We start from the raw sequence: 55,376 nt of genomic DNA on the forward strand, positions 1-55,376 counted from the left end.
TTTTTTCTCTGCACAAGCCTTTTCCAAAATATAAAACCATATCGATTTGCATAATTTTTATAAAAATTGAAAGCTTCTTCTTCACTAGGAAAACATTGACCAACAAAAGGCTCAAACTCATTTTCAATTGAATTTATATCTTCAGTGTTCTTCAATAACTCCCATTTTATCTATTGGACATTCATTCCAATCAATTATTTCATCTCCATAAGTGTTGTTAATTTTTCCATCATTGGGAAGCTCATTTAATTCAACGCAATTCTTTGAAACACTTCCAGTGAACTTCACTTGCAATCAAATCATCATCAACTTGTGCTATATTAAAACAAAAATTAAAAAAACAATCAACATCATATTATGTGATTTATGAATTATATATTACAATATAAAATGAATGGAATGCTAATACCTATTTTTTAAAAATAACTATGAATCAAATAAAATACAATAATGGTACTTTGTTTAATTTATTCCTCAATCTTTTATTGACATTTCTTCATCTCTTCTTCTCTTTGATATTGGTGAAGGGGAAGAAATTTAGTTTGATATTGAGTAAGTGAAAGAAAGTAGATGGTAAAATATTGGTAAGAGTGAAAGAAAGTGGATGGTAAAATATTGGTAAAAATAAGATTTGGTGGGAAATAAAAAGTGAAAGGGAGGGAAATGTGTTAAGAGGAAACAATTTTGTCCAAAGAAAAAAGAACCCTTAGCCCATGCCAACCGTGCTCAGGTGGTGCACATATGCTGTCATATCTTATTGTTCACATGCAACCAATCCTAACCATTCATGAATTCTTACAAATATCATCCAAATTTCATTATAAGATTTAGGGGTTAAATGCACTTTCCCCTCTCTTAACTGTAGGGTACTCCCCTCTAAACTTTGAAAGCTGAGAAATAATTGATCTCTTTGAAATATTGAAAATTAACAAGTTATTTCTTGTCGACTACTACAAAAATTCCGTTTAAATTTGACTTCTTTTTTAATGGATATATTTTTCAAGAAAAAGATTATACATTATTCATATTAAAATGCCCATTAAACCTCTTGCATAAAGCACTTAAATACCAACTTTTCTATATAGATCAAATAGCTCCCAGTTTGCTGCCGACTTGAGAAATAAGGTCAAATTAACGAACAAAGAATCCTAGTTACATCTTCGTTGTTGAATTGCTCAATTTCATTGTGTTGTGGGTTGGGTGTTGAAGGAGGGAGATCGAGATTGAAGAATCCTCTTTGAGTCTAGCCCAAATTTGGCTCTTTTTTTGCACCAAAGTGGTGATCGATGTCACTAATGCCAAATCTACAAATGTGACACTGGCTAGAGGTGTGGCGAGTGAGGTAACGAAGAAAGTAAAGGTGAGCGGATGATGTTTTAATATCAATAAAAGAAGATATATGTTCTCCTATGTTAACCAAAAAAAATAAAATGAAATGAAAAATTCCATGCGACATACCGGAGAGAATTTATTTTTCATTTTTTATTTAGAAAGTGTATTAATATATATGAGCATAACATCATTAATATACATTAAGAAAACAAAAGGAGGTATGCAAAATTTTGCATCAATACCTTCTTCTTTTTTCTTGCTCATTCTTTTTCTCTTTTGGAAGTTTTTTTGATTGAGATAAGAATATTAAAGTAACAATAATGTTAACTAGCATGTTGACCCACTAGATCAATTAGAGGGCATTTGAGATTTTTGGAGTGCCCTCAATTAGCATGTAGTGGCAATAGACAATATCTATTGAGCTGAAACGTTTAGGACTTTTGCAATTCCAAACAAAAATTGTGTAAGGACATCAAACATGTGGAATTAATATTATTGTATTGTTTCGTTAGTATGTGTTAGGACATATGTGAATCGTGTCTAGGAGACATATGTCAATATGAGAATTAGGCTGATCGCTTTGGATGAAAGTGCGCTTTACTTGTAATTGGGTAAGGATCTAGGATGTATTTAATACTTTCAAAGGAATCAAGTAAAGGAGAAGCGTTGGATTATAAAGCTCGACAAAGTAGAATCTATCGAGGTTTAAAAGGCAGCTTTATCCTGATGCTCGACAGTTGGTCAATAGATAAGTTATACTATCGAGATTTATGAAAATCAAATTTTCAATTCTGATTTCATTCCAATCTGTGAGTGCATGTTTAGGCTTTATTTTCTCACAATCACTAAACATATATAATGATTATTTCAAGGGCCGTCAAAGGTTGCAATTTGCGTGAGTATGAAGTAAAGTTTTGTTCATGCAAATTGTGATTAGAGACAGAATTCGTCCTAGTTCATCTTTCTCTTGAAGAAGGCTACTGTGTTTGTACGCCGTTTGGTTTTGTGACCAAGGAGTTTCGTGATCTTCATCGTGTTGATGAACGGAAAAACTTTGCAGCGGCATCTTTTTCAAGTTGGTGATTAAGTCACGTACTTGGATTTGCGCATCTATTGGTTAGTCGCGTCTTTGGGAGTAATGCATTGAAAAGGAGAGATTGTCAACTTCCTGAAACAAGTCAATTGTGTATTGGGGTAATGTTTTGACTGTAGGTCGGTGTAAATTACTTGGGATTCCTTTACTTGTAACCACTTATTGTGATAATAATGGATTCTTGAGAGTGATGACGCTAAAATCACCTGGTCGGGTTTTGCGCTGAAAGTTTTTTAATTCGTAAGCAATCGGCATATCGAAACTTTATTTTCCATTTTGCGTATTTACTTAGTTGGTGATTTGTTTTTACTACCACGCATTTTACATGATAATTGAATTAATTAATTAATTAATTAACTTGGCTAAATCAGTTGGTTAATTTATCATAAGGGGTTAATATATTCTTGGCCTATCAGTATGGCCAAGAAGATAGAGAACACATGGTTAAGATTTAAGAAGAGTGGAAACTGACTAGTAATCCTTGTGGCATGCATTCTCATTCGTGAATTCTTCCTCAAACGATTTTCACTTTCAATTCTGAAATTCATAACGTGAAGCATATTCCTTTACTCTAAAATTTAAAATTCAATCCCTTGTGAGAGTGAGGTTTGAAAAACTAACACTTTTCATAGATGACTAGTAAAGTGATTATTTAGAAGTCTTGAGGCATATAATTTTGCTAAAGGACTAACTAATTAAAAATGACTAATTTTTTATAAAACTATATATGGAACCCATTAATAATAATGTTGCATACGTGGATGCATGAGTTTCGAGAGCAAGGTTTGGGTCCTAGTGCACAAGAATACTGTACTCTTGGGTCCTAGTGCACAAGAATACTGTACTCAAACTGTTTCCGTGTTTTGATATTCATGTCTCACCCAATTCATCTTGTTAATCTGTCGAGGCTTAGCCAAATCTCTCGTTATCCTATTGGTTGCTAATTAAGTGCTAATGGCTTAATGCCTTTTAATTGAGAATATCTATCTCGTAGAAATTGTTTGATGAAAAAAAGGACTTTGCTTAAAGAATTGACATATTGTAGTCAAGAAGTCTTAAGAAACTTAGCATGAACTCTAAACTATATATGTATTCACTGCAATGAATAATTGTGCAATTACAAAATTATCTGGCAAGTTGCATCAGCCAACAAGCAAAATATGTAAGGGGATTTTATAAAAAATTTTATGATAAGAACATAGAGGTATCGCAATACAAGCTATTGTTATATGTTTTCACTTTAACTCTCCCTTTATTTATCTTGAAAGCTTACAAAAGTCGCAACTCACAATCACCACAGTCATCACCTATAAATATCACAGTCATTAATGTCTTCAACACTACAATATTATCTTCAAAACTATATTATCTACAAGTATGACTGCTTCACAACCAAACATATGAAAGCCACAATCCAAAATAAAAATGAATGGGAAAGTATATATATATATATATATATATATATATATATATATATATATATATATATATATATATATATATGTTAGGCTACCATTGCTATTATGTTATGGGTGTGTTTGAATAAATTATTAAAAAACTGTGTTTAATTTGAATTTAAAAATGAACGCTTGTAAAAAGTAATGAGGAATTGTGGTTGTAAAACATATTTTTGAGTTTTAAAACCACTATTTTAAACTCCCAAAACACCTAATTAACCGGACCTATGAGGCTATGACATGTATGAAATTTTATTTTACTTTTCCTCAAAAAGCCTTTGATCAAACTCTATGCTGGGCCACATCTCACTAGAATAATGCAAATGGTTATAATTAGAACTATGCTTGGCATTTTTTTTTTTTTGGTTGATCCTATGCATGATATTCAATCATGGCGTTTCAAGTGCGTGGATATTTTTGAAGATGATGCTGAAAAGTCGGATCATGAATTGTGGCTCTTAGTTAGATAAGATATGGGGAAATCTTAAATTTTGTACTCTATACTTATAACTCACTTATCCTAGGAAAAAACACACATTTGGATGTGATGTTTTTTTTTTTATTACAAAAATAAGAAAGATATGGAATGCAAAATTTAAGGAAAAAAATAACAATTGTGGTGGTTTAGTTGGCTTTTTATTATTCTATGACTTGGTTAATTTTAAAAACTAAATTCAGAAAATAGTACATCCATGAATACAAATTTTGAAATGGACCGTTCAATATTAGTGATGGCAAAGAAAAGAAATGGACCATTAAAAAAAAAAAGAAGAATGTGTAAAGATAAGGACCACTTTTTACATATAAAAAATGCGCGAAATAACAGGACCACTTGCACTAGCAGTATGACTTGGTTTTTTTTTTTTTTTAGAATCTAGCATATGGAAAATTAATAATCCACCAACTCTATTATAGGGTTATAATTAATTATTCTAATATATATATATATATATATATATATATATATATATAGAGGTTGGATTCAAATTAAACTAGTATAGCTACAGCGATATTACAATTCGATAAATGCTATTGAATTAATATTTTGAAAATCCAATTAAATTACGTATTACGTATGTTCTTAACATAAATGCCAATTTTCATATCAATCGGATCTTATTCTCCAGATTTGATCTATAAACTCGACTTTTATGCATTATTTTAAGCTACAAAAATTTGAATTTTTAACGATTGATTGATGACATGGGCATTAATCTTTGATCGCTACCGAAATGTTGCAAGCATGAAGAATATATGAAAATAATGTAATCTAATGGTGGATTTGTCAATATTCGCATCCGATTAAAAAATATTGTGTGGTGTAACGTTGTTTAGAGTTACACTATGTATAACTTGAACCGATCATATATATATATATATATATATATATATAGATATGTAAGGCCACAATTTGCACACGAAACAGACAGTGTGAAGGGAGCGAGGCAAAAGTCCAATACGATGAAATTTGTAGAGTGTGGCGCCAGAAAGCACCTAGGTTTTATGGATATTGGATAACAAAAATGATGGGCAATACCCACGATTCATACGCAACAAACTGTTTATGTCGAAGAAACTCTCATCGGACGTAAGCGGGTGATCCTTGTATTGCTTTTCTTTGTTCTAAAGACAAAGTACAATTGTAGATGATGTGTACTGTGTGTGTGTGTATATATATATATATATATTTTTTTTTTGGATTCCCCCCTTAGAATGCCTTTCTTCTCCTTTTATATCATTCTCATTTTTCCCTCCATCTTCCACGCATGGATCAGATCAGTGACCCAGATACTTGTCCAATCCACCTTCCTCTGGAAGTCTTCAAAAAATAGCTGTAAGGCTGATCACCACTGTTTAGATGTCATTTCCCCATTAATGCGGCCAGAGAGGTAGATAGAAAGTCTTTAATGCGGTGGTAACAACTTTTTCCAAGATATTTCTCATTCGTTCTTCCTCTCTATGCCTTTGTGGAACACATCTTCATCCACCAGACCTTCCAGAATTTCCTTCCATACATCATGGTGTATCATATGACCTTCACTTGACTTAACCGAGAATACGCCCCTCCTCGGACCATTCCCATCAACCTCATTAACAATAGTAGACTTGTGGGCTTTTAAGTTCAACATAGTTATTCCCACTAAACTCTCTTCGAACAGATTAATACATTCAAAACTAGTCCAAGGCCCAAAAAACATATTCTGACCCTTCTGCCCCCACAATATATATATATATATATATATATATATATATATATATATATATTGTTAAAACTTCAATGTGTTTAGGTTCTAAGACCTTAGGGACTAATGTATTAAAACTTCAATGTGTTTAGGTTTAGGCTTAGGCTTGCTTAAAGTATGTTTTTATTGTAAAGTTGGAAACGAGTGATTGCGAGAAATTAGTGGACAAATTACGCAGGCTCAATCGATCGAAAATTAGATTCGGCCGATTGAGAATCGTGCATAATTAATTTTCTGCAGAATTTCCAACTTAGCCCATTTCGTTTGACCTGTAGGGTTTTATGTTTCTTCTCATATAAAAAGAAAAACCCTAGCTACATTTTAGAGGTTTTTGATGTGTTGTGTGTTGAATCTCTTCTAAGATCTAGAGGTGTTTACGCTTAAATACGCGGCTTAGGGTTATCGAAGATCGAGATTAATGTCGAAGGCTTGGTGATCGTTTCAGTTGTCGCATAAAGAACTTAATGAAGATCTGAAATTTTTTAGTAGAGTCTCAAAGTCACAAGTAAGAGAACTTGTGGTTGCAGTGGATTAAAGGAAAGAAGTAGTTCGTAGACTTCGAAGGCATCACGTGGTCATGGTAGTTATGAGTTTTCTACTCGAGGTAGCAATAGGATGTTAGTGGTCTAAGTTTTATTGTATGAACTACTGATTCGTTTATAGTGGATACTGTTTTACTTTGAAGATAGTTAGGTTAAATCCTCTCAAGATTTTTAACTGGTTTGATTTTCCTTAGTTATCATATCTTTGTGTTCTTTATTTTTCTGCAATATATTTATTTTACACATATTGGTTTAACTTAGTGTTAATTAACAAACTTATTAATCAACTTGACTTAATATTATGTTAATCATATTGTGTTAAGGGGTCTAAAACTTTAATCGACAGTGATTTTATTTCATTGCCTGTTGTAATTAATCGACAGTGATTTTACTTCCAATGCCATATAATAATTTCAAGTGCTAGTAAGATTTACTGTTTACCATCGCTGGCGCCTGTCCTTTTCCTTGTACTTTTTTTTTTTTTTTACAGTTCCTTAATCAATTTGATAATATATTGCTACTCTATAAAATGCCCATATGGTGGTACCTAGAATAACCAAGATATCAGTTATGGAGTTCCAAGGCTATGCACTCTTAGGCTTCCTAGTTCTGCTTGGCTCTTTGAGTCATAGCATTGCTGTTGCACCAAGAAATGTCACTGCTCCACTCAACAGGACAAGTTTTCCGGCTGGTTTCATTTTTGGGACATCATCGGCTTCTTACCAGGTAAGTCCTTGGTTTTGCACATGTTTGTATGATATCTAATGGAGTTTTGCTTCAAGTGTCCTGAGAGTCTGAGACATCATGCATAACGCATATGTGCCAATGTGTGTTTAAATTTCAGTGTGAAGGTGCAGCAAATGAAGGAGGTAGAGGACCGAGTATATGGGATACTTACACGCATAAATATCCAGGTCTCTCTCTCTATAACGTATGATTTACCAACGAAACAGTCTTTCACACTTTCACTCTTTGTTAATTTCTTTATTTCCTTTTTTTTTATTAAGATTTGAATGCTTTAAAGTTAACATATAAATGTGTAAATTCAAGAATTTAGGCATTATTTAACTTCTTCTTTTTTTTTTTTTGTGTGTATTTGTTCTCTTCTTAGTATTAAAAGGAAAATAAATACAATATTATAGTAATTCCTTTTTATGCTTTATTAATTTTGGCTAATGAAAAAAAAGAGGACCATGCCAAGTTTGATTTATGGCTCAAAGTAAGGCATAACAAAATTTACATCTTCTAAAATAAGATTTGTGATGAAATTGCAGATAAGATATCAGATGGAAGTAATGGAGATGTAGCTGTTGATCAATATCATCGCTACAAGGTACGTGAACTGATGAACATAACATAAAATTTGATTAACTATTCCAATTATTGAGCCAAAATAATTATCACAAACCGGAAAGGAACTTAAAGGATTTTTGGTCAATATTTATTTATTTTTATTTTTTTTAATTTTATTTTAGGAAGATGTAGGGATTATGAAAGAGATGAATTCAGATGCATACAGGTTCTCAATCTCATGGTCCCGAATTTTACCAAGTAAGATTATTTGCATTAATCTTTACTTTGAGATTTATGAGGTAACATTGAGTATACATCAAGGACTTGAATCAATATAATTATGCGACCCTTTTATGTTCCTCAAATTTTTATCATGGTGTCAAATTTCAGAAGGAAACCTTAGTGGGGGTGTAAATAGGGAAGGAATCAAGTACTACAACAACCTCACCAATGAGCTTCTAAGCAAAGGTCAAGATTCAATCTCAAAATCCCATCATATCATCAACTTATTTTACTTTTATAATTTATGATTTATTTTTTTCTATTAATGAATGCAGGTCTAATCCCCTTTGTGACAATTTTTCACTGGGATCTTCCCCAAGCCTTAGAAGATGAGTACGGTGGTTTCTTGAGTCCCCACATTATGTAAGTGATTGAGTCACCAGATAATTTGCACCTTTTTGCCATCTGTTTATATACTTTTTACATATATTTATCATATGTTAATTATGATTTAAATGACTCCCATTTTTAGGATGAAAGAAAAAAATATTGAGGACCCATAAGGATACTAAGTGAATTTAATTATTTAACCATTATTTTAACACTCTAAGAGTTTAATTGATAATGACATCTTTTATGGTATCTTATATGCATGATTTGGACTCCAATTCTCTTTCCCATGCTATCTATCTATCTAAAAAAAAAATTTATTCCACGCTCTTATTTGGTCTTAAATTTAATTATTTAACAATTATTCTAATATACACATCTAAATGTCTAATATTTAGTGATGATTTCCGAGACTATGCGGAACTCTGCTTCAAGGAATTCGGTGATCGGGTAAAGCACTGGACCACACTAAATGAGCCAGCTATGTTCAGTAGTGGTGGTTATGCATCGGGGCAGTTTGCACCAGGTCGATGTTCTGCTTGGCAAAATCAAAATTGCACCGGTGGGAATTCAAGTACGGAGCCATATTTGGTGACACACCACTTGCTACTTGCTCATGCAGAAGCGGTTAAAGTGTACAAGCAAAAATATCAGGTTTGACTTATCAAACTTTAACATAAAGAAACCAAATATTTCCATGTTACTCTAAAAAGATACTCATTGCACATGATATAATGAGTATCTCTTAGACCACATAAGTGTCAATTTCTAAATATGATTAAGTGAAGTTTAGTTAAATTAACTGATAAAGTCTTTTACCATCGAATAAGAGATCTGAGATTCGAATCCTACCTAAACCAAAAATCAAATGGTGTCTTAGTCGATGATATGAGAAATCATAATGAAATTGATACCACAGGTTAAAATTCTAACTTATTTATCAAAATACTTAGACAAATATAGAAAATCTCAAGCATAAGCTTTGAGTATCTCAAAAAATGGTAACAATTCACATGCAGGAAGAACAGAAAGGTGTTATAGGGATAGCGCTAAATAGTTTCTGGATGGTGCCATTCAATAATTCGATCGAGAACCAGAATGCGACACAACGTTCCCTTGATTTCGTGCTGGGATGGTAAGTTCTACCAGTTGGTTTTCATTTTACATTTTATATAATTTAATAATTGCCCTTTGACAAACTTAAATATTTCTATCTGAAAGCTCAGATTTGTGCTAAAAGACAAAAGTTTATTTAGACCCCTAATTAAAAATTACGACTAGATTGTTTTTACTCTAACTTAAACAAGGTGCTGAACAAAATTAAATTTTAATGAACTGATAACACTACCCTAAGCCATATTCATCCATCATCAACAATATAATGAAAGCTTAAAGAGTAGGGAAGAGAGATGCAAACACAAGATAACATCGAGACGTGTTATCGAAGAGGAAACGGAAGAACTTGCTAAAAAACCTCTCCACTACTCTCCAAGTCGAAATCAATCCACTAGAGAATAAAGTTAGAGTACATGAATAATAAAAGACCCACCAAGCCTAGTCTACTCCATATGCTTGAGCCCTCCAAGCTCCTGCTACCAACGGACTTCTCAGAGTCTTATCTTCTCTAGCTTTCTGGATCCCACAATTCAGCCCGATTGCATCCGCCAATGAATGGCTCCTTCCAATGCTTCCCAACAACACCAAAATCTCACTTGACACTTAGAATGGGTGTGGTAAGTGTTTGGGCTAACAACCTCTCAAGGATCTAGAGATGGAAAGGTAGGAGCTGAGAAAACTACATGGAAATGTGTAGATGATTGTGGGTATGACAATATCTAACTCTCAAGTTCATTTGCTAGGGTTTTCTCTCTAAAAGCACTCCCTACAATTCATGGGTAATGAGGGGATCTATAGTGTGGGTAAAGAATTTGGTAAAGCAACACAACTTTTTGCCGAACAGAATGTTTCGTGGATACTTCGCAGGTTGGCCCTTCTCGTGAAACACTCGCAAACCTGACAGCCTGGCACGACTCTTCAGCTTCTTGTCATATGCTCCACATGTGGCATTTTCACGGGTTGCTTCACATGAGCTACTTGCGAGTTAGTAGCGAATTCCACTTATTCACCTTTTGAAGCTTGATTTTTCACTAATCTCTCATACTCATCCCTTACAAATTAACTCACATACATATAAGAAAAATGATTGAAGAAATTACAATCAGATTTGGCACAGAATAAAAGCCAATACAAGATCGTTGGAAATCACAACTTTACACTATCTACAAAAAAATCCCAAAAAGAACTTAATTCTTTTTAAATACTAATAAATATACAAAAGTTATTACATCCACATAGCATGTACATATTTAACAGATCAATAGTCAGCATAAATTTTAAATATTCCATTATTATTGCAGGTTTTTGGACCCATTGACAAATGGTGACTATCCACCTAGCATGCAATCTATCGTTAAAGAGCGATTACCCAAGTTCACCGAAGAGCAGTCCATGCTAGTAAATGGGTCATTTGATTTTATAGGATTAAACTACTATACTGCTTTTTATGCAGCTGATGCACCTCAAACTAATGGTGTAGAAGCAAGTTACTCGACAGATTCTGGTGCTAGTCTTACTCGTAAGTACAAATTCAACATTCGAAGCCATGCTTATGAGTTTCTTATGTATCTAATATAAGAATACTAACTAGAACATATTTTTTCTCGTTTTCGCAGCTTCACGCAATGGGAGCCTCATTGGTCCTCAGGTATGCACTAGCCAATTAAATACATGTCAACATTTTTGTTTTAATTTAATAAAGGTCCTCAACTATCAATTTTATCAACTCAATACAACTCAATTTATACGACAAAGAAAGTTTGGCTCTAAAAAAGTTTAAATCTATCTTTTCCAATTTGTTTTGTAGAAAATTATAAGACTCTCTATGTCTATTATTTAAACAAGTCACATGATTCATTAAAAAATTCATATAACTAAAATTACACATGAACAGTCTCTTCAATTATTACATCATGGGTTGAGCAATATAGATGGAACCAAACTTTTTTCTTTATATTTTCTTTTCTTGTATTACAAAATAAAGCACTATGTGTTGAAGCTTATGTAGTTACGTTAATATCCCTAAATAATTGCAGGCTGGTTCAGTTTGGCTGCATGTGTATCCTAGAGGAATTCGAGATCTTCTGCTCTACACAAAGAGGAAGTACCATAATCCACTAATTTACATCACTGAGAATGGTAATTGCCTCTAACTTTTTTAAAAAAAAATTTATTTTATATTCCCAAATTATTAGGTTTACATTTGATGCTAAATTCTCCCAACTATATTTATAGGAGTTGATGAGATCAATAATGCCACTTTGTCGCTTGAGGAAGCCCTTGCTGACAAACAAAGAATTAAGTATCACCATAGCCATCTTCAGCAGGTTCTTAGGGCTATCAAGTAAGTGCTTAACATTTACAACTTTAAATAATATAATTATATAACAATCTAAAATAAAATAGATTTCATATCCATAGATCTCTCTCTCTCTCTCTCTCTCTCTCTCTCTCTCTCTCTCTTTGCAGAAATTTAACTAGCATTGATTTTTGTTCTATGGTATAGGGATGGCGTTAATGTAACGGGATACTTTGCCTGGTCATTGCTGGATGTCTTTGAGTGGAATGCAGGTTACACCGTTCGATTTGGAATCAACTATGTAGACTACAAAGATGGCTTAAAAAGATACCCAAAACATTCAGCCTATTGGTTCAAGAATTTTCTCAAAAAGTAGACACAGACTATGCTTGTATTATGATCTAATAATTTCTTCTCCATTTGTATGGACTTTGAATTATGTAATTGGTATCTATGTATGTTAGGATTAGTGCCCTTAAATCCTATTGTATGATGCTATGTATGACATTACGTATGACTTAATGTTGTGTTTTAATGAAGTCGTTTTATTATTATTTAAAATAATGGTAACATGAATATTGGGACATTATTATATAGTCCATGAGATGCATAATATGTGATTTATGTGATTTAGTCATAGAAGATATAAATCACAAGTTCTCTGTAAACTCAAAATTTTAGTTCGCAGTGGATGATGAAATTGGGCATTTCATCTGCGAAGACTATAATATATCAACTAAGATGATTTGTCTTGATCATGGAAATTGGGATTTCTAGTTGGTATGTTGATATGTCTTAAGAGTTAAGACATATTGAAGTGGACCGCTGTGAGTTTTATTATTCTCCTAACAACTGTCAAATGAATAATAAACTCACGACTTATATTTACATAACTCTTAATCTTGAGAGGATAATGGATCTGATCATGAAATGTAGGTTGCTTTGATATATCAGGAGTGAGATCTAAAGTAACGGTCAAAATCTCAGTATGTTGGGCAGTCACATTTAGTGTTGACGGAACATATATTCTTAAGATGGAAATCATAGTCTCTTAACGGAGATATAAAATATTCCCTTAAGATAAGTTTAATGAATTTGTTATTTAGAGAATTAGGCCTAACCACTTTGGTAAGAAGTTACTAAAGTATATATTTATGAAATTGAATTTCATAAATATATGATGAATAACTTAAAGGATTAAATTGGGTACTCAAGGATAAGATGTAGTAATTTACAAAGTGGCAGTCTACATTCATGATTTTGTGTTACTACGAATATTTTATGAAGAGGTTGCATGTACAATAAAGTCTTGGGATATAATTTATAAATAAGGCCTAGAGTACAACCATATTTATATAGTGGTATTAAATATAGTTAATGGTAACTCTGAACTTGTCAAGAGTTGACAGAAAAGCCCAAGGCCATTGGAGCTAGTGTCTTATTAGTCCCACTCCAAGCCACGCACTTAAGCCCAATTGGAAAGGCCCAAAAGGCCAGCCCAATTAGATAATTAGTTAGATACAAAGGGAGAAACATACAGAATTTTCTGTAGAGAATTGTAAGAACACTATTATGAAGTGGTGTAAGAAGTGCTAGACACTTTGACATTCTTCCTTTGGAACTGATTGAGAGACCACACATCTTAGGCGTTAGTGGAATTGGAGTGAAGATTGAAAGTGTTCCCAAGTGCTTCTGATCTTCATTTTTGAAATTCACCGCTCCAAGGTACACTCTCTTGTTCTTAAATTCTGAAACTTATGTAGTGCATGTTAACATTTATGAATAAAGTAGGTCCGTTTTTTTTTTCCACTGCGTTCATGCATATTTCCATCAATGTATGTGTCTCAAATTATTGTTAAATAATGACTTAATAAGAGGGCACTCCAACTGATTTGGATTTTCAATGAATTAGTTTTGCGATATTTTACTTGTTTCAAAAATCTCCAAGAGTGTGAGTGCCTACCTAGATACTTTTGAATTATTTGTTACATTGGAATATTTATATATGTGTGAGTGCGATGCACAGAAGTCCCACATTTTTAACTTTTTAATTAATAATCTACCTAATGCAAATCCTATAAGCAAATCATTTATATTACGAAAATGATAGCTTGAATTGGAACTAGACACCAAAAGGAAGGCTAGAGCCTCCCCCCTTTCTAAGCGGTAGAATTATGTTTCTTTTTCTCTGTGAATCTCTTTGAGAGGGAATTTCTGTTACCTCTGATATGTAATAGATTTACTAGCCAGTAGGTCTCGTAGGTTTGTCTTTCATGGGACTTGGGAACAATTTAGCTCTTAGAAGATGGAGGACATCACAAGGAAATAGAGCAAGCTCTCTCTTTACGAAAGAGAAAACGAAGGATAAGATCAAGAGAAGGATTCCAAATTAGAGAAATTGGAGACCATAAGTTACTTTTTAGTTTTGTGTTCAACTAAGAGACTACGTAGGTTCGGTATCCGGTGGCACTAGACTTGTTGAAATGGTGACATGTGTCCACTTTTGGATATGTGTCACCATCTAACCGGGTCCGGTGTGAAAGTTCAAATAGTGTATAAGACACCAATGAATGTATAGACCCCGATTACAAAAATACCAACACAAGCTTATAATCAAACGGTATATGTGCGGAATATAAAATATATGCTATAACCAAAATGGTAACACACTCTAACCATAATTAATTACAAACACGGCAACAATTAAAAGGTAAAGAGAAAGGTAAGAGATATGCAAACACAAAGATAACACGCCGATGTGTTATCGAAGAGGAAACCGAAGTATTTGGCGAAAAACCTCTCTGCCGCCCTCCAAGCGGTCAATAATCCACTAGAGAATGAAGTTAGGATACATGAATAGCAGAAGACCCTCCAAGCCTAATCTACTTAGTGCACCTAAGCCCTCCAAGCTTCTTGCTCCAACAGGGTTATGTCGAACCTTGTCTTCTCTAGCTTACCAGATCCCGCAATAAGCCCATTGCATCAACCAAATGAATTGGTCCTCTCTGAACTGCTTCCCAAGCACCAAAACACCTCCTTACTGATATGGGTATGGTGAGATAAGGATTTGGCAAATGTGCCTCTCAAGAATATGTCAATGGAGAGGGTGAGAGTAGAAAAATTTGGAGAATCAAATGATAAAGATTGTGGATGAGTCAATCTTGGTTTTCTCTAAGGTTCTCTCTCAAAATTCTCTCTAAGGTTCTCTCTCAAAATTCTCTCTGGAAGCTCTCTACATTTTGTGGGTATAAGAGTATTTATAGTAGGGTGGATGAGAAATGCGAAAAGTCAGTTTTCATCAAACAGGACATTTTGGTGACTCAACCTCACGACTAGAATGAGTCGTGAGTCTGAGTCGCGAGCTAACTTCCTGGCCAGACTGGAAGTTTTGTCTTGTAGTGCTCCAGTTGTCGTGACCCTTCAACTCCCCTACATGCTTCACACATGTGCCATTCTGACGACTTGCCAGCTACAAGCCAGTTGCAAGATCCAGTCGTAAGACTCCTTTGAATTGCACACATCTTGAGTTTTTCTTTACACCCTCTCACACACAACCCTTACATAAATCCCACCTAAATACAAGGTATCTAATTGCTAAATTACAAGCAAATTTGGCACCAAATAAAGCCAACACATGATTAAATAAATTCAACCTTACAATCTTCCCATTTGGCTATTCCGTGACAAAACCCTAAAACAGACTCTAGACTTAAAATGTGAGTTGAGTACAATTACCAAAACTCACTCACATCTAACTCTAGAAACTGTGAAGCTCTTGAACCATACGAAAAAGTTTTTCCTGAAAACAATAACACAATACGATCATTGTAAGCAAAAATCTTGAAATGCGTATAGAGTAAGCACAATGCGATCAAGTAGTAAAGAAAAAAATAATAAAGCATGGCTTGACCAAAAAAGAACAATCACTATAAATAGTGATCACAATGATCATTCACACAAGGAATGAACATCCGGACATGGAAGCTAATAAGCTCAATGCAAAGAATCATTTGCATGTCCAACACTCAACCGATACAAAAACACAAGGTAGGTGCATCAAGGATATAAAATCCAACAAGGGCACAAGAGAGATGTACTAAAGAAAATGTATAATATTAACTACAAGTACTAAGCTACTAAGCAAAGGTACATAATTAAAGCATAGCTTAAATAGCTGGAACATACTAGCATTCATAACATACCATGTCCAAATATTTTAAAACTAAGTACTAAAGTTATAGAGTACTTAAAAACCATAATAGAAACTAAATCCAAACATAAACCATAAATAAAAAAAATTAAAAAATTTTAAAAAAAAACTTATAAAAGTTTCTCCCCCTCACGGTGAGGCTACCCCTTAAGAGCTACTCCTACACCATCTATATCTCCCCCTTTTTGACTGGAATGGCCAAAGGGCTACGACTGTGCAATGAAGTTGTCAAAGTTTGCTGAGAACAAAGTTATTTGGTCTTGAATAGCAGTCAGTCTGTCAGATTGCTCATTTTGGACGTCTCGAAGGCTGTCAATCCTCTCAAGAATGGCCTGAAATGCATCTGGAGGCACTTCTGAGCATGATGAGGCTCTGCTCCTTTTACCATGACTTTGTGAAGTTGAGGGTTATCCTTCTGCTTCAATTTTAGTGTCCATAGGTTCTCTTTGTGCTTGATCACCCTCCTCTTCATCACTCGGAAGACGAACCTTGATCCTTGCAATTGTTAAAGCATTAATGGCTAGAGGAGTAGGCATGAGGTTGATGTCTTGTGGAATCCACACCTTTTACATAAAAGAGCCGCATGAGTAGACTAGGGAGAACAAGCTTTGCCCTTGAGGTTGTCCTTGTTTCATCGCAATGATGGAGAATGCATGAGCACTAAAGTTAATGTAGGGATTTTCACGAAGCTCCATCAGGAAAATGGCTCTAGCATTGTTGATGGTGGTCATCTTCTTCACTGGGTACAGATTGAACATCATGATGTATGTAAGACACCTTAAATTCGGTGGAAAAGCAGTTGTGTTAACGCATCTTCCTTCTCTAACCCTACTAATATGGGATTGAACCATCTCTATGGAGAGCATTCTGTCCTTGTAGTAAGCAAAATCATGTTCGAGATCCTTAAAGCCAAGAACTTCATCAATGTCCTCCACGTCAATGGTGAACTCATGGCCTCTAATCCAACAGTCTATTTCATCCTCTCGAAGAATAGCATTGGCATAGAATTCCCGAATCAATGGTTCACAAACCCTGGGGAGATCACCAAGAATCTTCTCTCAACCTCTATCTCGAAAATAGCCTGGAATAAAGTAGTCCTTCAAATTAACAAGGTCCACAAATCGCTCTTGGATGATTAGAGCCTTCTCAAAGAACTGATTGTATCTTTCAAAGTGTTGGATAGAGTGGAATCGAGTACTGTCCATTTTCTTCCTCTTGTCAGCTCGTTCTGCAGTGGTCTTCATCTTTGGAGTCATCTATAAAAACAGAGCAGCAAGTACCACAAAACAGAGCACAAAATATGACAACAAACTCGATTAGTAACACATTAGTACCAACACAATGGACATTGAATTATAACCCTAAAAACAGAGATTTAGAGAGGTAATTAAAAAAAAATGACATATGAAGACATAACTCATCAAAACATGATAGAATCATGCTAGTAAGCACTCAAACATGTCAAAGAGTGTGTATGTGTGTGCGCGCGCATCAAATGCAAAAGTGTGCAAATTAGGGAAAAGTGTACAAACACATAATCATATGATGTTTCAAAATCAAATAAACACATTTATCCCTACAGCTTTTGTATTCCATAAAATCCACAGAAACACAAGAAAATGTCAATGAGACATTTTATCATGAACATGATATGCACAACACAACACAAACATGGTATAATGCACAAAAATGAGTAACAAGCATGAAAAAACATGTAGAGTAATTATTATACTACCAAAACCGACAAAAACCATACATCAAACTCAACAAAACATCAATAAACCATATTCTAACATCATATTTTCAAATCTCAACAAAAACACACAATCTAAGAAATCAAGGGCAAGATATATGAAATACTTTGAGTAAAAGAAAGAACCCATACCTTTTCTTGAAGATTGGTGAACAAATGATGAAGAAAATGGAGGTTTTGTGTGTGAGAATGGTGGTTTTGGAAGTGGGAGAGGCGGATAAGACGATGAATAGTCACGAGATGCAAGGGAAAAATGAAAAGTTTTTGAAAACTTCCTTGGAAATAACCCTCATAAAGCAAAACACGGGTTTTTCGCGATTGGAATGAGTCGTGTCAAGTCGCCAAAAATCCATATGACAAATTTTTCACTCACGACTAGAGCTTCCACTTGCAAACTAGTCGCCAAACTAAGCCACGAAGATGACAAAAGCCCAAAAATTTGAAATTTTTCTAAGTCTATTTCGCGGCGGGAGTTGACTCGCCAGAGAGTCGCAAAAGCTTCTAAGTAAGCTTGCGACTTGAGAAATGTGACTGGATTAACTCGCGAGTGAGTCGCCAAAATAGAGTTGCACAGTTTTTGAAATTTTTCAAAACAAAAACACTTTCCAAAAAAAATTAAAACACTCAAAAATCTTTTTATGTTTGATCAACATATGATTGAGCATGTGCAGCACATTTAATCAAGTACAATCACACAAATGAATAAGACATTCATTGAACATAGACATGTGTGATGTGTGTGGATATCAAATGTGAGATAGTCCTTAATCTAATGTAAAGTTTCAATGATCAATTCAACCAAGACATACACAATTAGCACTAGGAAGAGTGACCAATCTCCATTATAGAAATATGCATATATGACCTCCCACAAAACTTGATTACATAACTTTGAAGCTTTTCATTTGGCTTTATAGACATCATAATATTTGATTATTTTGAATCAATACATCTCATTTTGAGATTGATTCCTGAAATTTTGAAATTTCAATTTGATGAACAAGCCTTTGACTTTTTGCGGCATCATACAGTATCATAAAAGTCGCTTTCCCTTTTTCCTTGTCAAATTCTAGTATGTGCGACGGCTTTTGCAGCTCATTATCTCTTTTCATTTTAAGATTTACATTGGTTGAGCTCTTTGAGCAAAAATAAATAAAAATAAAGGAGTGGGAAGATATATAGACACAAGTCTATGCAAGTCTCAAGATCAACAAAACCATTGACTAATCATTCATGACAAGTTTGAAGATCTATTTACAATAGTCACATAGATGTCAACATTTTTCTCACAATGATATGAGTGCATAAAGAACAAGCTACGCTTGTAAATGCACAAAGTCATTTGTATGGAGGCACAAGGCAAAACATGTATGTGACAAATCACAATAATGTCAATCAAACTTTTTGGATTTTCTACTTTTTATGTGTTTTTGGATTTTTGACACAAAAACAAGTAGAGATTGATCAAAAATAAAAACATTCAAAGCAAGAAAAGAAAACAAACAAAAATTTGTCAAAACATGCTATACGTGTAACCAACAAAGTAGTGTGTGCTCTACACTAGTGAGATCAAATCAAGAGAAATAGGTAAAGTACACATCACACATGAGATTCAAGGAATTCTACTAACGCTGATGGTCTTACGGAGTGATTCAAACCAAGGACCATTGAGAAGTTTGGTGAAGATGTCCACCTTTTGACTATTTGTATGTATGAATTCAAGACACACAACTTTATCTTCCACCAAATCCCGGATGAAGTGGTAACGTATCTCTATGTTCTTTGACTTTGAATGCTAAATCGGATTCTTAGAGAGATTTATAGCACTGATGTTGTCACAAAACACACACATTGTATCTTGAGGAATCCCGTAGTCATGAAGTAACTTCTTCATCCAGAGAAGTTGTGTGCAGCAACTTCTAGCAGCTATGTACTTTGCTTCCGCCGTAGAGAGGGACACAAACTTTTGTTTCTTGCTCATCCAAGAGACAAGATTGTTCCCAAGGTAGAAACAACCACCTGAGGTACTCTTTCAGTCATCTACACTTCCAACCCAATCTGCATCTGAATATCCCACGAGGCAAGCATTAGAATCCTTTAAGTACCACAAGCCATAATCCGGAGTGCCATTGACATATCGCATGATTCGCTTCACCGTAGTTAGATGGGATTCCTTCGAAGCGGCTTAATATCGAGTACAAACTCCCACGCTAAAAGCAATATTTGGTCTACTAGCCATAAGATAAAGTAAACACCCAATGATGCTCCTATACAAAGTTGGACTCACTTCTACTCGGAAGAATCAAGATTCGAGGTTTGTAAATGAACTCATGGGAGTGGAGGCATGCTTTTTGGAATCTAATCCAAACTTCTTGACAATATTTCTAGCATATATTTCATGTGAAATGAATATGTCCTCCTTCTTTTGTTTGACTTGAAGGCCCAAGAAAAATGTAAGTTCCCCCACCATACTCATCTCAAACTCTTTCTTCATCTCCTCGAGAGAACTCTATAGCTCGAGCATCGATGGTAGCTCCAAATACTCTGTCATCAACATATACTTGAGCCATGAGAAGGTAGTCCTCATCATTCTTGATAAATAGAGTCTGGTCGGCATATCCTCTTTTGAATCCTCTATCCAAGAGATAATGTGTAAGCCGATCATACCAAGCTCTAGGAGCTTGTTTCAAGCCATATAGAGCCTTCTTCAATCTCAGCACATGATCAGGGAAGCGTGGATCTTGGAACCCTTTGGGTTGTTCAACAAACACTTGCTTCATTCGGATATCCATTGAAAAATGCACATTTCACATCCATTTGATAGAGTTTGAAGTTCATAGTGCATGCAATTGACATAAGAATGCGAATAGACTTAAGCCTTGCTACGAGAGCGAAGGATTCATCAAAATCTACTCCTTCCACTTGAGTGTATCCTTGAGCCACCAGCCGAGACTTATTCCGTATAATCTCTCCATCTTCGTTGGTCTTGTTTTTGGAGATCCATTTGGTGCAGATGACATGAACATTTTCAAGCCTAGGAACAAGTTCCCATACATCATTTCTCACAAATTGATTCAGCTCTTCATGCATTGACTCAACCCAATTTTCATCTTGAAGAGCTTCTTCTACCTTTTTTGGCTCAAATTGAGCAAGGTAGCAATGGTATGTTACATGATTGACCAAAAGTATGTTTTCCTTTCCAAGGCGAAGACCTTCATCTAGAGACCCAATGATGTTGCTGTTTGGATGGTTTTTAACCACTCTTGATGATGGTTTCTTTGAGATGGACTTAACTTCCATTCATTTTCAATATAACCCTTCTTCCAAGGCGCTCAACTTGAGTCCACTAAAATGATATTGTTTTGAAAGAATATATATGTGCGTTTTTAGACCCCTTAAAACACTAGTTGATTAACCTAGTTATTTAGCCAAGTGATTACTTAGATAAATTATTCAGATTTAGGTTAATACAAACAAATCATATTATGTAAAGAGTGTGGAAAAGTAAATAACACACGATATGATAACCTAGGAAAACCAAACCAATAAAAAACCTAGAGATGATTTAACCTAGCTATCCTTAAGGTAAAACAGATCCACTATGAAAGAATTGAAGTTTTACAATAGCGACTTAGACCACTAACATCATAATGCTACCTTGAGTAGAAAACTTACTACCATAACCACGTGACAGCTCTGAGTCCACAGACTACTTTTTTCTTTGATCCACAGCAACTACAAGTACACCCACTTGTGTTTTTCTTTAAGCTCCTGAAACAGCAACTGAAGAGATCACCAAGTTCTCGACATCAATCTTGATCTTGATAACCCTAAGTATGTATCAAGGTAAACACCTCTAGATCTCACAAGAGATTCACACATAAAGCATATCAACAACCTCTAAAACGTGGCTAGGGTTTTTCTTTTTATATGAGACATAAAACATAAAACTCTACATGTCAAACGAGATTGGGCTGAGCTTCGACCGATTGAGCCTTGTAGAAATTGAATAGTAATTTCCTACAATTACTCAATTCCAACTTTACACATAAACACACTTTGAGCAGCCTATATCTAGACTCTAAGTTTTGATCATGGTTTGCCAACATTACACATTAAAGTTCTAATACATTTAGATCTTAAAGTCTTAGAACCTAACAATATATATATATATATATATATATATATATATATATATATATATAAACTAATGGCAAGATTAGAGCAATTTAGACGAAATGACTAAATTAAAAATATATTAAAATAAAAAATTAAAATGACAAATATGGATTTTTATATGTATAAAAGCTTTTTGCTATGTGGATATTTAGTGTAAGGCCAATTTCACGCTCAACGTTTAAATGCACAATTAATTAGTATAAGGCCAATTTCTAAATAGTTTGGGGACTTTTGTATGGTTATGTTTAGGGATGATTTTCGGGATTATGCTAAGCTTTGCTTTAAGGAATTTGGTGATCGTGTTAAGCATTGGACCACATTAAATGATCCATGGAGCTACGATCTAGGTGGTTATGCATACGGGGCGTTAGCACTAGGTCGATGTTACGATTGGCAACGGTTAGGTTGCATCGGTGGAGATTCCGAGATAGAGTCGTATTTGGTGTCGCACAATCATCTTCTTGCTCATGCATCTGCTGTCAAAATGTACAAGCAAAAATATCAGGTTCCACAGGCTGTATTAATTCTTGTTTATTTCATTTTATCCAAAAGATAATCTAAATTACTTTGTTTAAAAAACTTCAAAATTTGCAAATTAAATTGTTTTAGTAAGAGTAAACGTTTCTCTTTTTTATTAGTGTGGGTTTGAACTTTAAATTAACTTTTTGTCATTTTTTGTTAATTCAATAAGTTGAAAAAATTACAGTTATATTAGCTTGAGTATCTATATATAATTAAGCAAGATTTTGCTATGTGAAGGCAGCACAGAGGCATTATAGGTATAACCGTAGTTGTAAACTGGATGGTGCCATTTTTTTATGCGAGTCAAGACAAAATTGCCGCACGAACAACGCTTGATTTCATGTATGGATGGTAAGTATACTAGAACTATAAGCAATTTTTCTCTTGCTGTTCATCACCATCAATTTCCCTTGAGCATCATGATCTTTTTTTTTTTTTTAAGAAACATTAGCATCATGATCTAATGAGCTCAATTTTTCTCTTGCTTTTCATCACTATCAATTTCCCTTGAACATCATGATCTTTTTTCTTTTTTCTTTTTTGAGAAACGTTAGCATCATGATCTAATGAGCTCAAATCAATCTATTGGTCATCAATGCGGCGAGAACAAATTGCATTTGTAATGTCGGCGAGGACTAGTACATAATTATGATACACTTTGATATGTTGTTTTAGGATTATTGTTAGTCTAACTAAGAGTGTTGGTGCAAACATAATAATAATAAAAATAACACAAAGAGAAACTGGATAATACTTTTGAATATTATTTATTTAAAGACAGAAATTCCACAACACTATTTGGACTGAGGCGCGACACTCGCTCTCTTTAAGGAGATTCAAGCCCTTGGTTGACTAAAATTTGTAACCGGTGCAAACCTTCTCTGACTTGTCTCCCCCAAGATACAACAGCCCAACAAGTGTTGTATGGCTAGAGCAACCTCTGCACAAAGTGTTCAAGCTCAAATCTCCACCAAAGAGAACACCCTTCCTTGCCAAGAGCCTCTCTATTATTTTTTTTTTGTTAGTATATTGTCGTAACTTGGATTGGGTCTGAATGAGTTTATAGGTAGGAGGATCTAAGAGGCTGATTCATTTCCATTTTTGATACATCCACCCTTCACCTCCCCCTTGCGCACGTATTTAGCCTAATATTTGAGACAATTCATGTTAGCTCATTAATCATCACAATTAAAAAGAATAAAATAGTCTCTCTCCTTTTCAATGTGGCATTAAACATTTTCATTAACTCCTCATCTTCCATATTCACTCCCACATCTTTACATTTATGTTGTAACATTTATTCATTTTAATTATTTAATATTAAAATGCTCCAACAATCCTCCACTCATTTTAATATTAAATTTTAGTTAAAAAGAGATTACTAGGCAAAGATGGATCACTATGCATCATGAAAGTGTGCTTTGCATTGAACCTTCACTTAGTAACACAGCGATCTCAACTCCAGAGTCGTAGTGGTCTTCGACTTGAACTAGGACTACTTTAGGGAAATTAAGCATCACTACTTACACATAACAACCCAGGTGTTGACATGAGCTTTTATAGCTAGCACTTTACAGTTGTGTTTTGATCCCAGTTTCATGAGTGTATTTGAGATTATGTCCAATCTCATAGGGAGCGGCCCCACCCCCACAGTCACATAGGTGAAATTTTGTCAAGGATGCTCCTGTAATTCTAACACCCCACTCATACGAGCTACAAATTTCATTAAAATTTTTTTACTCAACCTCTCCACATTATAAGATAAATGCACTTACATCATAGGGATGAACAATTAAAAAATTATTTACAAAATAAATAATTAAAAAAAATAAATAGTACATTTCTTACGACCATTGTATGATTCGTTTTTCCCATTGAACCCAATTTTCAAGATCTCTAGTCCTTGGGTTGGGTATCTTCACACATGGCTCATAATTCTATGGACTTTAGTCCCATCCCTCTCATTGTATTCTAGACCCCATCTTTTGCCAAGGCCTTGGTAAATGGATCTGCAAAATTATTATTAGATTTAATATAATCCATAGTTATGATGCCATTACTCAAATAAGATCGCATGGTACTGTGCTTTCTTCTTATAGGCCTTGATTTACCATTGTAATAACGGTTTTTAACTCTACAAATTGTGGCAATGTTATCACAATGAATTAATATAGGTGGAATTGGCTTTTCCTAAAGTAGAATTTCATAAAACAAATCTCTAAGCAAATTTGGCTCTTCACTAGCTAAAGCTAATGCTATTAATTCATCTTCCATTGTTGAATTAGGAATTATTGTTCGCTTTCAAATAGCACCAATACCTATGTTAAAAATATAACAAGTAGTAGAAAAAAAGTAACATTAAAAATTATTCCAATCAGCATCACTAAAAGCTTCCATCATAGTAGGGTATTTTTCATAAAATAAGCCATAACTTTTGGTACCAATTAAATATACCATGACTCACTCAATAGCTAGCCAATGATCTTTACTAGGCTTGCTAGTAAATCTGCTAAGCACTCCTACTACATATGCAATGTCAAGTCTAGTACAATCAGTAGCATAATGTAAACTACAAATGATGCTAGCATCATTATTCACAGGAAATAAATGAACACTAGAATCAAAAGGAGTAGCTACACTTTTGTGATCATGAAAATTATATTTTCTCAATATTTTCTCAACATAATGTGATTGATCAAGCTCGCGACTTAAACTCGCGACTCAATATTTTCTCAACAGTCTGGCCTGAAAGTTATCTCGTGACTCAAACTCACGACTCATTCTAGTCGCGAGGCCAAGTCGGCATAATGCTCTGTTTGGATGAAAACTGACTTCTCACATTCCATTTCATACCCTACTATAAATACTCTTATTCCCACGAAATATAGGAGTGGCTATTCAGAGAGAAAAACCCTAGATAGGTTTTTTACAACACACCCACCCCATTAGAGAGAGCTACTCATTCTTAAATAGAAATCTTTGTAGTCTCTTCTCATTCCCTCTCCCATTGTTGTAACCATTGAGAGGAGATTCGTACCCAAATACTACCCACACCAATTTAGAGTATTAAGTGTTTTTGGAGTTTGGGAAGCATTGGAAGATGCCAAGGATGGTGGATGCAATATGGGCTTATTGCGGGATCCGGTAAGTTAGAGAAGACAAGGTTCAACGTAACCCTGTTGGAGCAAGAAGCTTGGAGGATCTATTGTTATTCATGTATCCCAACTTTATTATCTAGTGGATCATTTTATAGCTTGGAGGGTGGCGAAGCGGTTTTTTGCCGAGTTCTTCGGTTTCCTCTTCGATAAGATGTTGCCGTGTTATCCTTGTGTTTGCATCTCTCTTCCCTTACTCTTTACCTTTTAATTGCTGCTGTGTTTGTGATTTACTATGGTTTAAAGTGTTTTGCCAATTTGGATTTAGCTTATACTCATCATTCCGCACATATATTGTTTGTGTATAAGCTTGTGTTGGTAGTTTTGTAATTAGGGGTCTAAACGTTCATTGGTGTTTTATGCGCTTATTGAACCTTTCAAATACATTTATTACATTCATTTGATTTATAACCATTCTCAATCATGCAGGAATCAAACTTTTCATGCCACTATTTTGGTGCTTGTTTTAAGCCATATAGGGATTTAGTTAGCTTACATACCTTGTTTTCTTGTCCAGGCTCTACAAAGCCTTCGAGTTGATCCATATAAATCTCTTCCTCTAGGTCCCCATTTAGAAAAGCAGTTTTTACATCTATTTGATGAATTTTAAAATAAAAAATTGCAGCAATAGCAATTAACAATCTAATAGATGTAATTCTTGTTACCGGAAAAAAATTATCAAAGAAATTAAGATCAGCTTTTTGCTTAAAGCCTTTTATAACAAGTCTAGCTTTAAACTTATCTATTGATCCATTCGGTTTCAACTTTTTTCTAAGGACCCATTTACAACCTATGGTCTTACAACCTGGTGGAAGATCTACTAATTTCCAAGTTCTATTAGAAATTAGAGATTTCATCTCATCATTTACAGCCTCTTTTCAAAATATAGAATCGGTGATGTTAAAACCTCTTTTAAATTTTGGGGATTTTCCTCAATGATAAAAACATAATAATCAGGACCAAAATCCTTTTTAACTCTACCTCTTTTACTCCTTCTAGGTTCCGCTTCAAAATTTTCTTGATTTTGTAAATGAGAAGTAGAAGAACTGGATTATGACAAAATATTTTCTTCACCCCCACTATTTTTCAATTTAAAAGGAAATTTTTCTTTATGAAAAATTGCATCACCAAATTCAAAAGTTATTTTGTTTTCAAGATCAAAAAATCTATAGGCTGCACTATTAATCGCATAACCAAGAAAAGCACAGGTAGTAGCTCTTATACCTAATTTAAGTATTTTAGGGTCACTAAGCCTTACATAAGCAAGACAACCCATACTCTCAAATATCCCAAATTTAGCTTATGTCCTTTCCACGTCTCAAAAGGTGTGGTATGTGACTTTTTATGTGACACCCTATTCAAAACATGACATGCAGTTAAAATAGCTTCACCCCAAAAATGAAAAAGTGCACCAAATTCAATTAACATGGCATTTATTAACTCAATTAGAGTTCTATTTTTCCTTTCAGCCACACCATTAGAAGCAGATGAATATGGTGCAGTAGTTTCAAGGATAATTCCCAAAGACTGAACAAATGAGTTGAATGCGCTTAATTCATACTCACGGCCTCTATTACTTCTTATTCTTTTTATTTTTCTACCGAATTGATTTTCAACTTCTTTTAAAAAATCTTGAAATTTTTCAAAAGTGTCACTTTTATTTTTCAACAAATAAATAGTTGTATATTTTGAGAAATCATCAATAAAAGTGATAATATATCTATTTCCTCCACGAGTTGAAATTCCCTCAAATTCACATAAATCGGAGTGAATTAACTAAAGCAATTCGGTATTTCTTACAACACTTTTATGAGGCATTTTTGTAATCTTAGCTTGACTACAAGTTTCACATTTTTCAAAATCTTTGACAATCTTGGAATTAATCCTAAAATACTCATGATTCCCACATATCTACTATTTATATGACACAAACGAGCATGCCAAAAATTAATAGAAGAAAACATATAAACTAAACTGGTAGATGTTTTATTATTTTCAACATTCAATTTAAAATTTCCATCACAAGCATAACCCTTGCCCACAAATAATCTCTTTTTAGTGATTACATAATTATCAGATTTCATAGTTTGCTTAAAGTCAGCCTTGTTAAGCAAAAAACTTGACATCAAATTCTTCCTCAAGAACGGAGTATAAAGTGCATATTTCAATGTTAGCACACATCTAGAAGTGAATTTCAATTCAACCTCACTACTACCAAGAACCTTGGTTTTGCTAGAGTCACCAAGCATAACAGTTTTTTCTTCTTCAAAAGGAGTGTACAACTTGAATCAATTTTTGTCATAGCAGATGTGCCTTTTAGCACCAAAATCTGCCCACCACCCTTCAACATATTGCACCATACTGATGTCTGTAATCATAGCCACTAAAGGCTCTTCGGTTATGTTAGCCTATGGGACAAATTCACGTTTCCGAAATTTGCAAAATCGAGCAATATGCTTACTCTTGCCACAGACATAACAAGATCTATTAAATTGATCTTGTGAAAGGGGTCATTGGTTCTTATTGTAATTTTTATTCGGGTTTCCCCTTCTTTGAGGTTTATTATTATTTTTAAAGGCTCTTTTTTTAGGCTTCAATTGACTATTTCTAGGAAAATGATTTTTGAGCATATTATTATTGGCTGAAATAAGGTTTACCTTTGTGGTGGAATTACCATTGCTCTCTTGTGTCATGAGTGCATCTTGTCCTCTAGCCTCCTCCTCCACACAGATGCGTGTGATCAAAATCTCCAAGGATGTCTCCTTTTGTTTGTGCCGCAAAGTCTTTTGAAACTTCCTCCAAGATTGTGGTAGTTTATCAATTACGCCAACTACCACCAAATTGTCTCCAATCTTTATGCCTTCGGATCTCAATTCTGCCACAATCATTTGGAAGTCTTGTGCTTGATCCACCACCGATTTTTCATCCACCATTTGGTAACGGAGAAATCTACTAGCAACATACTTTTTTGCACCAGCCTCCTCAGTATCATACTTGCTTTGTAAAGCTTTCCAAATTTTCTTACCAGAATTATAAGTTGTATCATAATAATCATAGAAATGATTGGCAAGACAATTCAAAAGATAAGAGCGACAATTATATTCATATTTTGTATACTTATTTATTTTTTCTTGATAGAAACTAAATTCTTCCTCACTCATCTCATCAGTAGAAACCTTTGATGGATTCTTGTCAGTGAGGATGTACACAACTTTGAGAAGACTTAAGTAGAAGATGACCTTTCCTTTCCACCTCTTGAAGTGGACTCCCTTAAAGAAAAAGGGCTTGTTGAGATCTCCAACTGGCTCATTTGGTTTCTCTTGTATAGGCTCCATGTGTTGAATCTCCTTAAAATTGTTTGTGCAAACACAATAATAATAGAAATAATACAAAGAGAAACTGAATAATACTTCTGAATATTATTTATTTAAAGAGAGAAATTACACAACATTATTTAGATTAAGGCGCAAGACTCGCTCTCTTTAAGGAGATTTAAGCCTTTGGTTAGCTAAACTTTGTAACCGATGCAGACTTTCTCTGACTTGTCTCTCCCAGGATACAACAGCCTAACAAGTGTCGTATGGCTAGAGCAACATTTGCACAAAGTGTTCAAGCCCAAAGTTTCACCAGAGAGAACACCCTTCCTTGCCAAAAACCTCTCTATTTTGTTTTTTTTTTTTTGGTATATTGTAGTAACTTGGATTGGGTCTGAATGAAGTTATTTATAGGTTCATTGGGCCTCACCTACCCAAATTAATCTGATTAATTAGGCCCATTATTCTGATGTAGTGGGTGTTATAAGATTAATTGTTGGATATTAATCTGTTGGGCTGGAGTTGCACAATTAATGGTGAGATAAGGAGTTTCTAAAGAATGAAAAAGCTCAAACGATAGTCCATTAAGTGGGTTAATGGCTCTTCATTTTCCATAATAAAAATGAAGTATTAATTCAAGCCATTTACTCACCAACGGATATGGTAATTATTCTGAATGGGCTGTTAGGTAAGAGGATCCAAGAGGTTGATTCATTACCATTTTTTATACCTCCATCCTTTATCCCCCCTGGTGCACATATCTAGCCCAATATCTAAGACAATTCATGTTAGCCCATTAATCACCACAATTAAAAAAAACAAAATAGTTTCTCTTCTTTTCAATGTGGGATTAAACATTTTCACTAACTTTTTATCTTCCATATTCACTCTCACATCTTTACATTTATGTTGTAACATTTATTCATTTTAATTATTTAATATTAAAATGCTCCAACAAAGAGGACTAAATCTGTAGGTACATGTATTTTTTTTAAACAAGCAAACTAGGCATTGGCAGAGGAAAGGGGATCTAGGAGATATTCCCATAGAATTTCATTTCCCCATACCCTCCTACATTTATAAGTATAATTTAACATAGCTCATTAAATCAAAATATAATCAAGAAACAATTTCCTAAATATAGATATATTTATATAAATAATTAATGCACTAGTTTTTCCTCTTATATATCTTATACCATATTAGTTCATTAATTCAAAGCATATTCAAGATTTACCCTTGATGCGATGCTCACTTTACAATTATAAGTGCTTGTGGAAAGTAGGGGATAAGGGTCAGGGTTCAAGTCTCTAGAAGAGTCAGAAGGGAGCCTCACACACATACACACTTACATTAGGTTAAAGTAGAGTTTATATCTTGTATTAAAAAAAAATATACATGTTCCTAAAAATAAAAAATTAATCCATTTTAAACAAAAGATTTTATTTTATTTACCAAAATTAATCTAGAATTATCTAGTATATAAATCTTATATTGAGTTAATTTTTATGTTTATACAATGCCCCAGGATTATCTAAATATTTTCCCATATCTTTTTTCTTTTCTTTTCTCTTTCTTTTTTTTATCTTGCCATTATTTTCAAGTTTATTGGTACAGTGAGATAAAAGTTTCCTTTAAACTAATTGAAATACACAATTCTTAATTTGTTGTGGCTTTCTTTTAAAATTGTTTCAGACTTCTATTTGACTGGTAGTAGTTGCTTACAAAGAATAGAATTGTGGCAGGTTTATGGATCCCCTAACCACTGGTGACTATCCACATAGCATGAGATGTCTAGTTGGCGATCGATTACCCAAATTCACGAAAGAGCAATCCAAGCTAGTAAATGGTTCATTTGATTTTGTAGGGCTAAACTACTTCATTGCTAACTATACAGCCTATTCAGATTACTCCAAAGCTGAAAACACAAGCTACATAACAGATTCACAAATTGATCTTTCTTGTACAAACTCAAGCATTTGGAGCTATGATTCAGATTTTCTTATCTAACTCATATATATATATATATATATATATATATATATATATATATATATATATATATATATATATGTACTAACAAGACCATGCTTTTTTTTTTGTTGACTTTTGTTGTGGTAGCTGAACGCAATGGGATCCCCATCAGTCCAGAGGGGCGTATGACCTACATAAGATTACATACATACATACATATATATTTATATATATATATATATGACAATTTAATTTCTTATTAGCAACCTTTTATGAGGCAGTATGATGATGGAAGAGGGAAACAAATATGTGAGATGTGTATTATTTATTTGTATAGTTTACATGAATTGTTTCGGACTATTGGATTTTATAAATGTCAAGTGTCTCATGTCTTGTTAAAAATTAGTATGATTTGAAGGATTTAAAAGGGCAACTAGCCAAACACTATAAAAAAATCATCTTGTCCCAGCGTTTTTTTCCCAGGGCTTTTAAAAACCACCAAAATAGAAAGCCTATACCAGCGCTTTTTGAAAGCGTTGGTATAGGAAACCCAATTACAGTAGCTCAAAACCGGCGCTTTACAAATCGCTGCAATAGGAGGCCTATAGCGGCGGTTTTCAGAAACGCTGGTACAGGAAGTCTTATTGTGTTGGAATAGGGTTACTGATTTTCCTTTTGGGAAAGACCTATCCCGGCACTTTTAAAAGCGCTGGGATAGGATCACTCCATTCCCTTATACAGATAGACCTGTCTCAGCGCTTTTGGAAGTGCTGGAATAGGGTCCACCTATTCCAGCGCTCCAAAAGCGCTGGGATAGATCACCTATAGTGTATTTTTGGTTATTTAATTATATGGGTCTTAATGGATAAACCCACTAATACCCACTAAAACCCATCTAAAATTTAAATAAACAACATAAACTCAAAATTTCTAGAAAATGACCAAAATACTTCTGAAACTAAAAATATAACCAAAATACCCCTGAAACCCAAAAAAAGACCAAAATACCCCCAAAAACCTAAAAATTACCAAAATACCCCTAAAATCCAAAAAATGACCAAAATACCTCTCGAAACCTAAAAAATGACCAAAATAACCTCGAAACCTAAAAATTAATCAAAATAACCTTGAAACCTAAAAATGACCAAAATACCCCATGGAACCTAAACAATGACCGAAATAACCCCGAAGCCTAAAAATTGACGAAAATAATCCTGAAACCTAAAAATGACCAAATTACCGTCATAAAACTATAAAATTACCAAAATACCCCCTAAACCTAAAAAATGACCAAAATACCCTTGAAACGTAAAAAATGACCAAAATACCCTCAGTCATTTTCAAGGATTATTAAATTATATTTTATTAATTCAGTCTTTTTTTAGGTTTCATGGGTATTTTGGTCTTTTTTAGGCTTCAATGGTATTTTGGTCATTTTTCAAGTTCCAGGGGGTATTTTAGTCATTTTTTGGGTGGTAGGGGCATTTCAGTCATTTTTTTTTATGTTTATGGGGTATCTTTTCCTTTTTTTAGTCTTAGGGGTATTTCAGTCATTTTCAGGAATTATTAAATTATATTTTATTAATTTCAGTCTTTTTTTAGGTTTCATGGGTATTTTGGTCTTTTTTAGGCTTCAATGGTATTTTGGTCATTTTTCATGTTACAGGGGGTATTTCAGTCATTTTTTGGGTGGTAGGGGCGTTTCAGTCATTTTTAAGTTTATGGGATATCTTGCCCTTTTTTTAGTCTTAGGAGGTATTTCAGTCATTTTAATTATTATCAAATTATATTTTATTAATTTCGGTCTTTTTTTAAGTTTCAATGGTATTTTGGTCTTTTTTAGACTTCAATGGTATTTTGGTCATTTTTCATGTTGCAGGGGGTATTTCAGTCATTTTTTGGGTGGTTGGGGCGTTTTAGTCATTTTTTAAGTTTATGGGGTATCTTGCCCTTTTTTTAGTCGTAGGGGTATTTCAGCCATTTTCAAGGATTACTAAATTATATTTTATTAATTTCGGTCATTTTTTAGGTTTCAATGGTATTTTGGTCGTTTTAGGCTTCAAGGGTATTTTCGTCATTTTTCATGTTGTAGGGGGTATTTCAGTCATTTTTTGGGTGGTAGGGGCGTTTCAAACATTTTTAAGTTTATGGGGTATCTTGCCCTTTTTTTTAGTCTTAGGGGTATTTCAGTCATTTTCAAGGATTATTAAATTATATTTTATTAATTTCAGTCTTTTTTTAGGTTTCAAGGATTTTTTGGTCTTTTTTAGGCTTCAATGGTATTTTGGTCATTTTTCATGTTGCAGGGGGTATTTCAGTCATTTTTTGGGTGGTAGGGGCGTTTCAGTCATTTTTAAGTTTATGGGGTATCTTGCCCTTTTTTTTTTTAGTCTTAGGGGTATTTCAATCATTTTCAAGGATTATTAAATTATATTTTATTAATTTCGGTCTTTTTTTAGGTTTGAATGATATTTTGCTCTTTTTTAGGCTTCAATAGTATTTTGGTCATTTTTCATGTTGTAGGGGGTATTTCAGTAATTTTTTGTGTGGTAGGGACGTTTTAGTCATTTTTTAAGTTTATGGGGTATCTTGCTCTTTTTTTAGTCTTAGGGGCATTTCAGTCATTTTAATTATTATTAAATTATATTTTATTAATTTTGGTCCTCGAGTTTCATCTTATATTTTTATTAATTATTAAATTATATTTTATTAATTTTTATTATTAAATGATATTTTATTAGACTACCAACTATCATGATTTTCACTTTATAGTTTACTTAAACTGTACATTCTTCTTTTAACATGAAAATAAATTGAACAGAAAAAGTCAAACAAATTTTAAAATCAGAATACAAATTTGTCCCTTTTTTTACTAGGCAAATTTGTTCTTTTTACTGTTTGGACCTTCACTTTCAAATAAAAAACTAAAATGTACTTATTAAAATAAAAACACAGAGTTGTCCGAATTATTGTGGTGAGGCATATGTATTAATTCAACTTATGGCCAGCGCATAAAGATTCTTTACTTATCTTCTAAATCTTAATTTTTTTTATAAAAAATTTCAGATAAGATAAAGGATGGCAGTAACGGAGATGTGGCTATTGATCAATATCATCACTACAAGGTATGGTGAAAATAATAACAAATGAAAAAAAAAAAAAAAAAAAAAAACTCTTATTAATCCCTATATAGTACTTACCTTACTTTTGTGTTTTGACTTCTCTATATTTTGAAGGCAGATTGTGTTTGCCACTACAAAAAACGCGCTTTTGGGCCGCGTTTTTTAGCCGCGTTTTTGTAAAACGCAGCTACAGACAGGGGTTTTGAACCGCGTTTTACAAAAACGCAGCTCCAGGAAACACGTATAGCCGCGTTTTAAAAACGCGGCTATAGACCCGCACTGAAGCCGCGTTTTAAAAACGCGGCTATAGACCCGCACTGAAGCCGCGTTCTTTGGTGTTGAGGCTGCGTTTGGCTGGTAGGATTTCAGCCGCGTTTTTAGAAACGCGGCTCCAGGGATTTTTTTTATTTTTATTTTTGATTATTTCTGGAGCGGCGTTTAAAAAACGCAGCTCCAGACCCGCAGAAGCTGCGTTTTGTTAAACGCAGCTCCTAAATGTCTGGAGCTGCGTTTAATCAAACGCGGCTCCAACATTTGGTATAAATATAAAAAATAAAAATAAAAATTCCCTAAATCATTCCTAAATCACTTCGCAAAAAAACCCTAAATCAGAATCCCCTGCTCCTCCATCGACTCCTTCTTGGTTCCCTTCTCCAAGTTCGTAAGCCGTCAACCATTCCCTCTCCAAACTTAGAGCACCGCTGCAAACACAGAAAAAGAAAAAATCTATAGGCATCAACACTGTTAGGCTATATATTTACCACCATTAGATCATCGAAACCGGCTCCGGTACGTTTTCTCCATTTTTAAAGATTTGGGTATGAAATATTACTTTTTATTGAGTTTTTTTGTTGGATACGTTTAGATTTGATCTTGGTTTTGATTCCTTTTTGTTTCCAGTTTTTGGGTTCTCCATGAAAATGTTTGTTTTCTCAATTTTTCGATATTCTTTTTTTCATATTTTGGATTATAGAAATCACTAACCCTTTCCCTGTTTCCTAATATATGCGTTCATAGTTTTTTTTTTTTTCTCCTTTCTGGGGTTTTGATTTGGAAAACCAGTTTTGCTATTGATTCACCACCAATCTCCTCTTTTCAAAAGTAACTTCTTTTCTCTTTTTTTCTCTCTTTGGATCACTAGCCATTCAGGTTTTTCTCTCTCACTCTTTGGGTTTTCAGTTTTGGTAGATATTTGGATTCCAATTGGTTCTTAATTTTTCCAATCCTACTTTGAATTTTGATTTTAGGTTTTTGAATGTTTTGGTAGATATTTAGATTCCAAAAACAGCGATTGTTAGAGATCATAAGGCAGATAGAGAAACATTTGAGGACTGCCATTACCACCATTCTGGCCTTCCGCAATCATCCGGTCTCTCGCTGACTTGCTATCAGTAAGTTTCGATTTTGTAAAATACTTTTTACTTTTTAAGAAAGAAATTGGTGTTAAATATTATTTAGGCTTGGGATTGTTTTTGCTATACGTATTTGGCTGCATTAAGGTATTTTGATTATTTTGGTTTGGTTGCCGAGGAATAGGAGAAGCAATAGAAATTAGAAACTTGCATGTTCTCGTGCTTCTTACTTAACTTGGCTGAGTAACTTTTGTGTATTGTTTGGTAAATCAAACGAATAGACAGAGTGTACTTGCTGGTTAGTTATCTCAGCAACCAAACGGTTCTTTGTAGATTGCTTTCCAATTTCTATGAATTGTAAGTTCTTAAAAGTTAATTCATTTTGAATTTGATTTGTGTTTGGTTGCCGAGAAAACTTAGGAATAAAAAGCAAGATCAAATAAAATTAGAAATTTGCAGGTTCTTGTACTTCTTAGTTAACTTAGCTGAGTAACTTTTATGAATTGTTTGGTAAATCAAACGAATAGACTGTGTGTATTTGGCCTTTAGTTAATTCATATATCTAAACACGGAACATATATGGTCGACCGGTTTGTGGCACTGACCAAATGGTGCTTAAGTCGTTTTTTAATCTTTATTCATCCTTCTCAATATAAACTGCACCCTATCATTTGGGCATTGAAAGAGTTGCCAAAATGGTTTAAAAAAAAAAATTCCACCTGTTCAAGACTTTTCAGGAGTGAATACAAGTAAGACACAGTTTTCTTTTTGTTTTAGTAGTCATAGGCGTTTTAGTAGCCAAGACCTTTAACATAAGATAGTTCAAGTTAGATTCATAGAAATGCCCAATGTCATTCGGGAAAATTAATCAATATTTCATGCATAAAATATGCTGTAAGCCTAGCAGATTCTGCTTCTAATGTTTTTCTCATTCTCTTGTCTTAATTTCAAAAAATAAATGAGATTTGTGAGAATATCATTTCAGACAATTCAGTAGACGTAAAATGTTGGATGTCCTGTCTAGCAATGAGTTCCTTTGATTTTGTGAAAACTCTTTTCACCCACTTATATGAAACTTTATGTAGTTGCTGATTTGATGATATTGGAAGCCTTGAGGGGGTTGAAACTGTATACGAATTTGATACAATTTGACTAATAATATTGGTGGATTTTATTGTTTGCCGAGCATCAGTGCTTAAGCCATTTATTGATTCTCTGCTGAGTTGAGTGATGTGCCAAGTTAGTTTGGGATACTTAAATGCCTTGATAGTAAGATTGTCAGTTTTCAGATGCCTATAACTAGCTAGTAGTCTAATACCTTAGCTTTTGCAGTGAATATATCCATTCTTATGTTCTATGGTTATATGTTGGCTAGCTTGGTTCAATTTTCTTGTGATGTTATTTTTTATTACTGGAAGCAAATCCCTAAGCATTTATATTGTCTTTGCATGTTCTTTTGCAGATGTTCTGCCGTGGCAGCAAGAATGATACTAGGGGTTTTAGGTAGTGGTTTGTTTTGCATACTCCAAATTTTGATTAACGGTTTGGTTTTCTTAGCATGTATCTTTTTCACATTTTAAGAGTTAGAATTTTACATGTGGTTGCCTTCACAAAATTATAAGATCTCCCAGAGAAGTGCAAAAAAAAAATAAAGATAAAAATCTTTACAACTGACCTTTCACAGAATTCTTCATCTAGGAGATACCTGGTTTAATGTGATAGGCATATATTCTGAATTGCTATTATAACTACACTTATCTCTATTTGTGTCATACATTGGAAGGAAGGATTAAAATAGACATCATGTGTTGACTGTCTCTTTCTTTTGATGGTATGCTTGCTGGTTGTTTTAAGGGAATTGATTCTTACACTCTCCTTATTGTATGTTGTCTATACTCATCACCCACTTCATGTTTTAAATGTGGACATCAATAAAAAAAAATATGAATGCTGTGTGTAAATAATGTCCCTCTTTTCAATAACTTTTACAAATTATTCATATTATTAAAAAGTACGGGTAGATACATAATTGCATTGAATTTAATTGTTCTTGAAATAGATAACATAATGTTTGTGCTTTGTTGGTCATTAATGCAACTATATGTTTGAGTTTAATTGGAGAATCAATGTACAATACTTCAGGAATTGTACCTAAGTTTTTCCATTAATTAATGTATCCTAACTATGGCCATGATGATGCTAGGCAATTGATACTAAATAATACCAAATAATGTTGAGGGTTTCCATTCCATATTGATGATTATTGGGTTTTCAGGCTTTAGAGCAGTCACTTGCCCAACAAGAAGAGCTTCAAGCTTATCTTGACAAGAAGAAGAAGAAGAAGAAGAAGAAGAATTTGGTATGTTTTTTTTTTTTTTTTGAAGGCTAATTTCGTATGTTAAGAAGACCATAACATTGGTATTTTAATTTTGTTCAAACAATCTCATATGATTCTAATTTAATTGAAAATATTTTATGTAAATAATGAGGTTCACACATTTATAAATTTCTAGGACAACACTAAGTCATATTTGCTCTGTGATTTATGCATTTTGAGAGAGAGAGAGAGAGAGATAGCATGTTTATAAAGAGTGTGTGTTAAGGGTAGTTTTAAAGCCATGATAGGCAGTCTTCGTATTCAGCCGCTGATTCTGGTCTGCAATATTTATTTACTCTCTGCAATAACAAATATTCTTGGTTAGAACTACCTACAAGTGACCAAAAACCTTGTTGGGGATCTCCACATGGTTTGGTTGTAACCTTGGGTGCTGATTATCAAGCCTACCTTCTACACGTTAGGAAAGAAGACCAAATTGCTCTTCCACCACTAAACCCAATTCGAGCACTGGCTCAATTAGAAGAGTGGTTTTGCCTTAGTAAAGTTAAAGAAACCTATATTAAAAAAGAAGAAGTAAAGTTTAAAACGCAGAATTGTACAGTTAATAAACGGGATTTAATTGGCTAATTGGTTGTTGAGGGAAATGCATTAGCTGTAACAAGCTAATAAATTTATAAATTGAAAACTAAATTATGAATTGATATATAATTAATTTATAATTAATTTCTTATTCATACAGCTTATATTTAAGCCCCAATTAATATAAGCCCATTAATAAAACTTTCTATGCATTCGGTAAAAAGTAATAAAGCTTTGCTATGAGCTTCGTATAGGCTTTAGATTGGAAAAAACAAAACAAAAAAACAATAAACAATAAACAAAAAACACATCCTCAAACATCAAAAGGTGTGGCCTGTCCCACTTGGTCAATTTTTAGTCCATATGAACTCTAGCTAGAATCATGTCACTCGTCTATATATCCATTTAAAAATATGCAAGTTGTTTGTTTAACAAATTTTTTAGAATTGTAATTTCCATGAACATGAGCTTTATCATGAAATGCGAGAATTTTACTTCCTATCTTTTACATAAGAATTACTAAGGTGACACTTAATTTCAACTTTTACTCTTCCTTCTCTCTTTTATTTTTTTCCCCTAAAACTAACTAATGAGTTGATTTTAGAAAGAAAAATTATTTATAAGTCACCTAAATAAAATGTTTATGAATGTTCAATCACATTTTTTCTATTCAAATATTATCAATAATTTCCAAATTATTAATTCATTAGTTTTAAGTAGGATACAATTTAATGCCTAATATGACAATTTTATGTAAGACATTTTTTATATTTAAGTATTAGTTAAAGAATATGTTAGGTCTTTATGGTTGGCCTATTCCATGATATTTATCTGTAATCAATTTCAAGTTCATTAGTGTAATTTTTTCATTGTAAAAGTGGACTGAGTTTGAGTTAGAAGCTGTTCAAAATTGATAAAGTTTTGATGTGCACAAGATGAGGAGTTGATAATCTTTTGCTCATATCTTATATAAAGTGTCAGTATAATTTTACTTGTGTTATTCATTTGCAATACCTTTGACTATATGTTATCTCCTCCCACCATTGATGCATATGTACTGAATCCTTTTTCAGAATGTCATGTATTTGCACGGGACTAAATTGGGAGATGTTTTTAAGATGAAATTAGGTGCAACCACAGGTATGATCCCTCTAATCTGCATTTTCATTAGTGGTGAAATTTATAGGCCTACTCAAGCAATTATAATTTTATATATCAAATATATCTACACCCCATTAAAACCAAATCTTGGGAGCTTAAGATACCACAAACAACAAACTTTTATTAATACAACCTCCAAAACACGATCATCAAAAATACCACTAAAAGGTTATGCACACCAAGATAAAGTCGAATTATTCTTTTCTTGCATTGCATTTGTTTTAACTCAAAACTGTAAATGTAAAACATAGAAAGAAAATTGAGACCCGCACATTCTATATGCATGCTCAAAGGCTTTTTATTTTCTAATAGGTAAATTTCTGTAGTTATCTACTTATCTTTTATGTATAAGTTACTAAATGAATCCTAACATGTAATTTATTTTTTGTATATAATTCCAAAAAATCTTAAAGGGTGATGAATACAAATAATAAAGAACTATGGTAATGAAATTTCTTATTGCTCAACATCGTTCGTTGTAAGCTTTAGAATTGTAAAGTGCTTACATATATATATATATATATATATATATATATATATATATATATATGTAACTTTTTCCTTGGGACATGCATGCGTGCAGTACCCTATTGGAAAGGGAAGTGGAATTATATTTGAATGGGTGAATTTTTCGCCCTGTAAAATAGGTAACTTGTGATAGTAGGGAATTTGTTTATTTTGATAAGTTGTGTTGGAAACTTGTGATAGCAGGGATAAATCAATGAAGTTATAAGTTGTGTTGGAAACTTGTGATAGCAGGGATAAATCAATGAAGTTATGATAATAGGGAAAAGAAAGAAAAAAAACAGGGAAGAGGGGGAAAAAAAAAAAAAGAGAAGCTATAGCCGCATTTTTTATAAATGCGGCTATAGTTTTTAGCTTCGAAGGTAACAGAGGGCTATAGCCGCATTTTTAAAAAACGCGGCTATAGTTCCCAGCCTATAACCGCGTTAATAAGTGCGGCTCAAGCGGGTCTATAGTCGCGTTTTTCAAAAACGCGGCTATAGACCCGAAGCCTATAGCCGTGGTTCAAAAACGCGGCTTCAGGCTTGGGCTTTAGCCGCGGTTATAAAAACGCGGCTACAGACCCGCAGGGTCTGTTGCTGCGCCGCTTAGGCGTGGGTTGTAAACGCAGCCATAGAAAACGCGGCTATAGGTTATAGCCGCGTTTTCGGGGTCTATAGCCGCGTTTTTGATAAGGCTTTGAAACCCGAACCATTCATAGAACTGGGAAAGAGAGAGGTTCAAGGTTTTTAAGGTCAGACCGAGATTCAACCGAGGTCGAACCGTGATGACGTCATAAATTATTTAATAATTAAATAAAATACAAATAATAGATAAATTTTTTTAAAAAAATGAGCAATATTAATTTAAAAAACATGGAAAAATTCAATAATTTTCAAATACATTATCACAACTTTTAAATAAGAAAAAATAATAAATGATAAAGCATAGAACAATACATTACAGTTATAATTAACAATTCAAGTATAAGTTATAATTAATAAGAAACACAAAATAGTATTAAAATACTATTAGTCTTATTTACTTTTTTTATATAATAGTGTCAACTAAATAATATGTTAATATTATATAATAAAAAATGTCTATTTTTTTTAAAAAAAAATTGTCAACTCATGAGATTTATCTCACTGAGCACGTTACCCAGCCAAGTCTTGGGCTTGCAATTTTAACTTTTAGTTTAAAAATAATTTTAAAGTAATAAAAAGGATAACTCATTTCCACAATCACATTTTCCAAGCAATTTGATAACTTCTTCTACACTTTTCTTTCCAGCACCTACTTCTCATATTTTAAATTTTGTGTCTCTCTCTCCTTACTTCTCAGTCTCACATCTTCGGTCTTCCTCAGTTCTCAAGCAAATTATAACATATCTGAAGGTAAGTCTCAGTTTCACAGCTTCATCCTTTACTCACTTTCCCTCTTTCTATCCCCGTCTCACTCATTCTTCCTAAAGAACATAACCAGCCAACCTGAAATTGCTCTTCATGAAGAAATTTTCTGAGGAAGAAACTGGAATAACTGTATCCGGTTTAGAAAACCATGCGGTTTGACCGCGGTTCGAGATATTCACGATAAAAATATAATTTCCGGTTTTTTGTGTTTAAAGAACCGTTTCAAGGAGCGGATTTCGGTTAACCCGGTCGGACCGTACGGTCTGGTCCGGGTTTCAAAACCTTGGTTTTTGAGCCTGACTAAATCCAAGATAATTAAGGAACTTAAAGACAAGTGTAACAATTCAATTTTCTTCTTATTATATGTTATAGGAAGATATTGGGATTATGGAGGATATGGGGTTAGATGCATACAGGTTATCAATCTCTTGGACCCGTGTATTACCAAGTAAGAATCTCTTTAATTTGTGGAAATCTTTAATTTGTTAGATAAAATTTCAGACACAGAAATAAGTATTGAAAGCAATATTTTCTTACCCTAATGTTCCTAACAATTTCATTTGAGGGCTAATTTCCAAGGAAGTCAATACCGTACCGGAGGCTATACCGATTTGGCCACTGGTACGATATATTTCGGATACTAGTCAATACCGGTGTACCGCTTCGGATTTACCGCTATTTTATATATTTAATATACACACACACACACACACACACACAAAATCTCTATTTACACACACATACACACACAGACTCTCCAACTTTTAGTCTCATAAATACCTTCCATTTCAACTATTGTGTACTGATTGATATAGCATCCTAAAAATCAACTAAAGATTAGAATTGATGCTGGTAAAACAAATAAAAAAGAAGAAAATGGAAATCTTAATTCAAACACCAAATCCAAATTAAGTAAAAGAATTGGAGAGATCAAAGGTTAGGTAAAATAATGAGATTATCTACAAAATACTTTCATTATTGATTATTTTAGAGACAAAAACTGCCACAATTAAAAAAAAAAAAAAACACAGCATTTTGTGTTTCGGTTCGATACGGCCGGTACGAGGCCGGAACAACTGGTATTTTTTCTGGTACAAAATAGAAGTGTACCGGTACCCGTGCACTGGCCGGTACGGTATGGTATCAACCACCCTGCTAATTTCAGATGGAAAGCTAAGTGGGGGTGTGAATAGGGAAGGAATCAATTACTATAACAAACTCATCAACGAGCTCCTAGACAACGGTAATTGGTTCTATCTTATAATTCCAATAGCTACTATCAGCTTTTTTTTCTTTTTCTTTTTCTTTTTCTTTTTCTTGTGCTTAAATTTGAGGAAATCAGTGGACACAACTTTTATGTCACAACATTAATTTGTCACAATTCTAATGTGGTATACTTTGAAAGGTGAGTAAAAAAAGATGGGTCTATGTGAAAATAATAAATAACCACTCATAATGTGCCACATCAAAATTTGGGTGAAAGGTTGTGACAAAAAAAATTATGGTCCTAGAGGAACTTCTTAAGTTTAACTCTTTATTTCTCTATTACCTGAATGTAGGTCTAAAACCCTTTGTGACAATTTTTCATTGGGATCTTCCACAATCCTCAGAAGACAAATATGGTGGTTTCCTAAGTCCCCACATTGTGTAAGTGACCAATCTAATCTACTTACTCTATATAGTAAAAACTGAAAATTAACCACTCATCGTAAACAAATAGTTGCTCTTATCATTAAAAAAAGAAAAAAAAAAAAAAAAAAAAAAAAAACACAATTTTGTTCCGGGTCTAAAAAGATTAAACATCAATAAGTCTAAAGCCACATTTTTTTTTTTTTTTTTATAAACGTTGAGATGACAAATTATTATTGATAGATAATAAAGTTCTATCAGTGGCGAACTTTTATGAGAATCAATAACAAGTTAGCAACTTGTTGAGGGCAAATTTTTCACACCACATGGCTTCATTTCATTGGCGACCCGTACCACATTAACATTATCATGGATTTTGGGAAAACCTCTTTTAAAGCCCAAAAGAGCCCATATTTGCATAAAAAGGCATCAAAGCCCATAGTTCAAGCTCATGGCAGATCATCTCATTTTTGGCTTATGATCCAAGCTCATGAGTCTCATTGGGGGAATTTTGGGAGTCGTGGTTTGGAGGGCCAAGAAGTATGTTCAGTAAAGCTCCAGTGGTTCAAAGTAGATAAAGGAAAGCATGTTGCTTAGCATGTCTTCCCCAATTCCTTGAACCCTAACGGGTCAGTGTGCAATAGGTAATATTTGGGTAAGCCTCTCATATCACATAACACTTAAAATGATAAAACTCCCCATGCTCTTTACATAAAAATTAATGTTCATCATATAATATAAGTTTAAAAATATAATTATAGTATTTCATATAAATTATATTATTATCATCTAAATCAATTCCAAGCACATGGCTAAATATATATTAATATCTCATATCTAGCATTAAAATACTCTCCTTACTCTCCAAAATTTGGTTAAAATACAAAAAGACCATAATTACATCTCTAAAACTTCATCAAATATTAACCAACTAGTTTATTACTTACCAAAATTATATATGGACTAAACATATAATTTTTCCAAGAGAGGAAATTTAGCCAAAAATACCAATAATAGCTCTAGCAGAAGCTACAGCAGCTTCTGCACAAGCTGCAACAGCTTCTGTAGAAGCTGAAACAACTCCAGCGGAAGCTACAAACAACTCCAGCGGAAGCTACAAACAACTTCTGTAGAAGCTGTAACAGTTCCAGCTAAGCTGCAGAAACTCCAGCAGGTTGACACATGTCCTAAAAATGACCTCACTTGCTCATTAATACCTAATCTCAGGAACTTGCTGTCATACCCAAATAAACAAAAGGATCCCATAAAGATTATCTTACCTTTTTTTATCTAAACCATGAATTTAATGCCACATATTTTTTCCTCAAAGCAAGATGTTATTTGGATGATATCATTCAGCTGTGAAAACTGTGATTGACAGCTGCTACAACTATAACATCAGCCTTGAAGTCTCTAGCTTTTCTTCTTTTGGCTAAAAAACAAAATCCCTCTAATGAGATCACTTACATTGTCAAAGACTTTCCCTTATTTGCTTTTTTCCCTTCAACTAAGTTTTGATCTAGTTATATAGCTTGACTCTATATAAAGAGGACCAAGCTACACACTAAAAGGGGGTTCCATCCCTCTCCCACTCCATTGTTCTGAAACTTCACTCATTTTTGCTGCCACATACACATTTTCCTACTCCCCCATCTCTCTTACAAAATCCCTCTTCATAGATAACAACACAACACACATATTACAACACACCATTATCCATTACCCATCTTTCCCACACTCCATTATTCTGAAACTTCATCATTTTTTGCTGCCCAAAAATACATCTCCGTCTTATACTTTATTTCTCATACAAAATCTCCCTTCTTAAAAAGCAACATAACCCATAACACAAATAATCTCATGTATTTACTTTATTTAACCTTCATATTATCTATCTCACACTTCCATATACTTTACAAACACATTCCTCACAAAATACCCATACATACCTCTCATATATTTTTAAACTCCATGTCTCACAAAGTATACATATACAAGGTCCATGTCCAACAAAGTGTCTACATATAATTCCTATACATATTACAAACACCATATCTCACAATATATATATATATATATATATATATATATATATATATATATATATATTTATTTATTTATTTATACCTTACCATCTCTACACATCTCAAAACATATCAAAATACTCTTCCAAGAACACATTATAAAAGCCCTTTCTCATGGAAGGCATATGAACATCAATAATAAGGCCTTTCTCTTAAAAGGCACAAAGACTTCATATTAAAATCATTCTCATTGAAGACATATGTTTCTAACACTTAAAACTACTCCTATGAAAGGCATGAACTCACTCGTGTTTGACTAAAAAACTAAAAGGGCATTACATGGGGAAAATCATTTAAGTGCATGATTAAGGGGGACAAACTTAACCAACTGATGCACATGGCTGGACATGCTCTCTCTCCCTCCAATTGCACTCATTTTTCCCTTCAAACATGAAGTCACCATGAAAGGATTCACTTCACCATGCTGCTGAAATGTTAAGCCCACTAGTGTTGTACGGCTGGAGCTGCAAAATATGAAGATAAGTCTTTACATTTTATCTTCAAATTTATATTATTAAATATATTTTATTCATTATCATTTTACCGCTGGATGCAAGTTATTTTAATATCATCTCACTATTTAATGAACATGATCTCACTAATATTTCATTAATGAACGTACATATTAATAAATCGATCTACCACCATCGCACATATATTATTTGGACATGAACCATCATTGGACATATATTATTTGGACATAGACCATTGCTAGACATACCTTATTATGTTGAACATGAACCATGAACCACAACTAGACATAGACAATTGGACTCATCCCATTGTTGGACATTTGACACCTAATTGATTAACCACTTTCTAATATTGGACATCACTTAATATAAATAATAATAACGCGTCAACCCACCATTTAATTAAAGCTATCATGCTAAGCATATTAATTATTTATTTCAACCATTATCATGATTCTAAGACTTTGGGTTTTATCTATTTTATAGGCTTAAAAATACTTCGGAAGCCATTGGTCTATGCGACCCAATGTCGAGTTCTGGGTTGAACTCCCCAAAACAAATCCGGGCTTAGCAAAGTCACACCTCCAACAAATTAAAGACACGTGGCTTTGTGCAAAAACTGCCCCGACACTTGTCAACTCAACAACTATGAAAAAATATTGTGTTTATAACATTTGTATTTGTATTCAGACATGATTTTCAAGACTATGCTGGGCTTTGCTTTAAGGAATTTGGTGGCAGAGTAAAGCACTGGATCACACTAAATGAGCCATATACCTTCAGTAGTCTAGGTTATGCAAGTGGGCAGTTAGCACCAGGTCGATGTTCTGCCTGGCAAAATCTAAATTGCACTAGTGGAAACTCTGGGACGGAGCCTTATTTGGTGACACACCACCAACTTCTTGCTCATGCAGCTACTATAAAAGTGTACAAGGAAAAATATCAGGTTCTATTTGTTTGTCTCATATTTATTCCAAATGATTTACTTAGGGACATAAGAAAAACAAGAGTAATACTGTATCTTGGTACAAGGAGAGAGAGAGAGATGGAGCCTTTTTCTAACGCGAAGCACCACCGTGATGCAGCACTACGTGCCCTTGATTTTGTGATTGGATGGTAAGTGTTGCTTTAGTTTTATATTATTTTCTTCTATTTTTCAGTTAATATGTTATGAGTAATGTTAGGGAGACATACATTTTTTTTTTTTTAATAATAAAACATTTTTTACAATGAATAAAACATTTTTTTATTTATATAAACCTACCACTTATGCTATTTTTTACACTAATTAGAACAAGTTGTTAAAGAGTCTTATAATTCAATTGATATCTCTTCATATTTCTAATAGAAATAACTATAAAATAAAAACCCCTCTTCTCCTATAATAACTATCAAATTTCTATAAAAAAAAAATTTGTTCTTTTTTTTCCCCTTTTTTATCAATAAAGGTGTTAAAAAAATTTCTAGTATTTAGCTTCTTTTTTTTTTTTTTTTAAGGAGGTATTTAGCTATACTTTTGAGTTCATTTGGAAATATGAAAATGAGGGGCGAAAGTTTTTTTTTTTTTTTTTTTAATATTATAAAGGGACGAAAGTATCTTAAATTTTTAAATTGTGGGACCATTAAAAAAAAGTTTAATTGGGAGGTTATCTAATTAATTTATACTCCATGATTTATCTAAAAAATATTCTCAAGACAAAAGGGTTCTTGGAATCTATAAAGCTTTTCTTTTAAGGTGGGTCGGGAATGGCCATGAGTGGCCAACCTGCCATAGCTGATAGCTCCATGCCTCCATCCAAAACCGGGCTCTTTTTAGGAGTTCCTCTAGGTTGTTGGTGGATTTAATTTGCTCGTGCATGTATATTTTTTTCTAACAAAAAAAATCCTTTAAATTTAAAATCCTTACAATAAAGTCCAAATCCTTATGGGAGTCAAATTAAATTAAAGTTATGAAAGTGTATTGAACGACACATTTTTATTTAAAAGCACGAATGATGATGAATGTGAGTCATGTGACATTGATAGGATGTTTCCATGAAAATGTGCGTGCATTTTATTACAACTCCACATGCAAGTTATACGGATAATAAAATAGATAAAAGTAGAAAGACTATGGTTGAGTTTGGGGTAGCTTATATTGGGCAATTTCTCTTACTATTTAGCTTATTTTTGCTAGTATTTATAGGTCTCATTGTACTTTTTGGTATTATTTATGAGTCTTATTGTATTATGTTAGTTAACTTTTAGCTTTATTTATAGTATTTTTAACAAAAATTTTTCAGTTTCAGCTATATGTTAATATTGGAAGCCAATGTCATGAAAAAACATCTTTGGGTTATTGGGGGCATGTATGCGTTTTAAGGAGAGAGAGAGAGAGAGATTAAATAATAAACCCATGGGCAATTTTGTCTTTGGATAAAATATTATATTCCCCATCAATAGGTGATGTAAGATTACCCCATTTAATAAGATAGTGAGACTAGAATAATGTAAAATATTTTATAATCTTAAATTACCATAATATTCACATTAAATAATAATGACCTTAGTGTAAATCAAACCTAAAACGTCGGTACGGTACTGTCTCTTAGTATTGAACAATGGGCTCTCGGTTGGTACTTGGTACCTTTTAATGGGGAGAGATCGAGATTGAGATCGAGATCTTGCTTGGTCTGAGAGCTTGGCACCATACTATACGGGTCTTGGGCAAGTCCACATGCCTAGGCCCAAAAAAGAATCATTGGGCCTCAATTTTATTGAGTAGAATTGGGCCTCAGTTTAGATTCAAGCTTTTGGTGATCTATTATTAGTAGTTCCCTCAAACATTTGGGTGACATAATAAAAGATGTCACTTGAAAAATTCCATAAGCTCAGATTCATAGTGAGTCGAACTGTAATTTTTCTATGAATTCTTTCGCAGGTTTATGGATCCCTTAACAAATGGTGACTATCCACATAGCATGCGATCTATTGTCGGTAACAGATTACCCAAGTTCACGAGAAAGCAATCCAAATTGGGTGCTTAAGAGACGTAAAATTTAGAAATGAGGGATTTTTTCTCCTCTCTGTAGGAGCTTTCTTTCTCACCACGGGTGAGCCTTCCTTTCCACAGCAACTAGTAGTGGAACACGACACCATGGATTCTAAATTCATTGAGAAACTACAACAGATAAAGCTTACGGAGGAAGAGGGTGAAATACTACGAGTTCGGGCAACGCGGTGAGGGCAAACCTTGGAAGAATGTTCACTTAGCTTACTAGGGCGGTTCCTCACTTCTCGGCCCTACAACCAGCGAGCAGCAAAGGCTCTTTTAAGGTCCGCATGGAAGCTGGGTAATGACGTACGAATCATTGACGTTGGAGATGGACTCTTCCAATTCAGATTCACATTGGAGAGCCAACTGACATGGGTCCTAAATAATGGCCCGTGGAGCTTTGATAACCACATACTGGTACTTCGTATGGGAGAGGGGGATGACGGCAAGGTCGGTTACCTTCTCTGATATTCCTATCTGGATTCAAGTGTGGGGCCTACCCTTTGATCTGATAAACGAAGAAGCAGGATGGGATATCGGAAAAGGACTAGGACAGGTGGTGGAGGTTGATAAAAAAACCTTCTCTTCGAATCAAGCTCGCTTCATCTGCGTACGAGTAGCAATACCCATTGATAAACCCATTCGACGTGGAGGTTACATAGCAAATCCAGAAGGTGATCAGGTATGGATATTAGATTCAAGTATGAACGATTGACTGGGCTCTGCTTCCAATGTGGTATCTTCGGGCATGAAGCAAAAGAATGTCAGAAATCAAAAGACCCAGAACAGACAGTCACACCTTACGGGGAGTGGTTGAAAGCGGGGTATAGGAGGAAGGATGAGGAGGGAACAGAAAGCCACACAGGCCACTGGGAAAAGCACCAACGTTGGAACCATCATCGGAAAGTAATCTCAGGCCAAACGTTTCACTCCCACGCAAAGAAGTATCGCCAGTCAACGGTGCAGGAGTAAATCACGGCAACATTACTGGGGCAGTTACTGAAACAGCGATAAATCCGGGAAATAAAATAATGGGAACAAAGCGAGCTGATCCCACGGAAACATTATTTCCTCAGAAAGAAAATCCAAGTAATAAATGTATGCATGGGAATGATTTCACAGGTATGGACGTTACATACAATGATTTGTACAATCCCATTAACCAAGCCGCAAACTTATACAGTGTTCAAGTTGACTACGTGGGCCATAGTCAGAACCCACCAAATATTGAACCCATTATACTAAGCAACCAAGGACATGAGGAAGCACTTGAACTGCTTAAAACAAAAGGGCTAAGCCATAATGGTAATAAAGGTACGTGGAAGAAAATTGTACGTAAACATAAGCCCACCAACTTGCAAAGCCCTACCAAGAGTGGCTCAAAAAGAAAACAGCTAGAGAGGGATGGGAAAACGGAGAGGTGGAAAGAAAGAAGAGCAAAATCGTGGATGGAGGTCAGACAGAAATTCTTCAAACGACGGAGGCTGAGGTTCAGCCCGCCGAGCCCAATAATTATTTTAAGTTGGAATTGCCAAAAGCTTGGGATTCAACGTGCAATCGATGTACTTTCTCAATTGGTGAGAGAAAAAGCTCCAAAATTTTGTTTCTTATGGGGACAAAGCAATCGGTAGACAAGATGCCGCAGATTCAAGCAGAGCTACCATATCATTGTATGTTAGCTGTAACGAGTATTCGAAGAAGTGGCGGGCTTGCTCTGTTGTGGATGGAGGTAGATCTACACATCCAAACCTACACACTACATCATATTGATGCTCTCATCCTTAATGACCCCAATACCCCATGGAGATTGATTGGCTTCTATGGGTGGCCAGAAGAGCAGAGAAAGCACAAGTCATGGAAATTGTCACGGCACCTTCACTCTCAACACTCAATACTGTGGTTATGCGTCGGCAACTTCAACGAAATTTCGATATCCAAAGAGAAGCAAGGGGGACTACCAAAATCCTTGAATCTCATGCAGGACTTTCGGGCTTCCCTACTTCACTGTGGGTTGGTGGACTTGGGATTCCAAGGTAATATTTTTACTTGGAACAATGGAAGACATGGGGAGGAGTTCGTACAGGAACCGCTTGACCAAGCGTGTGCCACTGACAGATGGAGAGAAATCTTCCCATATTATCGAGTTACTAACATCTAAGCCTCATACTCGGATCATGTCCCGATCCTCATCACTACACACAACACAAATCAGCATGGTAGACGTAAAAAACTCCCACGCAGATTTGAGGAAAAGTGGGCTTCCCACCCAAACTGTGAGAGCATTATACAAGCAGCTTGGTTGACCGTGGTGGGGCAGGGTAGTCCAATGTCAGTGTTGTTTGAAAAGATTAAAAAGTGCAGGTTTGCTTTGGTGGATTGGAGCCGTGAAACCTTTGGTAGATCAAAAACAATATTACAGGAAAAACAACGCAGGTTGGAGGAGTTGTGCTCCCTGAAAAGTCTCGAGGTCCTGAATGAAATAAATGAAACAAAGGCGGACATCAATAACATTTTACATCAGGAGGAAATTTCTTGGCGGCAGCGGTCTCGCTCTATATGGCTACCTGCAGGAGACAAAAGCAGTAAGTTTTTCCACCAAAGGGCTAGCCAACGTCGGCGCAAAAATCACATCACAGGGATGTTTGACAATGAAGGGGTGTGGGGCACCAATGAAGAGAGTATTGCCAATACAGTAGAATCCTACTTTCAGCAACTATTCACCTCAGCCAACCCGGCCAATGTTGATACAATACTGGACTCAGCGGACAGCTTAGTCACTCCCACCATGAATGCCACACGTCTCCAAAGGTACACACCAGAAGAGTCACACTTGCACTATTTCAAATGCATCATTCCAAGGCACCAGGACCTAATGGTATGTCCCCTTTTTTTTTTAGAAATTCTGGCACATAATAGGGCCCGATGTTACAACAATAATTTTATCAATCTTGAATTCCGGTCACATGTTGAAAAAAAAATGAATTACACTCATATTATTCTCATCCCAAAAAAGAATGACCCAAAGCACATGGCTGATTATAGACCCATTAGTTTGGAAAATGTTGTATCTCGCATTATCTCAAAAGTTATTGCTAACCGCCTAAAACTTATTTTGCCAAATGTCATTTTTGATGTTCAGAGTGAGTTTGTTCCAAACCGCTTACTTACTGACAACACTTATGTAGTATATTAGTTGCTCCACAGGATGCGAAATAAGAGAAAAGAAAATGTGGAACAAATGACAGTCAAACTTGATATCAGTAAAGCCTATGATCTAGTAGAGTGACCCTCTTTAAAAAAAAATAATGGTGAAACTAGGTTTTGATCCAAGATAGGTCCACTTGGCTATGGAGACAGTTACTACGGCTTCCTATTCAGTACTTACCAATGGGGAACCAAAGGGTTTCATCACTCCTTCAAAGGGTATAAGGCAAGGGGACCCCCTATCCCCATACCTTTTCCTTTTGTGTGCTGAAGGCTTATCTGCCCTATTAAGAAATGCTGAGAAACAAAGGGTGCTAACGGGGATCCGATCTAGCCAACAATGGGTGAGCATCTCTCATCTCCTTTTTGCGGATGACAGCCTCTTATTTTACCAAGCAACAATGGGTGAATGCCAAAGATTGTTATATCTATTAGGATAGTATGAAAATGCATCTGGACAACAAATCAATAGACTAAAAACTTCTTTAATCTTCAGCAAGAACACAAGACCTAAAACTAAACAAGCAATACAACAGCTATTAGGTGCAAGGGTGATGACGCATTGCGATAGATACCTTGGTCTGCCTATGGCCAGTGGCAAGTTGAAGGTTAACGCCTTTAAAAACTTGTAGGAAAAGATTACCAAGAGAGTGATGGGTGGAAGGAAAAATTCATCTAGAAGGTGGGGCGTGAGATTCTTATCAAAATAGTGGCACAAGCAATCCCTATATATTCGATGAGCATCTTCAAGCTGCCAAAGTCCATATGTGATAATATAATCTACAGGGTGTACAAAGAACGCTACTTCCCACACTGCTCTTTTATGGAGGCTGAGCTAGGCAACAATCCCTCCTTCGTCTGGCGCAGTCTTCTGGCAGCAAGGGAAATTATAAAAGAAGGATCACGGTGGAAGGTTGGAAATGGCAGAAAAATCGGAGTCTTCACCCACAGATGGCTATCTCACTCTCCAATGCCTTTGAATGAACCCTTGCTAAACATGCGAGTTTGTGACCTTATAGACCAAGACACAAGACAATGGGACCGGGGAAAAATACACTCTACTTTTGCTCATTGAACCTGCACTGAGATCCTGTCCTTGCCACTTGACAACTTAAATTCAGGCGAATCTGTAATTTGGAAGGAAAACAGAGCACAACAATTCATAGTTAAAACAGCATACCAAGTTGCCTTGCGCTTATAGGACCACCCCAGGGCTGAACACTCAGTAGCCCGGACACATGGGGCTACGTGGAAGGAGATTTGGACCCTCAATGTGCCGCCGAAAGTTCAAAATTTCATGTGGAGAGCCTATTCTAACTGTCTACCTACCTGTGATAATCAACATCGGCGACACATGAAACTGGAACCAACATGTGAGTTGTGCAGACAACACCCTGAGACGGTCAGTCACCTGCTGTGGACTTGCCCTTTTGCAAGGAATGTCTGGGCACTGTTCAAGGGCAAGACACAGAAGTGCAGCAATGAACCGTGTGGTTTTTTCCTCCTGTTCAAACAAATGCAGTCTAAGTTGAGTAAAATAGAACTTGAGAGGTGGGCAGTGGAACCAAATAAGGTGTTGGCTGGTCCCCATGTCCGTCTTACTGTACTGGACTTTGTATACGTCTTATTAAATCAATAAAAAATTTCTATCATTTATTTCTAAAAAATAAATCCAAATTGTTAATTGTATCCTTTGATTTTATTGGACTAAACTACTATACTGCCAATTATGCTGCCAATGCTCCACACCTTAATGCTGGAATTGCAAGCTACTTGACTGATTCTCTAGTTAATCTTACAAGCACAGATTGAAAACTTGAAGTGATGATTTTGAGTTTGTTATGTATCTATTATCTAATACTAAGCTAAACCTAAACCTTTTTTTTTTTTTTGTTATGACGGCTGAGCGCAATGGGATCCCCATTGGTCCACAGGCGTGTATCGATTATAACTCTCATACTTCCTTGAAAATATTATAGCAATTTGCATGACAACAGTAGTTTTCAGCTTGTGAGATATATCTCATAGCCGCAAGTTTACTATGGTGGATATGAAACATATCATTTGTTACAATTTTTGGGCTTAAAAAACCAAATTCAGATACAATAATTAATGGCTCAATCCAACCAAAATACTTTATTATAGCAAATATATCAATTCGTTTGCTCTATTACTTGGAAAATACAATAACATATCTTGGTCTGATTCTCATATAACTCAGCATCTTCTATAATTACAGGCTGCTTCAGATTGGCTCTATGTTTATCCCAGAGGAATACAAGATCTTTTGCTCTATATAAAGCGGAAGTACCATAACCCACAAATCTACATCACCGAGAATGGTAATTTCTTTTCTATCAATTGCATTTGCATAAGGCCAGTAGAAATGAAAAATTAGAATGTAGCATTTATTACTTGTTTGTCCATTTGAAGCTAAATATTCCTGATTATACTGTAGGAATTGATGAGTTCAACAATGCCGCCTTATCGCTTGAGGAAGCCCTTGTGGACAACAAAAGAATTGATTATTACTATAGTCATCTTTTGTACCTTCACAGTGCTATCAAGTAAGTACTTAATTAACAAGACTCTCCAACTGTTATGGTCATACTCATACTAGTTCAACAGTAATCTTGTGATTCTTGTCCCAAAAAATAAAAGTTACAATAGGGTCCTATATATATGGGTCAATTGTTTTTGTTTTTTAAATGCGAATATATGGGTCAATTAACCTAACACTAACAGTATAATCGTATAAAGGAGATAGTAATGGGAGTACTGTAGTACAGAGAGTATACTAGTATAATACACAAAGTATAACGTGCCTATATGTAATCTTGGGATTGAATATTCTAATGTGGCCCCTCAAATTCAAGATGGATTTTGGAAAACCAGTTTGAGTTTGGACACAAGATCCATCACAAAAACATCCTGGGAATGTAATTTGGTGAAGAGGTTAGCTAATAGATAATAAATCAGCGTCGACATAATGAAATTGTAGAGTATTGAAAGAGGCGACGACAGGGAAAGAGACAATCGATCTGTATATTAATATATAACTTCAAATTTTGGTCATCCACATTTTTTTTTAATTAAAAAAATCATCATAATCATGTGACATCTCTCCCTCTCTGTAGACTCTAGACTCTAGACTCTAGAGTAGAGTCAAGAGCATGTTTGGATTAATTTATGTTTTAAATTAAAATTGTTTTCCAAAAGTATAAGAAATTGTTTTGGACATTGAAATTTTTTTTAAAAAAAATGAAAATGTGTTTGGTTAAAAAAATTAGAACACATTTCTTTTTAAAAAATCAACAAAATCTAAAATCCAAAAAAAAAAAAAATCAGAATTTTTTTAATGCAAATAAGTACACACTTGCCAATTGACAT

General features: G+C 34.4%; 1 protein-coding gene and 1 pseudogene across 1 annotated transcript; both read left to right on the forward strand.

Moving 5' to 3' along the window:
* Positions 1-7,200: 7,200 nt before the first annotated feature.
* Positions 7,201-12,548, forward strand: LOC142607741 (beta-glucosidase 13-like). Its single transcript, XM_075779351.1, has 13 exons — positions 7,201-7,393; positions 7,512-7,581; positions 7,942-8,000; positions 8,143-8,218; positions 8,351-8,428; positions 8,518-8,605; positions 8,971-9,226; positions 9,592-9,707; positions 10,990-11,207; positions 11,305-11,336; positions 11,725-11,827; positions 11,924-12,032; positions 12,195-12,548. The coding sequence occupies exons 1-13, from the start codon at positions 7,205-7,207 to the stop codon at positions 12,361-12,363; spliced, it is 1,563 nt and encodes a 520-aa protein (XP_075635466.1). The 5' UTR covers positions 7,201-7,204; the 3' UTR covers positions 12,364-12,548.
* A 17,232-nt stretch (positions 12,549-29,780) lies between these two features.
* LOC142606491 (beta-glucosidase 12-like) lies at positions 29,781-54,557 on the forward strand (annotated as a pseudogene).
* The last annotated feature ends 819 nt before the right edge of the window (positions 54,558-55,376 follow it).

Source organism: Castanea sativa, chromosome 8 (genome assembly GCF_040712315.1).
Source record: "Castanea sativa cultivar Marrone di Chiusa Pesio chromosome 8, ASM4071231v1".
Lineage (NCBI taxonomy): Eukaryota > Viridiplantae > Streptophyta > Magnoliopsida > Fagales > Fagaceae > Castanea > Castanea sativa.

Bases quoted from the DNA above. Each gene is read 5' to 3' on its own strand.
- LOC142607741 (XM_075779351.1), top strand. From the start codon at position 7,205: ATGGTGGTACCTAGAATAACCAAGATATCAGTTATGGAGTTCCAAGGC. The intron at 8,001-8,142 runs GTACGTGAACTG...ATTTTATTTTAG, and splicing joins ATCAATATCATCGCTACAAG to GAAGATGTAGGGATTATGAA. The intron at 8,606-8,970 runs GTAAGTGATTGA...TCTAATATTTAG, and splicing joins TTCTTGAGTCCCCACATTAT to TGATGATTTCCGAGACTATG.